Source organism: Phragmites australis, chromosome 17 (genome assembly GCF_958298935.1).
Source record: "Phragmites australis chromosome 17, lpPhrAust1.1, whole genome shotgun sequence".
Classification (NCBI taxonomy): domain Eukaryota; kingdom Viridiplantae; phylum Streptophyta; class Magnoliopsida; order Poales; family Poaceae; genus Phragmites; species Phragmites australis.
Window position 1 is genome coordinate 3,486,636 of NC_084937.1, and position 62,736 is coordinate 3,549,371.

At 44.1% G+C, this 62,736-nt stretch overlaps 2 protein-coding genes and 1 non-coding gene across 5 annotated transcripts; 2 read left to right on the forward strand and 1 right to left on the reverse strand.

Moving 5' to 3' along the window:
* Positions 1-27,179: 27,179 nt before the first annotated feature.
* LOC133897174 (flowering time control protein FCA-like) lies at positions 27,180-43,569 on the forward strand. 3 transcript variants are annotated; one of them, XM_062337796.1, is made up of 18 exons: positions 27,180-27,692; positions 28,727-28,797; positions 35,425-35,503; positions 38,336-38,418; positions 38,497-38,548; positions 39,021-39,088; positions 39,340-39,406; positions 39,484-39,563; positions 39,639-39,703; positions 39,807-39,869; positions 40,348-40,507; positions 40,655-40,741; positions 40,825-41,364; positions 41,661-41,762; positions 41,839-42,057; positions 42,504-42,563; positions 42,662-42,708; positions 43,128-43,569. In XM_062337796.1, the coding sequence occupies exons 1-17, from the start codon at positions 27,365-27,367 to the stop codon at positions 42,698-42,700; spliced, it is 2,163 nt and encodes a 720-aa protein (XP_062193780.1). In that variant the 5' UTR covers positions 27,180-27,364; the 3' UTR covers positions 42,701-42,708; positions 43,128-43,569. The 3 variants fall into 3 exon arrangements, with proteins under 3 accessions (XP_062193780.1, XP_062193781.1, XP_062193782.1); XM_062337797.1 differs by having other exon boundaries at positions 27,187-27,692; positions 41,664-41,762; XM_062337798.1 differs by having other exon boundaries at positions 27,187-27,692; positions 40,655-40,732.
* Positions 43,570-53,182: 9,613 nt separating this feature from the next.
* Positions 53,183-53,320, reverse strand: LOC133898013 (small nucleolar RNA Z247). Its single transcript, XR_009906033.1, has one exon. It is a non-coding gene; the product is annotated as a small nucleolar RNA Z247 (small nucleolar RNA).
* A 975-nt stretch (positions 53,321-54,295) lies between these two features.
* LOC133896822 (calmodulin-binding receptor-like cytoplasmic kinase 3) lies at positions 54,296-59,862 on the forward strand. Its single transcript, XM_062337469.1, has 7 exons — positions 54,296-55,240; positions 55,904-56,152; positions 57,159-57,421; positions 57,722-57,887; positions 57,976-58,065; positions 58,450-58,748; positions 59,414-59,862. Exons 1-7 carry the CDS (start codon positions 54,934-54,936, stop codon positions 59,621-59,623), a joined length of 1,584 nt encoding a protein of 527 aa, XP_062193453.1. The 5' UTR covers positions 54,296-54,933; the 3' UTR covers positions 59,624-59,862.
* Positions 59,863-62,736: the final 2,874 nt, after the last annotated feature.

Consider the following 62,736-nt stretch of genomic DNA (forward strand, 5'->3'; position numbering starts at 1 on the left):
ACTCTAAATGTGCACTTCTTTATGCAATGATAAGCGTAATGCGTGGCTGCCATGAATTTGGCAAGAGTCCCGATTTGATCAAAGTCGAGAGTTCCTGATTATATCAATGAGGGGTAGACAAAGCCTATTCAGAGGCCCTTGAGTGCCTTTGCCGGTCGTCGATGACCTTGCTTAAGTCATTGATCAAATGACCTTTGACCGATGAGGTTCAGCGATGGTTGTTCAACCAATCGTCATCCCTGGAAGATTTATTCCTGGTGTTATGCCTCTCTAAGTCTGGTGCATCTTGCGACAGGGGACTGCTTGGTTTGCCCTCGTTAGCACTGCTTCCGTCTAGGGCCAGATGAGCATTCTTGGCCTGGATGATGATCTTCTTTGTCAAGTCACCGAGTTCATCCAATCTTTACCGGCTCGGATAGCCAGGTTTATGGTCGAAGGGCGCACGAGGGCCTCTTGTAGAAGTAGGATTCTCTTAGTAGTTGCAAAGTTAAAGAGGTTGGCCCCCTATTGATGATCAGGAGATGGTAAGACTAGGGCTCTGTTAAGGACCGGGGGTGGTGTGCTCGTCTAGAGTTGACCATTGCCTATATCTGGAGCTGAAGGGCCCTGTCTGTTTTAGGATCATCGTCATGATTACCCAGATCATCACCCCCATCTCCGATAGTGAAAACTTCTCAGGGGTAACCTGTACTGGAGGAGGTGTCCAGATCCATCATGGATGTTTCATCAGATTGCTCCGGGTTGGTGTCTTGACAATCCATGCTGTCAGAAGCTGCGGGGATTGATTCAGACTTGTTGTGAATCAGACATTCATAGTTGTCTTGGCAGCTGAGTGGTTTGAACTCGATGTCGTAATCCTTAGTGCATTGATCCATAAATCTATTTACCAGGTCGCTTGAATCGTCGTTGGAAAGATCGTTGTCAAAATTCACCCATCGATCACGGCTCGCTAGGGAGATGTCACACCCGGTTTTATGAAGGTACAAAATTAGACGTAAATCACATGTATGCTAGAATAGAGTTTCATACATGCAGCGATTTCATCAGTGTATCACACACAATGTCATTATTACAACGTTCAACTTAAACAAGACAGAAATACCTCAAAGTCTTTAACTAAAATACACTAACAAAACATAGCGAAGCTCCTATCTTCCACAGGCAATTGACCGAGGGTCCACCAGCCTCGCAATCTTCATCTTCATCTATGTAGTAGTCTGGTTCTCCTTTATTGTCTAAGCAGCGTTTGATGTACATTTGGATGGAAATAGCAAGTATGAGTACATGTCATACTCCGCAAGTATGGAAAGTAAATGACATGCAAGCTTAAATAAAAGAATAGGCTTGTCGGTGACATAGGAACCGGGGGTCCCCGAGTCCCGAGGCCTAAACAGCAGAGTGCCACGTGGCGCCCTCCCTTGGGGGTTATCTCCCCGAGGTCCGAGAAGATCAAGTTCCGGGAGAGGGTGCTCAGGGCCATGAATAGTGGTCCCCGAGTAACCGAGTTCCCCGATGACCCGAGAAGACCAAGTACTGGGAAGAGGGTGCTCGGGGCCATGCACAGTGGTCCCCGAGCACCCAAGTTCCCCGATAATAAGAAAAGTCAAGTTCCGGGAGAGAGTGCTCGGGGCCGCGAACAGTGGTCCCCGAGCACCCAAGTTCCCCAATAACAAGAAAAGCCAAGTTCCGGGAGAGAGTACTCGGGGCTGCGAACAGTGGCCCCTAAGCACCCGAGTCCCCCGAGGACCCAAGGGAAGACAGTTCCGGGAGAGAGTGCTCGGGGCCGTGAACAGTGGCCCCTGAGCACTCGGTTCCCCAAGGATTCGAACAGTCCGTTCCGGGAGAGAGTGCTTGGAGCCGTTAATAGTGGCCCTCGAGCACTCGGTTCCCCGAGGACTAAGAGAGGGCATATCCGAGAGAGAGTGCTCGGGGCTGCGAATAGTAGCCCCCGAGCACTCACAGTTCCCCGAGGGCCTGAGAAGTCCTTCGCCGATGGTCTCCACAAAGGCTCATCGGTGAGGTATCAACTTGTGAAAGGCCTGATGCTGCATTTAAGAGGGCACATGGCCTGTCAGCAAACGTTTCTGGAGAAAAAGGGAAAATCCTCCTATAACTCAAAAAACTAAAACTAACATAAGCGCGGGGGAAAAAGATCTTCAAGTCTTCAGCGTTGTGGTAGACGATTCTTCCTTGTAGCGGAGAGTCTTCAACTTCATCATCAGAATCTTCATACGAGGTAGAAGCTTCTAGTGAGATCTTCAAATGCACCCTTCTTGATCGGAGAAACCGGGAGAGAGGAATTGAGAGGTCAGAAAAGCATGGGATGATAACTATGACCTTATGGCACGATCATTTTATCTAGGCTTGCGGTCCTATAGTTAGTATGGCTCTGATAGCACCTCTGTCATACCCGGTTTTAATAGACAAAACCAGATACGGCTTATGTGTGCCCAGGATGTTCAACACACATAAGGACATCACAGGTGAAGTAACAAAAAGCAATACTTTAACTTACAATCGGCAAACTCTTACACAAAGTCTTCACCTAAACAACTCTACTAACCAATCTATAACTATTAAACGACGGCAGCGGAACGAAAGCATCGGCGACCAAGCACTCCACAGGCACCGACTGGAAGACACGCTCCTAGAACACCAGGTCGTCATCTTGAAAGTCTTGAAAGTCTTCCACTGAGCAGCATATGTATTGTGGGAGATAGCAAGGGTGAGCACATGGAGTACTCAGGAAGTGTGGAAAAATAATGATATGCAGGCTTTCAACAAGAATAGGCTAACGCATGGTATTTTTGCGTAAATGCAAGTAAGGAAAACATATTTGAACTCAAAAGCATTAGACAGTTATTAAGTGAATGTAACCCATACAGTCCAATACCCAGCATACAAGCACCCCACCTTACACACCATAACCGTCTAGTACTCCCTGTTCCAGAACCATAACCACAACCCACTAATCATGTGAGGATCCAAATCTCTCATAACCGTGAGCACGGCTGTTATAACAGTTTTACACTCTGCAGAGGTTGTACAACTTTCCCACGAGTCGTGATTTCATCACCTGCAAGCAGATGACTAAAGTCTCCATGTTGCAATGCCGGCTAAGCACTATACACATGCCAGTGGTGTGTTGCCAAGAGATCACTACGAATCCTTTACAAAGAATCCTCCCAGTATGTGTCACCAACACTCCAGGTTTCACCGCTAGGTGCTTCCACCTAGAAGCCCCCTCTTGTGCCATGTGGTTTCTGAGAATTACCTTCTCTCATCCACGCCTCCCCTCTGGCCCACACAACACTGGAAGAACCCTAATTAATTGGCTAAGCCTTCCCATATCAGTCTCGTGTTTGTACGAAACTTCTCGGGTTGTCGCTCCACAAACCAGTCCTTACTTAGGTTACTTGAGCAAACACTAAACCAACATCATAACCACGACAACCATCAAAACCACTTTGCTCAAGGCCTAAGGTTCCATGTTGCTAGACCGTTAACAAATTAACCATCAATGTTGTATATGTTCATTAGTCAAGATTATGACACTTCTTAACATCCCAAAAGTATGGCTAAGCAATCTACCCACAAAGGACACCTAACCATAAACCATCTAGGTTCCAAGGGATGATAAGGAAAAATCTAGGTAAAACCGTAACATAGGTGACTACCCATCATGTTGATAGACACTGCATGTAATTTTGTAAAACAAAACATTTAAAAACATAGGTTCAATATGATCAAGAACACTTGCCTTCTCCTTGCTGCTGCTCAGTGTATTCTTGCTCCTGGTCTTGCTATTCTTCAAACTGATCCAGGGCGTTGACGACTAATCGCACAATAATCGGCAAAGCACACAAACAAATATACTAAGAACAGAGCACAAACCAGAGAAACAACAAGACAAAACCTATCTAGAAAGATAGAGCTCGGAGAAACGAATCTATCGGCGCAAGAATCACTTAAAACGGAGCTACGACGGAAAAGATATGCTAAAAACAAGATTAGGGTTTATTTTAATTAAGAAAATGACTTAATTGTAATTATGGAAAAGTATAGGGACCTTTTAGTAAAAATAGAGGGACCTATTTGTAATTATGAAAAGTTCAGGGACTAAACTGTAAAAAGACATGGGCTTTTAGGTAATTATAGAAAAGTTCAAGGGTCTTTCTGCAAAATTACCAATTAAAGGAATTATTAGATTTATTTTTATATTGAAAAACCCTATATACTGTGTGGCTGCTGATCGGATGGCTAACTGGCTGTTGACTGGGCTTGATTGGCTTGCGTGGCGCCCATGTGGCACTGATGTGGCAGGGTGACGTGGCTGAGGCGCTGACTGTGTTTAAAGAGGCGACACGTGGCAACTTGCTACTGGCTCCTGAAGAGGTATTCTAATATGTAATCGTGACCACACGATCTAGATCGGACGGCTCAGGTTCAGGGCTGCTGTCCGATGGCACTGGAGGGTGGCGGCGGGCATGGTTCGGCGGTGGCCTCGCTAGACTCTTGCCGGGATCGGGTTTTGACGAGCTAGGGACTCCGGTGAGCAGCGTAACACAGTGAGGCGGGCACAGGGAGCTCGTTTTAGGGCTTACCGGGGTTGGAACGGCACGGGAACTGGTCGACGTCGACGAAGGCGTCGGGGAAACTCGGGGTGTGGTCTCCGGTGACCCAGAGGCAAAGGAGAGGGCAGGGGCGTGTTCGGGAGGCGCTGTAGAAGCTTCAGGGCGGCTTGGTGGTAGCAAAGCGGCACGGAGACGGCGAATTGGCAAAGTTCTGTCCGAGGCGGCAATGGCGGGTGGGCGGCGACTAGGGTTTCGCGACTCGGCAATTTAGGGCACGGGGACGCGTCGGAATCGAGACAAGAGAGGGCGAGGGACTCGGCTGCTATTTATAGGCGGCGGGCTTGAGGTCTCCGTGGCACGCATGCCAAGAAAAGGGAAGGCGGCGTGGGAAAAATCCGGCTTGGTCTTCTGGTTGGGGACGAGTCCGACAAGCGGGGTCCACATGGCAGCGACGCGCGGGGAAACGACTTGGCGCGGGGCTCGTTCGGGCGGACGGCTGAGCGGGCTGGCGAGTGGGCCGGCTCGGGCGTGGCCCAGGCGAGAAGGGAAAGAGGGAAGCGGGCCGACGCGTGGAAATGGGCCAGAGAGAGAGGGGAGGGAGAGGAAGGGTTGGGCCGGGGAAAGCGGGCCGAGGCATGCTGGTTGGACTGGGCCGACCTGATTGGGCTAAGGAGAGAGAGAAATAGATGGGCTGGTCTTTTAGTTTAGGGTTTCTTTGTGAATTCTAGAAAAGCAAATAAAATCCTAAATAAAATACCAAATGAAGCTAAAAAAAAATTCTAGGAAAATCCAACAAGCTCTAAAAAACATTTTAAAAATAAAACAAGATATTTTGGGCTTATGAAAATATTTTGGAAATAATTTTAGAATTCATTTTAACACAAACAAATTCAAATAAATCCAAATGAGCTCAAATAAAATCCAATAAAAACCTATATGCCTATTAATCAACATGAATGCATACAAACAATTAATAACCTTAATTCAAATTTGAATTTAAATTTTAGAAAATAGGCTTTTTCCTATTCTAATTATTCAACCTATAATCTAATCTTGGAAAATTTTAGAAATTTGAGAAATCTGAAAATCAGGGTGTTACACGGGGGCGCGTTTTCAACCCTCCCTGTCACCTCGTGCAGCAGCCCATGATGGTTGCTTTTCATTTATGGCGTCTTGGAACTCGCGCCATATTTTCTGGGCACGCTACCGCCCCGGCGGGTATATAAGCAGGGCAGGCTCCCCGGAGAAGAAGGACGAACGACCGGAAGACCAAAAACACAGACATCGACAAGTCTCAGAGAACACAAGACATAGGAGACAGAGGCTTGGGTCACCCGAAGAACAAGGAGCTCGAAGCTCTAGAGTTAGACAAATATTCTTGTAACACAGCAGATCCTTATAGAGATATTCTGAGAGCATTTATAGCATACACACAGGAGTAGGGTGTTACGCTCAGTGCGGCCCGAACCTGTCTAAAAATCCCGTGAGCATTTACTCCTTCCTGCATCCGATCATTCCATTCCACCTGCATCTCATTTGCTCCCCCTTGTTTCACCTACGAAGCGGATTCAGCATCATCCCCCCGGTCGAATCTCAAAGGCGATCCCTCCGGATCCCCGCTTGAGGAGTTCAACCTCCGACAAGGCTGTAACAGGTTAAATTTGCTACCAACTATGCTATCGTAGAGTTATAAAAGCATCCTATTTAACTATGTGATTCATCACTAGACTTCCATCTCCTAGAACATATCTCCACATGTTTCACAACTACCTGAAAACCACTTCAAGTTTCCAAACCATTCAACTTGATACCATCCACAATTAACCAAGAACCATCCAACCAAACCAACTAATCCAAACCAAACCCATCCAACTAATCATGTGAGGATCCAAGTCTCTCATAACTGTGAGCATGGCTAATATATCAAATTTTACACTCTGCAAAGGTTGTCCAGCTTTCCCCACGAGTCATGTTTTTCTTGTTGCCGTGTCCGCGAAACACTTAAAACACACCCATGGTGTGTCGCCCGAAAAATCACAACAAGGCCGTTACAAAGTTTTATCCAGTATATACATGCCCACTAGGTTTCACCATTGTCAAAGTGGTTTTCACGCCACCTAGAAGCCCTCTTTTGCGCCTTGTAGCTCCAGCAAGATTTCATTCACCCCTTCCACTACACATCCCATACCACTAGCCAAATGGTTCTAGCCTTAGCCGTCCCCACACATCCACTCTTATGGTTTGGCACACAACACTGGAATCCACAAATTAATAGACCAAGCCTGTCCCATACCAGGTCTCGTGGTTGGTATGATATTTCTTGAGTTGTCACTCCACGAACCGACCCTTACTTAGGTCACTTGAGCAATTGCCAAACCAACAACATAACTGTAACCACCATTGCTAGCACTTCTTTGCTCAAGACCTAACATTCCATGTTGCTATACCAAAATTCTAAACTCATAGTTGCATAGATCATTAGTCATGTTTAACTGACTAACCATCCATACCCTTGTGCAAAGCTAAGCATAATCTACCCAACATAACCACTACTGACAACTAGGCGTCAAGGAATATATGAAATATGGTACTATAAGTAAATAGGATTTAGAATTAACTGCATGAATGTTTGAAATAAAGGACACTTGCCTCTTCTTACTTACGACTCAGACTCTTTAAAGACTTGGTCCTAGAGATTCTCGCATTGCTCCTCGTCTGCTCTCAAAACACACCAAAAAAATACACAACAAAACTAACTAAGAACAATTCACCAAACAATACCTAACATCATGAAAAAGGTACAAGAAGATAGTACACGCCGCTATAAACGCGAGAGCGCAAAAATCGTCTAAATTGGAGCTAGGGCGAGAAAGTTACAATGAAAACAAGTTTAGGGTTAAAACTATAAAAGAAAAGGACTTAATTTGAACACAAACAGAGAGGATATGGCCCTTTTGTAAAAATAGAGGGACCTATTTGTAAATAAGAAAAGTTTAGTGACTAAACTGTAAAAAGATAGGGGCTTTTTGGTAAATACAAAGAAGTTCAGGGGCTAAAGTGCAAAATTGCCATTTTTTTGTATCAAAAATAATTCGAAAAGCATTAGATAAAGGCTGATGACGCGGGCGAAACTACGGAGGTGGCCAGCTTATAGGGCAAAGAGGCGGCTAACTGGATTATGAAGGTGACACGTGTCACCACATGATTGGGTCAGCGAATGGGTATTCTAGATCTAATCTAGATCATGGCTTTTACATCGGATGGTGTATGATAGAGGAGAGGCCATCAGCGCTGGCGATAGAGAGATGACGGTGGTGGAAGGGGAATAGCGGCGGCGGAGGTCTCAGCATGGTGGCGCTTCACCGAATTTTTGCCAGAGCGGTGCTAAGGCGAGCTACGATTCACAGTGAGTAGTGAAAAATGGCACGAAGGCTAAGTCAATCCCATTTGAGGGGGAAGGGGTCCTTACAGAGGCTCATATGAGCACGTCCATGGGACACGGCGGCGGTGCAACTCGACAAGTGGCATAGATGCTCTTCCGACGGCCGATGGGTGACAAGGAGGGGTTAACGAACTTGCTTCCGAGCTTGTGAAGCCGGAGACCCAGTCGGTGAGGGCGGAACGGCTCCAGAGCGGTGATAACGTGAGCTCGGCGAGATCGGAAATGGAGATGGGCGACGGTGGGCTAGGGTTTGACGAAATAGATCAAAAGGAGGGGGGCTGGCTTATAAAGGCGGGGAAAACACAAGGGAATCGGAAAGGCTCGAGGATTGTTGGGATACAAGCTCGGGAGAGTGGTGGCGTTCCAGAACGAGCGACCGAGAGTCTAGCTTGGGCACGAGGAGGAAGACGACGCGTCAGAGGGAGAAGGCAGGCGGGGTTCGGCCGAGCACCAACAAAGGGAGGCGGGGAGGAGCGGCTGGGCTAGCGCGCGGCCTAGGTGGGAGGGGAGGCTGGGAGATGGAGAGAGGAGAGTGGGCTCGGCCCAGGAGAAGAAAGAACAGTGGGCCGGCAGGAAAAGGAAGAAAAGAAAAGGAAATCTTGCCCAGGAAAGAAAAGAGATTTTCTTTTTATGAGACATTTTCAAACTTTTTTTCCAAATTTCAAATGACATGCCTCGAGGTTTTTAAAAATTTGTTTTTCACACAATAAAACCCTAATGCCATTCCAGCATGAACGCAACAAACTTTTATATAGCCCAAATTAATTATTTAATTTAGAAAGTAAATAGTTTTCCACCTAGGATTTTGAGACAAAGATTAACACCTAAATCCAAGGAAGGAACAATTTATTACTATTTGTTGAATATTAGGTTGTTATAGGAGAGGGGTAAAGTTTTCATAGAACCCCTCATCTGAAAAACCAGCTATTTTCATGATCCCCATGGATGGCGTCAGTTGTCAACGATTTGTGAACCACCAACTTAATGAACTTGTTGAAGAAATAAGGGATTCTTTGAGCAAATGAATTGCACGAGAACACACTGGGTTTTATACAGGTTCAGGCCTCCCTAAGGATAATAATCCTACCTCCTGTTTGTCTTGTATTATCTGAGCCTGCTACAAGAGGGTATGTGGCTAGCATAGATGGATCTAAACCTAATCGGTGACTTCCTTATTCAGCTTTGGGTTTGTTGAAAGGCTGGAGCGACTTCTTTGACTTCTGTTTGCTTTGGTTCGACTTATCTAGGCTTCTCCTCTATAGGGCCCCCTAGCTTCATATATATGTGTGCGTCTGTGTGTGTAGATGTCATACGTCCTCTAGAGTCCTCTTTCCTATTCATGGAGATAAGCCTTCCCAGTTACGGGTCGCCTTGGGTACGTATAGGTAGTTTCCTTTCATCCAGGGATCCTCTTTTTGGAGATAAAGATATACCCTGAGAATTACGGGAAACCCTAGGATGTCTAGATATGGTAACTATCCATTATTCATTGTCACATTGGCTGCCCCAGTCGCCTCCTCCACCTTCTATGCCGATGACTCCTCCGATTCTTCCCCAAAAGCCTTCTAGAGAACATGGATCTTGATCTCCAGGTAGTGGGCCTTCAGGATAGCCAGCATGAAGGCAACCGCTTTCTTCATGCTCCACTGGGATTGGCTCGAGAGGTGCTTGGCCATCTTTCGTCAGAGTCCTCCAAATGCTTCGGCGAGCTTGGTCGCCTAGGTAGCCAGCCCGGTGGCAACATTATCACAGGCATCGTTCGTCTAGATACTGACTTTGGCAAGCGCCTCTTGGAAGACGTTGAGAGTCGCGGTGAGTTATTGGTGGGTGGCTATCATCTTGGCCTACTCCTGCACTACGGCTTCTTGGGCCTCAAAGAGTTTTGTAGGGTAGCATCCCCTACCTTTTCAACAAGTTCGTTAGATCGGCGGTTCATAAATCGTCGATAGTACTACATCTCATCTAACTAAAGGAATTATTAATTATATTCATTCTGATCTTTGGGACAACTCTAAGTTTCTTTCTCTTGGTGGATGTGAGTACATGATAACATTCATTGATGATTTTTCTCTCAAAGTTTGGGTTTATTTCTTAAAACATAATAATGATGCCCTTTCAAGTATTCCAGAAGTGGAAAGCTTTGATAGAAAGTCATACTAGCAGAAAAATCAAAAAAATTAGAACCAATAATGGATTGGAATTTGAAACATTGAGTTTTATAAATTTTGTGCTAATCATAGTATTGTAGAACATTTGAATGTTCTAGGAACTCTTTAACAAAATAGTGAGGCTGAGTGTATGAATCACACCCTTTTGAAAAGAGCTCGTTACATGCTTTTTAATGCAGGTCTATTGAATAAGTGTGCTTTGTGGGCTGAGATTGTTTCTACAGGTTGTTATTTGATCAATTACTCTCCAAATTCTGTCATTAATTTTTAGATACTAGAAGATGTTTGGTCAGGTAAACTAGTTGATTATTCTAATTTGAGAATTTTTTGTTGTCCTACTTATGCTCATGTTAGCATTGGGAAATTAGAGTCTAGAGCAAAAAAATACATATTCATTAGATATTGTTATGGTGTCAAAGGATATTGTTTATGGTATTCTAAATCTCACAAATTGATCATTATTCATGATGTTATTTTTAATGAAGATGATTTACTCTCATCGGTTTGATAATGTGAGTAGTTCATCCATAATTGAATTAGAAACTTCTAAAGTTGTTACAAGAAACACAGAATTTGAGGTAGTTTTACCTGCCGTTGATAATGATTCTTCAGTTGTTCCTACACCATAGCTAATTTTGATTCAACATCTTCTGATAATAATGGTCATTGTATTGCTCGAGATAGAACAAGAAGGAATATTCAATTGCCTGCTAGATATCGTAACACTGATAATATGGCATGTTATGCTCTTCTTGATGCACAAGATATTCATGATATTGTTGAACTTGCTTCTCATTCAGAAGCAATCTCATGTGAAAATTCTTCTAAGTGGTTGAAAGCTACGAATGAATAAATTGAGAGCCTTAATAAGAACATTACATAGGATTTGGTTGAGCTTCCAAAAGGTAAGAAATCTCTAAAGTCCAAATGGCTTTATAAGAAGAAGAAATGTATTTCTGGAATTGAACCTGCAAGATGGAAAACCCGTTTAGTGGTAAAAGGTTTTGACAAAAGGGAAGGTCTTAACTTTAATGAAGTTGTTTCTCCTATTGTACGCCACTCTTCCATTCTGGTGATGCTTGCATTTGTTGCTTTATTTGATTTGAAATTATAGTAACTTGATGTTAAAACTGCTTTCTTACATGGAGATTTAGAATAGGAGATTTTTTATGACACAATCAGAAGGTTTTGCTACTCCTAAAAAAGAACATTTAGTTTTTCATTGGAAGAAATCTCTTTATGGTCTAAAACAAGCTCCTAGGCAATGCTATAAAATGTTTGATTCCTTTTATGATTGCACAACAATATTCTCATAACAATTATGATAAATGTGTTTACTTTAAACAATTTCTCAAATGACCTTTTATTATTTGCTACTCTATGTTGATGATATGCTCATTGCTTCTCATGACAAGTGCTTGATTGATCAGTTGAAGGCTGAACTTAGTCATGAATTTGAGATTAAAGATCTTAGTCCAGCAAAGAAAATTCTTAGCATGGAAAATCAGCGTGATTGTAAGGCTGGTAAATTATGTCTATCTCAGAAAAGTTACATAGAGAAGATACTTGATAGATTTAGTCTCGGTAATTGCAAGAATGTTTCTACTCCTTTTTGCTTCATACTTTAAATTATCTTCAAGTCAATATCCTACTAGTGAAGAAGCGAAAGACTACATGTCACGTGTTCCTTTCACCAGTGCAGTTGGAAATCTTATGTATGCTATGATTTGCACTAGACCAGATTTAGCTCATGCAATTAGTGTGGTTTGCAGATTTATGCATAATCCTAGCAAAGAATATTGTAATATTGTTAAGTAGATTCTTCATTATTTCAAAGATACTTCTAATTTTGGCTTGATATTTGATAATAATAAGGTGAAGACAAATAATGTTATTGGGTTTGTTAATTCTGATTATGTTGGCGATCTTGATAAATGAATGTCTATTTTTGGATACATCTTCTTTTATGTGGTTCAGCCGTTAGTTGGAAAGCTTCACTTTAGTCTGCTACTGCTCTTTCTACCACTGAAGTAGAATATATTTTAGCTACTGAAGGTATCAAGAAAACTATTTGGTTGTGAGGTTCGGTTTCTGACTCAGTATTCCGCAATATATTAATATTGTTTATTGTGAGAGCCAAAGTGCTATTTGTTTTATCAAGAATAATGTGTTCCATGCCAATACCAAGCACCACTTTATTCATGATATTGTTGCCCAAGGGTAAGTTATTGTGGGAAAGATACATACTGAAGATAATCCCACAGATATGCTTACCAACTCACACTCTAATACAAGTTTAAGTATTGCCTAAACTTACTTAGTATTCGTGATGCTTAGTAGCCTTTCGGGGTTTCAGAGATAATTTCTTAATAGACATATTTTGTAGGGATTTTGAGTCAAGGGGATGTTTGTTGGATAATGCCTCAATATCCTAGTCCTAGTAACTCATTAGGTGCCTAAAAATATGGGTCACCCCTGTACATATAACCCTACACCATCATACTAGAGAATTTGTCTTCGGTGGTTTTTTCCCTTCTCATTGGAGGGTTTTTCCATGTTAAATCCGTGTTTCTCATGTCCAATTTTCCTAACACCAAATTATACATTGCTTACGAAAAATCAAAGCATCATTATTTGAGCAACCCTTGGTGAGTTGATAGCAACCCTTATCTCACAAAGAGGAGTAATAGCTATTGATACGCTTATACCAAACTAGAGATGGAAATGGGCCCCGTTACCCGCTACCCGATAGGTAATTACTCTATTAGGGGTTGGGTATGTGCCATTTTTCTTACTCGTGGGTCTGTTAACAAGCAAAATGATCACCCATCGGGTGGAGTGGGTTCAGGTCTATTCTCTTGGTACCCATACCCATTTATCCATGGGTCCCCGACCTCCCTGCAGATCGAGCCCATATGTGACGGACCAACTAGCCCATGCAGCAAGGCGCACCAACTAACCCATGCAGCAAGGCAACCGAGGATGATGGAGGATGGCATCGCCCAAGTGCCACTGTCGCCTTACCCTCCCGTGTCCACACCGCCCAACTATCTGAGTGCCACCACTGTCTTACCCTCCCAGCCTCCACCACAGGCCACACACGATTACAGGTGTGGGTAACCCATCAAGTACCCGTTACCCGCACGGGTACGGGTACGAGGAAATATTATACCTATGGATAGGTATGTGCATTGTAATATGTGTGTGTTTTTTTACACGGGTATGGGTACAAGGTAGCACTACCCGGTAGGTCCAGAATCATTGTCAATAACTCGAAGGAAGTGCCGATCTAACTCAGAGGTAGGTTGATATATAATTTGTTGCATGTGAGGAATGTCTTGAAAGCAGTATGCATGACACGATAATTAAGCATTTTCATGTACTAACTACTCCTCTAGTAAAAAAAAAGGAACAATTAAGACATCAACCAACATGGTCCCCGAATACAACTTTTACTACCAATCTCTACTATAATACATTTACTAGCCATGACGAAATTATATGATTGTAAAAGTATTTTTTAAATAAAATCTACCAATATAATTTCAAATCTTCAATCTCAATGCACACAACCCAAAGCATCATTTTCTTTTTTGTCACAAGGGAGTATATGCATAAGTCTGTATATGTACCTTGGCATTCATTAGGGATGTAGCGGTTGATCGTAACCATCCCTGCACTTGCAGAGATATCCCGGGCCAAGGGTTGCGTTGACACAGACATTTTTTCTAATAGTGCACCACAAACATATGCTTGCCGATGATATTATGTTGTGGCGTCGCCATTTGCTCGCGTAGCCTTGGACGCACAACATGTTCACCGTGTAGTCAACCACACCGTTTTCTCGCATGCAGCACAAGGGACGAAGATGATGGTCCTCCTACATTGGGATAAAGTTGCATGCATGATCACGAACATGCTTGTTGTTTCACCTGTGCCTGCCTTGATGGATCCATGGGTCATATTGTTTGTGAAGTTGCATGAATTTCTTTGTCCCCTTTTGTCTACCCCACAACTCAACGCCTGGCATCCGTAAGATGGAAACATCAGTGGTAAGCGGCTACTCGGGTACCTTAAGCTAAAACATGTACCCAGATACACATGGGACACGGGTGACACATGATCGACGTTAGGTAACAAAAACTTTTATGACCAAAGGGGAAGAAGGGGAAGTATGGGCATTCACTTTTTCTTTTCCTGACTAGCTAATTCCGAGTAGTTGGTTGATAGGTGTCTTCTTTTCTCTTTGACTGCCTATCCAAGATTTCCTCCCAGATAGCCAGTCGGGGGCTAGACGGGTACAATGTACTAAGATCTAACGACGATATATCGTGCGTGTGCCAAAGCGCCATCTTCATATAGGAATGGTGTTCTAAGTTATGATCTTGCGGGACATAAAAAGGTTCCTTATCACGTCCTCGAGTGCCCAGGGGCCATGGAGCCTCCCACTCATGTTAGACCTAAGGCTGATCAAGACCAAGCTCCCCGAGTAGTAATGAAGTCCTCATACTCTAGACGGAGGGAGAGGCGAGTAGTACTAAGCGTAATAGGTTGTTGGGATTCGCTCGATATCAAGTCCCTGAGAAGTCTCATCACTTCATACCAATTTAAGACAATGCTTGTTTATTAACAAAAGAGTAAGTTTTTGTTCCCAAGAACAAGTTACAATATAAAGCCTGAGGGATGTCGAGAAGGTCATCATGTCTACTTAGTCCTTGGCATCCTCCATCATCACCCCCACCAGCTGGTTGGACTCCTCCTTAGTCTCCCCCCTAGGAAGTCTTCTTGGAGGACGTCCATGTCCACCTCTGGGTAGCAAGAGCCTTGAGGAATGCCAGCACCTGGGCAACCACCACATGTGTGCCCTTCCAGTTCTGGTGGGTGGCGTGCTCAGTAACTATCAGTCGTAAGCCATCGAAGACCTTTGCCAGCTCTGCCACCCGGCCGGTAAGGCTGGCAGCACTGGTGCCCTCCATGGGGCTAACCCTCAGCCCCACCCAGCTCAAAGTGGTGTGGAACAGCTCCATGGCGGAGGAGAGGGTCTGCTGGACAGAGGTTGTTCGGAACTTTTCCTGGACCAGGGTGTCCCGGGCCTCAGACAGTTCTGCAACCAAGTTACTCGGCTTGTCAGAAAGGGATATTATGCAAAGGGACAAGTACTAGATACAGAGCACATACCCTGGTACTTTGCATCTAGGAAAACAAAGAATTCATGAGACTTACCAACAAGATTTTTGACCTTGCCTCGACATCCATCTCGACAATGGGCACTGGGATGTGTGGGCAGAACTACTGAGGGCTGTCTCAAAGAGGAAGTTTCTCCTCTAAGCCACCTATGTTGTGGGAACATCTGCAATAAGAATTAAATCATAAGGAACAAAGGATTTCCTACCCCCCTGAGTACCAAAGCTATAGGGACATACGAGTACCAGTCTCACCTTCTCAGGCCAAGTCTTCTCCAGCCGTGAATTGCCAAGCAGCTGATACCTATGAGCGTAGGGGGCTCAACCGCCGCCTAATGAAGTCCCCAGTGACATGCCACACCATTAAGCCTTGTGCCTTCAACTCCGTGATATTGGAGATGAGCATCTAGATCGTAGCAAAGCTATACGACGCCTCCATTTAGACTGTCATCAGGTATGGTGTGAACCCTGTGTAGCTGATGCCTCCAGGTGGGGGTGGCTGGCTGTAGAACCACTTCTTGTGCCACAATAACTAGGAGCTCTTAGTAGCAAAGTCGATGTACTCCATAGACCTCCCGTCATGGAGGTGAAAGCTGGTGCCACCAGCGACCTTGTTAGGTAGCTTCTTCAACACATAGAAGTAGAGGAGGGGTCGCGTGCCCAAGTACGCCTCACATAGGTGTGTGAAGATGCTGAGCATCACAATGGAATTGGTGTTAAGATGGATGAACTCAATTCTGTAGAATTGGAGCACCAAAAGAAGTAAGCTAGAAGAGGGGAAATGGATGACAACCGCAACCTAGTTCGTGTCTGGGTTGGGGATCTCTAGGCCTTCTATCGACTAGCGGGTGACAAAGGAGCGCGAGGGGATCACTTCGTCGTGCTCCAATTAGGCCAGCATCATCTCTGATACTTCTGATGTCACCCAGGCTAGGATCACGTTGTCAGCAGAGGAGGAGGTGGTTTGTTTTCCCATCTTCTTGCAGACCATGGTTGAGGTCCAAGGAATGAGGGAAAGGAGCTCCGAAGAACTGAACAAGAGATGCAAGCACAAGGAAGAAGAAGATGAGGCTAGGGCTTAAGAAAATAGATGATCAAGGAAGTGAAAGTATTACTCAAGATTCCCCAGATCCCTTTTATAGAGGGCGAAGAGGAGCTCAGCAATTTTCTGACTAGCCCCGCAAAGGTTCTGAGTACTACTCGGAATTATGATTGTTGGAACCTGAGTCCCCAAACAAGGAAGGCCTTCACCCAGAAGAGAAGCCAAAGGCTTCAGAGTGTGACACGTGTTTAGAGGTGGAATAATCTTGATTCCTCTATCACCTCAGTTACAGTATTGCCCTATTTATAGCTCATACTCAACCACTCCACGCTAGGATTTACAGTTTCACCCCCTCAACTGCCACATTCCCGGCATATTCGGGGGCATTATGGTACCATCAAGTACATCTGCATAAGTACAACTATACCTTGAGACTACGCAGGCTTCGACATCCACCAGGCGCCTTCGGCCAGTCCTGGCACTGCACCGGGGGTCACCCTTCGGTCTCCACCCGAAGGTTCGCCAGGATCTTCGCCTATCCTAACCCCTGGGACCGTGGGTCGACCTTCGGCCTCCGACCGAAGGCACACTAGAGCCTTCGCCTACGCTGGCAGGTGAAGTCACGGATCGATCTTCGACCTCCGACCGAAGGTCTGCCAGAGCCTTCACCTGCACTTCCTGAAACACAGCTGCAACATTCATCAGTGCTCAGCTACTGGCGGACTTCGACTTGCCATCGAAGGGGTACGGGAGATCATCCCCCAACAATGATGTTTTGTGCTTCAGTTTCCAAATGTCATCATGATCTTTTGCCAAAAAAGAGGAAATATTCTTTCACCAGCACGATGGTTCAAAATTTGAAAGACCTATCAAACAAGGAGCCAAATTTCCCCATCCTTCTTAGGATTCTGATAAATTGGGGTGATATCTATTGGTTGACCTAGAGTTCCTACTTGGAGGATATATCTTCTCGGAGGCTCACAGAGCTACCTGAAAAGGCTTAAAATCCCAACTAGATGACTCGAGGACAACCAGGTACCTAGTTAGATGTACATCCTACCTAGAAACCCAAGTTATCACTCAGAGAGGCAGCTATCGAGATATTTTCCTCAGATGGGCTAAGTTTCTTGATTCATCACAGCCTCATTTCACATACTGATAGAGGGCTTGTCAATGAGTAGTATAACTCTACTGTGTACAATGATCCCATAGGATGTGAATCCCTTAAGTCTCCTAGGTTCTCGGAGCATACGGTTGTATCTAGGAAAGGAGTCCCTGGACGTATGGTAACTACCCACAAGTATCATGGTATCCCTTAAATAAGAAAGTATATCTCTAAGTTTAAGGGTGACAAGGTTCTACTTATAAAGGAGTTCGGGTGCTATATGACAATCCCCCTATATATGTAGCTAGGGGACTCTATGAAGGAGGCATCACAATCTAGAGAGAGACATCAAGATTTACAATGATGACTTGCTAGCCAACGTGCTTTCGACTAGCTATAGATCTCATCTAGGCTAGAGACAACCTCCCTTGTAATTTGTCTCAAGATTAATACAAGAACATAAGATATACGATTCTTATCATCTGGGAGGTCTGAACCTACCTAAATCTCTATCTTTTTGTGCTTGATTTGACAGGAGGTACCATCCCCTATATTCATCACATATTCGTAAGATCGACAATTCACCGATCATCGACAAATATCTAAGGCTATGGAAATGATTGCCGAAGTCGCACTGCAGAAACAACAATTTAATCCCAGACATCATATTAAAATTCATGGCAAATGACCCAACCAAATTAGACGTCTGCCCTTGTATGGAAAGCTTAGATCATAACCTACATCTTCTTCCATATTGTGCATTTCTATGGAAATCTTAGACCATAACCTACAACTTCTTCCATATTGTGCAGGGCGGATTCGACCTCTAAGGTACCCAAAAAACAATTTAAACTCTTGTTGCATAGACTGATAAAACCTACAACCTAATCCTTGCAAGTTACAAGCCCACTGTGAAAATAGTTTTCTGTAGGGAGCTCATCCAACAAGGTTTAGCCCTAAACCACTGCCCTAAATCCCACCAAAAACTGCAAAAAAAAAAGAGAGAGAGAGAAAGGTTCCATTGATCCCTTACCTAGCACACAGTGAGATCTAGCGAGAACTCTTTCTCATCTCTTCCTTCTTCTTTCTTGTGGCTGCTCCTTCCTTCTTTCTTCTCCTTCCTTCTTGATAGAGGCAACAACAGTAGGAGTAGGGGTGGCTAGCCACCATGTAGGGCATAGGGGAAGGGGCGGCCAGTAGGTGGAGGGGTGGTAGCTAAGGGTGGGGTAGTAGCTATTGGTAGGGAAAAACGTAGGGTTAGGTCATTGGCTGGTTGGGCCCTAGGCCTAAAAGGGTGGTCGGTTGGGCCACGGTGACCCAACCCATCCCTTTTATACCTTTCTTTCATCCCTTTTTACACCAAGATATCAAAGATTCTAAGCGAGAGAAAGAGAGGAATGCATTAGACTTGTCCCATAAATTAGAACTTGATCATATGGTATTGAGCTTAAGCTTTCAATGAAAATATATAGAGTTCTTCATAAGCTTTTCATAGAGTCTAAGATTATCAAAATTGGGGTCTGAAGCAAAAGCTTACGGCCATTTCACAGATTGATTTTCCTAAGCACATGACAATCCAGTAGGACAGCAGATTGTCTAGTGGGATTATTAAATTGTCTAGTGGGATTATTAAAAAAAAATTCAAGGCCTAACCAGCTCAAGGTGCCAAAATAAGATGTGTAGAGTTATAAGCTTGCCATAGAGTACAAGATTATCAACATTCGAGTTTAGAGCAAAGTTATGGTCAAAATATGAATTGTAGTTTGCCTAAGCGTACGATGGTCCGGTGGGGGCAGTGGATGATCCAGTGCACCAGACAAATTTCACACATAAGGTCATTTTTCAAGGTTCTAAAGACTCACACTCACCAGATTGTTTGATGGTACCAACAGATTATCTGGTGCCCTTGTTTTATAGCCCAACAACTAGTTTTTCCTCTCAAACAGCTGGTTTTTTAGGTTGGCCCTCTATAAACCCCTTCACTGGTCATTTTGAGGTGCTCCCACCCCTTGGAAGGCTTAGACACATATTGTAGAAATTGAGAAGCACTTTTGTGATAATATTGAAGATCAAAGCAATTAACACAAGATTAAGAACTTCATTAGTTTTAGTTTAGGCTAGTGTGAATCTAGCTAGGTGATTAGCCTAGAGTTAGATCAAGTTAGTGATTCACACTTGTTACTCTTGGTACTTGCCGGTACCTAGGTGGCATAGATTAAACATATGCAAGAAATTGAATCTAGCTACCCTATTTGTCGTAGTAAAGTCAATTACGAAAATACTTAATTAAAATAGTGATACATGTTCATCAACTGTGCGTATCGAAGAGGGAGACACTAGATTTTATACAGGTTCAAGCATCCTTTAGGATAATTACCCTATATCATATGTTGTCTTGATTAGTCTTAGGATAAAACAATTATAATAGGGTGTGTCTAGATCTACTCCTATGAATCTTAGTGAGTTTACGTATTCTAAATCTTGAAGCTCTTGTTGAATGAATATGATCATGACTTGAATCTGTTGTGGATCTCAATGTATTGTCTCTGCTTATATCCGATCTCGTATTACTTTTGTTAGGCTCTCTCTAGCTTGTCCTTCCCCCTTGCTCAACGAACCCCCTCCCCTCCTTATATAGTTGTGTCGGGAAGGTGTACCATACTCGGAGTCACGAGTGTAACCTTTCTAGGTTGTGTCATCTGGAGGATTCTTTCTGATCCGAGGATAATTTATTTGTGGAACACGATGAACTTCTTGGAATATATATATACGCCTTATTTACCTCATGGTAATTTTTAAACATACCGTACAAGATAACAGATACATGTAGGATGGTACTCCATCCTGAAGATATATTGTATTTCAAGTAATTCCTTAATTATATTAATTACCAAATCCTTATTAGATAGCCCCCTAACTTTACTCAAAAAAGAATGACTAGTTTATACATAGTCGAGGATCCGATTCATCTAGTTGGGAATGGTATTTAACAAGAAATGTTTTTTTCTAGTCGAGGGTCATCTCTTACTGAATGGAACTTTTTCTGATTAAAAACCTCCTCCAACCAAATAGAGTTCTACTCATAGAAGACTACCTAATCGGGAATTACATCCAACCATAGAAGCTCAAAGGTTACCTTCTCTTTTTATGTGTCCTAAAAGAATATCACATTAAATGTGCATGACTTCTGAGGATAGTTAAAGAAATCATTTCCTCTATAAAAGTAACTTTGAAGTTTGAAATCTGTTAGTAGTATCATTAGTTGCAGTGGTGACACTGGCACCCATTACAGAACAATTGCCAAGCCACTCTTCCTGACATATATGATGAAACTGACGTTATCTACATTTTTGCGCTCACATTTTTAGACTTTTCATCTTCGAGTAAACCTTATCCCCTAAATCTACGATGAAGTCTTTTAGTAATGCATGGACAACCTTAGGGACCTCAAATGCTCATATCTAAAAGCTAGAGAAGGAAGAATTGATCACCCCAAGAGTCTGATCTCTTAGAAGTAAGCAAAGGGTGAAGAGTTTTTGACCATGAACACCAGACAGATTGTGATTTTTGAGGCCTTCTTTCATTGTGGCTTCCGTCCCCTCTCCAAATTTCTTCAAAGAAATCCTTAATTTCTACAGCCTCGATGTCATTAACCTCAACCCCAACTCCATCACAATGTTGAGAATCGTTACTCACTTATGTGAATCCTTTGTGAGGATAAAGCCACACGCTCTCCTCTTCCACTACTTCTACCAACTGATGTAGGTTTTAGCTACAGGAGCGGCGGGTTTTGCCGGCTTCGACCTCTGCGAAGGCCTCTCTCATGAGTGCATCAAAAAATAACGTAGTCGTTGTAGTTGGGATGGCAGAAACAATGGTTCTCCTATGAGTGCTTTGCCCTAGATGCGCTCGAGTATAAGGGCATCTGGGCAAAACCAAGTGCAAACTTGCATGAACCTCTTGGGGTGAGCTAGCAACTCCATGTACTCCATGTGCTCGTGGTATAATGGCTTGGGATGTGGCACTGGATTTCATCCATCACGTAATCAGTCCATTGAATTCTTGAAACCACCTAGAGTGGTTGTACTCGGGACACCAAGATTCGACAAGGGATAATGACAAAGGTAAGCTTGTCATCTTCTTAGTTTCTTTATGTGTACATATGTTGATTCTAAGTGCACTTAACTTCTCGCAGAGTTGTCCTCGAGTGCCGCCAATAAGAGAGTATGATATCTCCTCGACAAGGCCCAAGCAAATAACTGGGACAAAGTCCTAAAAGCTCTATGCGATTTGCCACCTGAAGTAAGGGTGGTGAAATTCAAATAATTCCTTTTTTACCTTCTTGTATTTTCCATGTTATCATCCAGGTCATAATTCTTTTGTTAGTCCTTGCAGGTCCTCCCTAGATCGACAAGAGCCTTGTTGAGTGGCTTCAACTAGGGGCCTAGTGGCCATGGAAAAAAGACTATCATGTCTCCCCTGGACCAAGGTAACTCGTTCCTGATCTATGCTAGGAATAAGACATAGATCATGGTGGATGACTCAGAGATAGAGTTCAGGGATGCAACTATCCGCATCCTCCCTACTACATCCAAGGGAACTTTTCCCCAAGGTAATCTTTAATCCTGAGTCCCCCGCATTCAAAATTCATCATTGACGTATGAAAAAACTTCAATGACTTGAGTGGTCTTCTATTACGAAATAAAAAAGTACTTAGCTTGCCTCAAGAAAAAACATCAATAGAAACAAAGGACACCCCACCCAAGACATCGTCCCTCCAATAAAGGAGTCATCGGAAATAAGGCACAAGGCATGAAGTGTCATTTTGGCGATCTCCCCTTCTGAGTCTAGCACTCAACTTGCCAGCTCAGGAGTTCCTTTTCTCGAGGTGAGGGTGAAGCTCTCCCTCGAGTTTAAGTTTAAAACCCCAAGGTAAGATGCATACTTTTGCTACGACTTTAGTATTCTTCCTTATTAGAATTTTCATCGATATTTTCATCTTAGTCGTTTAGCTCTAAGCTCAAGGAGTGATCCCCAGCTTGCTTTGTAGGCTTAAGAGCCTTATTGTTCCCGTAATGACGGTTACCATAACCCTGATCAACGTCAGAATTGGGTCCGAGGAAAACCTCCCAAAAATGGTGACAATGGTTGTGGCAATTGTCTCTGGAAGCAATGCGGCCGTGACACAATCTCCGGGCATGGTTCGCCTTCTTTGGACTACAACTAAGGTTTCCATTGGTAAATCAACGGCCTATGGTGAACTCAGAGTTGACCCGCTTGTGGATCTGTCACTATTGAGTTGGTCGAAGATCATCGAGCAATCTAGCTTGACTTCCTTGCCACCTATTCAAGATGACGGAGCTTCAATAGTCTTCCAAGTAGGTTGCCCTCGTTCAGGAAGTAGTTTTCAAATGCTTTTCTTTTAGCCTAACTATTTACTTTACTTCGTAGGCCACCATTGGATGTGCATTAATTTGTGTGTTAAGCTTGAGGCCAAGACCTCACCTTTTCCAGCAAAATACAACTCCAACTTGAGCTAGCGAAGGAGAATGCCATGACTGCACATCTCGAGGGCTTCAATTGTGGAGATTCCGAGGCACAACGTCTTATTGATCAGTGTCGTACTCCCATCGCTAACTCCATTGTAAATAATACTCCCTCTGTTCAGCATTAGAAGGCATGTTTTCTTTGGGCACAATGACCAATAATGTAGCAAAATTGACTAAGCCGCCCTTTGTTATTCTTTAAGCACTCCTTGTTAATGTAGCAAAATTGACTAAACTGCCCTTTGTTATTCTTTAAGCACTCCTTGTTACTATTGTGCGCATGCATGTACAAAAAGCATACCATTGGCCAAAGAGGCGTAGGCGCTAGTTGCGTGCATTCATGCACACTTAGTAATTACTGCCAGGTTGATTCGGTAGCAACAAATTGCTTTGGAGTACAAAGAATTCATGTTATCTGCTTGAAGTTAATAAGGGCATCTCTCCTACTTAAAAAGCACTAATCCATGTATCGTCAGCTTTTTTCTGCCCTTCGCGTCTGCTCGCCCACCCTTCGTCCGCCTCGCACACATCGTCTATCAGTCATTCGCCCGTCCCCTTCCTCCGCACACCCGCATTGCAAGCCTGCACGATCGCCCGCTCGCATTCACGTGATCTTCCATCCCGATCCCGTCGTTCCCCTCCCCAAATCACGTGATCATTCCCCTCCCTATCCCTCATGATTCCTCCGTGACGTTGTTGCCCTCCCCTGAGCTCGCTCGCCATCGCCGTGATCACCACGATGTCCCCATCCCTGAGGTTGCGTCGCCGGAGAACCGTCCACCGTTGGAGAGCCGCCCGCTGCCAGGGAACCGTCCGCCGCCAGTGGACCTGCACGACGCACTCAAAGCCGCTCGCGCCGTCATCATTGGGGGATTCGTGCACCTACGTCGGGGAGCTGCCGTTGGAGGTCCTAGATCTGGGGCGTCCGGGCTTGGATCTCGCCGCATGTGCTGTCTCTACCTCATATTCACTCCCCCCTGGTCGCCTCAGCTCAGATCCACATTCAGTGACCACGCAAACCACCTCCTCTCCACCGCCGGAACCAGACCTGAAAATGAGATGCCCTGACAATAGCGGTGGATCAAGGCTGGCGGCAGCATAGATCAATGATGGTGGGGCGGATCAATGTTGTAACGGCGGCGGTGGCGCAAATTGAGGCCGGGATGATGGCGTCAGCTTGGATTGAGAATCGCGGTGCCGATGAGAGGGCCGCCTTGAGAGAAGGTCAGTGGCGTGAGCGGCGTGGAAGATGATGGCGGGTCACCATCACAGCCACTACGCTCGCCCTCATCACCTACCTCAGCAAGTGCGAACTGCAACAAGGACGATGTAGATCCTGCATCCCGGGGCCCAACATCCTCGGCCGATTGTGTCTGCGGTTGTCAGCATCCCCATCCGCGGGGTCTCTTCCATTGTGGTTGTCTCTGTTGGATCTGTGATGTGCCCCTCCATCCTTCCCCTTCGCAAGTAGCCTCGCTGGGTACTTCTCTATCCTTTCTTCCTCATCTGTTTTGTTGTAGGGTTGCTGCTACTCTGTTTTCTGTATGCTTGTGTGCTGCTAGCCTGCTACTACTTGTGTGTTGCTGCCGCTGGGTGAATACAATTAGCTATCATGTGCTTTTGAATTATTTGATGTCTCATGGATTGTGCTTTTTTCGATCGGCCATACAATTTGTATGAGTTACTCTCTTATTTTGTCTGTTGTGATCACCGAGCCTAGGCTGTTAAATTGCATGTTTACTGTAAGTAAAAATGATGCAGCTATATTGCTAAAATTCAATGACCACAGTTCGCCTGCTAATCCAATTTTTCAAGCAAAACTTAGTATATTTTGACTTTACTGCCTAAATTTTTCAGTGTGATTTCCATAAGCTACTCTTCTATTAGTCCATCCTTGAATTCCATTTGTCTTCTCTTGCCCGCCAATCGGTTAAATTACTTTTTTAGTTTATGGATATATTGTGTTTGTGGAATTTGGTTCTGATATGGTTGTGATGTTACTAAGTTGTGGTTGCAAATTTCGAACCTCACTTCAATAATTCACCTTTTTTCAATGCCAGAACAAGTCCTGATCAGAAGCAGGAGAATGCTGTTGGGAAAGAAAAATCTCCGGATTAAGAATCTGAAATTGTCGAGAATGTTACGTCTAGGAGCAAGGAGACAGGAAGTGGCCTATGGATAAACCCCTTTGGTACATACCAAGTGGTGTTGTGCTACCTCTTATTTTCATTCCCGAGTTATGAGCATTATGCCCTTTGGTTCCAAGAATGATGCTAAGAAGATCTAGCCAGCATTGCCATTGTAAACGACGAGAACAGTGAAGGGTTAACCATGGATGAAGCCTCGTTTGTGTCCACAACGAATTCAGTAACCTCAATGGTTGCAGTGAAGGAAGAAACTCGACAAGCTGTGCAGATGGTCTTAAATCTTAAAGATCTTGTTCCTGCGAATGTTTCATTTGTGATGATGATGAAAACAACGTAAGGTACTTATTTGTTGTTCAGGTATTGCTTACGCCGAAATGAGAATGCACGGGTTATCTTTTTTCATACAGATTAATCATATATCTTGTCTTGTTTGATGATCATACTAATTAATCATGTATCTTTTCGTACAGATTAATCATGTAATCTACAGGGCTCAGAGTCAATCGCTTCTTGGCAGGCCAACTTCTTATTTGAACCTGTCAAATTTGAGGTATGTTACTAGTTGGTGCTAAAACTTTTGGCTTCAGAATTTCTCATCTATATATGATTAATGAAAATTTGAGGTCATTCAGAATTTAAGGTATGAATTGAATGTTGCACAATTGCTAGCACCACGAGCTATTAGGTATATGAGGGAGTAATTGACACATTGATGTAATCTTTGCTCATTTCTGATGTGACCTAGGAACTCGATGTGCTCATTCACTAGGAAATATATGAAGCTTCCAAGGGGATGTATCACCAGATGTTACCATACGTGAAATCTCACCTGAAAAAGTGTGGTAAATCTGTAGCGTTGCGGTTCACTAGGCACACTCTTGGCGGGAGCCTGGCTATGGTTGTGAACCTGAAAAAGTAGCAAAAAAAAAAGCACACCCTGCAAAACTGAACGGAGGGAGGATTGGGGGCGTAACTGATGATAATTAGATAAACTTACCTTTGGCATTACTCTTATTATCCTTTCAGTCTTTAATTAAATCTTTTCAAAAGCTTTCCTAATTAGGTTTCCTCATGAAAATTCATTAACCTAAAATAATCAAGTTAGAGCGAAAAAATAATCTACTCGAATGCTAACTCTTGAGTTACTATTTGGAGAAAGAAAATTCTCCACTTGTCTAACTAGGCAATAGGTAAGGTTCTCACAAATAAAAGTACGAAAACCCATAATTTATTTTCGAATATTTGGACTGAGCTGAATTTTTTCACTAAATGTTACGAATACGCTTTGTTCTATGTGTACTCGAGAAACCTAACCCGTCATCAATCATCTGAAGACCCTTACCAAATCTCTCTATCCAACTAAAAAAAACAATTATAGAAGAAAATCAACATATTATAAATATTACTTTTTTATGATAAACGAGGACACACTATCCATACACTTTATACTTCTATCACACATATGTATACGCGTCTATACATAAGCTAGAAAGGGATTGAAGGCTAGAGACTTCAATGCACACAAAGAAATATGACCGAACACATAAGCATTTGTACTAGCCTAAAGTTATCTCTAACAGATACTCTAAATTCATTCCCTATAATACTATTACAGCATTCTCTTACACTATTACAATATCTTCTATTTTTTTATCTTCAACAACTACTTTATTTTCTACCTTCTATTACTTTCCTTCTCCCTTAGGACCCACAAACATATTCAGAGAACAGTGATACGGATCCTCAAAACCTTCGACAAATTTGCCGACCACCAGCCCTAAAATACCGATACATACAAAACTGTAGGACCAAATACCGACTCTATTGGAGACCAGATGACCGACAACAGTAATGTGGATGAAGATGCCGATGCTCTCGGAGAAGGCCTAAGCTGAGGTAATCCGGGCGCTACTGGAAAACAAAACGCGCGAGCACCTGTGTCGACCCGATCTGATCCGGTCGCCCGTTGACCCGATCCGATCCGGTCCACGGATAAATCCAGGCAGCCATTGGCTGTCCATCGACACGACACGAAGCGAAACCCAATTCTTGTACGAAAATTCCCAAATCCACGGGCTCTCGCCACTCGCGTCGCTGCGCCTCGCCCAGTCGCCCCTCGTTCTCCAGCCGCTTCCTCGCAAAACCCTAGCTCCCCACATGCACCGCGGCAGCGACCGCTCCGGCGGCCCCTCGGGCGGAGACCGCTCTGGCGGGCGGCTCCAGCGCGGCCCCTCCCGCTGGTCCGGCAGCGGCGGGGGAAGTAGCCCGCCCCACCGCTACTCCTCCAGCGGAGGGGGAGACGGCGGTGGCGGTGGCGGGGGTGGGAGGTTCCACCCGTACCGTGGCTTTTCCGACTATTCTGGCGGCGGAGGCGGAGGCGGAGGCGGGGGTGGAGGGTATAGAGGCGGTGGCGGTGGAGATGACTTCGGCGAACCGAGGAACCGCTACAGCGGCGGACGCGGTGGAGGCCGTGGAGATTTCTCAGGTTTGTTCCAGAATATTGGGGCCTTTTAGGCTCTTTGGTATTGCTAGGGGGAACATATAGGATTTCCGATCCTAGCCGGAAAAGGAGGGAAACGGATACTTAATTTAGGTTACTTAGGCACGATTGGGTTTTGGTGCTGAGGAACCGGCCATTATTTCTACCTTAGTTGACGTCTGAAACTTTTGACCCAAATTCAATCAACTTTCTTCAAAAAATCTCGGTAAAAACAGACAAGTCAATGCTGGGATATGACAAATCGGTCCAATTGGACGCATAGCAGCACCCAGTTGCATAATATGGCGCTAGCGGCATGTGCTCTAACACAGCAGAAACCATGCGACCTTTTTCATGGAGGCTTTTCAGTTCTTTCTTATGTGTAGGGCTCGCCTTGTCCAGTATTTGATGTAGGCAGGGAAGGATAGCCACACTACCATTTTGTTGTAAGGTTAAATTCTTCTAGCAGTGTGAACTAAGATACCTCTCAGGTCTATTCTTGAGGTAAGCTATTGGAAATTTATAGTTTCTCAACGGTTTCAAATTGGACAGATCTGTTTAAGCCCAAGGGTTGGTATTCAGCTAACAAGTTCAAACATGAGTACCAACTAATTTTACCTTTGGTACCCTAATGCTCCTCGGTCACTAAACTTAAGTTTCATTGATTGGTCCCAAAAATTTCTCAGAATTGTTCTTTTCCTTTTAGCTTTGCAGTATGCTTCTCAATTCAAAGCTATTCAACTAATTATCTTTGTAGAAATCATGGAAGAATTAATGAATTAATAATTCCATGTCAGAAATAGCATCTGGCTATGTTTTATATGTGAACGAGCTTAAGTAGAGTTTTTTTTTTAAGCTTAGACTTATACCCTTTAGTAATATATATTTTTTTCTCATCATCTTTTTAGTTGAATCTTGTGGGTTTCATCTCTAGTCTACCCCAAGTTGGTTGGGACAAAGGCTTTGTTGTTGTTGTTGTTGTTAGACTTATACCCTTTCATTCACAAAATATTGATATTCCTCTTGAAAATTTCCTGCAGATCATGATAGCAAAAGTAATTATGTTAAACTTTTTATTGGGTCTGTTCCGAGGACAGCAACTGAAGATGATGTGAGTATTACTTAGACGCTAGTATCTTCTCTTTCTTGAATAGTAAATACTTTATGTTCTGCTAGTATCTTTTTTTTTTTACTTTATTCTTCCTGAGCTGAAGACGTGATTTTGCTGGATAGAAATCAAAAGGCTGCCTTTGTACTCATTGTTTGGGGGTTGTTTTTATCTAAGTTTATCACTGTGCACTAAATGAACTAGATGCTTCTAACTTAAAAGCTCTGTAATGTACCTTACAAGATAAAACATAGTTTTATTTCTCAAAAATAAAAATTATTAGCTCATAAATGTGCACATTTTAGAATGAATCATACGGGCTGATTGGTTGCCTGCATGGGAGGATCCAGGCCTGGCGGATGTTAGTCGCTGAATTCTTACTCTTGGTAGTAGAAGAATTCTTACTCTCATCGAGAGAGGATGACACTAGGAGTTGGGGCAATTTTTTCTATTTCTCACACAAATGCCATACCAACCTGAGGGGTTGGGGATACATATTTATAGGCCCATGGCCAGCCAAGCATATGCCAAGATGCTAGTCTAAGATGCTGTCCTAGTGTCCTAGATGCTGTCCTAATGTCCTAGATGCTGTCCTAAAGCATATGGGCAGCAAGACCACCATGTGGCAGCCCCACAAAGACTGCACAAGGACTTATCCCATCATTCTCCCCCTAAGTCTTGTGCGTCGTCTTGTGGGAAGATTGAACCATCCCGGTCCTGGAGCAGAGCTCAAGGAACTTGAGCCTCCCAAGAGGCTTGGTGAGCAGGTCCGCAAGCTGATCCTTGGTGTTGATGTAGCTCGCCTTGATGCTCCCTTCCTCCAAACAGCCTCGGATGAAGTGGTACCTCACCCGGATGTGCTTGCTCCGTTCATGGAAAACGGGGTTCTTTGCCAGGGCTAGAGCGGACTTGCTGTCCACCCTGAGCTCCACCGCTCTAGTGTCTCTGCCGAGGAGATCACCAAGCAGTCGAGCGAGCCAGAGCGCCTGAGTCGAAGCGGTGGAGGCCGCTATGTACTCGGCCTCGCAGCTGGACAGGGCCACCACCTGCTGCTTGACCGACTGCCAGCTAACGAGACACTTGCCGAGGAAGAAGAGGATCCCGCTCGTGCTCTTGCTGGTGTCGATGTCGCCGGCGTGGTCGCTGTCGCTGTACCCGACGAAGTGTGCCGCCCCAGGGCACCTAGGGTAGTAGAGGCCGTGGTCGAGAGTCCCCGCAACGTAGCGGATGATCCTCTTCACAGCCTGCTGGTGCTCCGTCGTCGGTCGCTGCATGAACCGACTAACGTAGCCGACGGAGAATGCCAAGTCCGGCCGTGTGTGGGCGAGGTAGCGAAGGCTCCCCACAAGACGCCGGTACTGCGTAGCGTCCACCTCCTCCGTCGTGCTGTCGCGGCTCAGCTTCAGCCTCTCCTCCATCGGAGTGAGAGCTGGGTTGCAGTCGGTGAGCCCAGCTAGCTCAACGACGCGCTTGGCGTAGGCGGTCTGTCGAAGCGTGATCCCGGAGTCATCCTGGTGCACCTCGATCCCCAGGTAGAAGGAGAGAGGTCCCAGGTCACTCATCTGGAAGGTGGCCTTCATCTCTTCCTTGAATGCCGCCACCTCCGCATCCTTGATGCCGGTGATCACCAAGTCGTCGACGTAGACACCCACCAGCAGAGCAGTTCCTCCACTGCCCCGTCGGTAGATGGCCGCCTCGTGCGGGCTTTGCTCGAAGCCCATCCCTTTTAGCGTGGAATCCAACTTGGCATTCCACGACCTCGGTGCCTGCCGCAAGCCATAGAGGGCCTTGCGCAGGCGGAGCACCTTGCCCTCCTTGCCGGGGATCGTAAATCCCGGCGGCTGGTGCACGTAGACCTCCTCCTTCAAGTCGCCGTTAAGGAACGCCGACTTGACGTCCATGTGATGAACACGCCAGCCCTCCTGGGCAGCTAGCGCAAGGAGGAGTCGCACGGACTCCATCCGTGCTACGGGAGCGAAGGCGTCGTCGAAGTCGACCCCCTCCTGCTGCACGAAACCTCGTGCCACCAAGCGAGCCTTGTGCTTGACGATGGCGCCGGCTTCATCCCTCTTCAGCTTGAACACCCACTTAAGGGTGATCGCTCGGTGACCACGAGGGAGGTCAGCAAGCTCCCAGGTGCGGTTCTCCTCAACCGCATCCATCTCCAACTGCATCGCGGCGCGCCATGCCGCGTGTTTCTCGGCCTCTGCAAACGACCGAGGCTCGCCGTCGTCACACGCAAGGTGCAACTGCGCCTCCAGATCGTGAGGCACCAGTCCCGGCACCGGCTGGTCACCGAGAAGGTTCTCCATCGTACGGTACCGCAACGGCTCGCCGTCGTGGTACGCGTCGATGCGCTCCTCGTCGTGAGAGAGCGGAGTAGCGAGCTCAACCGGGCTGTGCTCGACACGAGCTGGTGTTGGAGTAGACGTGCCCGGAGAGGTGCCTGTCGGTGCTGGAGTGCGTGGCGTTGCCGGCTGTGGTGGAGCCGGCGAAGAACTCATCGCAGCCGAGGTCCTGGCTGGAGAACGTGGTGCTGTCGAAGTAGCAGGCGCCGGGGTCGGTGGAGGCTCGGGGACTGGGGTAGACACGCTCGTCGAAGAAGAGATGCCTACTCCCCCAGCTCCCTCGAAGTGGACGTACTCGACAGTGAAGTCGTCGTACGTCGGAGCTGATCTGTCGTCCATCGCCTTGTCCCACGCCCATCCTCGCCCTTCATTGAACACAACGTCGCGCGCCGTGTGCACACGCTGTGTCTTCGGGTCGAGGATGCGGTAGGCCTTCGAGCCCTCCGCGTAGCCTATGAACACTCCCGGAGTGCTCCTGTCGTCGAGCTTGCTGATATGGCCAAGCTCCTTGGCGAACGCGAGGTAGCCGAAGACCCGCAAGTGGGAGACCGCCGGCTTGCGCCCATGCCAAGCCTCGTACGGCGTCCTGCCGTCGAGCGCCTTGGTAGGCGAGCGGTTGAGGATGTAGACGGCCGTCACCACCGTCTCTCCCCAGAAGACAGCCGGCATCCCCCTCTGCTTGAGGAGGGCCCGAGCCATCCCCACAACCGTCTGGTTGCGCCGCTCGACGACGCCGTTCTGCTGCGGGCTGTACGGCGCGGAGTAGTGGCGCTGAATGCCCTTATCAGCGCAGTACGACGCGAATTCAGCCGCCGTGAATTCGCCGCCGTTGTCGGTGCGCAGCACGCGCAGCTTGCGGCCGCACTCCGCCTCCGCAGCAGCCTGCGCACGCCTGATGGCGTCCGCAGCCTCTCCCTTGCTGCCGAGGACCATCACCCACATGTAGCGGGAGAGGTCGTCGACGAGCAGCAGGAAGTAGCGTCGTCCTCCCGGTGTGGCCGGTGTCACCGGGCCACACAAGTCCCTGTGCACAAGCTCGAGCCTCTCCTTGGCTCGGAAGCTCGTCCGCTGGGGAAAGGGGAGTCGTCTCTGCTTCGTCAACACGCAGACGTCGCAGAGCTGCTCCACATGGTCGAGGCACGGCAGGCCTCGCACCATCTCTGCGGCACTGAGCCGCTTCAGGGCCTCGAAGTGAAGGTGTCCGAAGCGCTCGTGCCACTGCCACGCCTCGTCGTCCCGACGAGCGGCGAGACAGAGGGGTTGTGCCACCTGCACGTTAAGGACGTAGAGTCGATTTGTGCCTCTGGTTACCTTGGCAAGAAGGCGACGACGGCGATCCCAAATCCTCATGACTCCATCCTCAACAACCACGCGCGAACCGTTCTCATCCAGCTGTCCCAAGCTGATGATAGAGTTCCTCAACGCGGGAATGTAGTAGACTCCGGTGAGCAGCCTGTGCTCACCAGACACGGCGGTGAAGATGACGGAACCGACGCCCTTGATCTCCACGCCGGAGGCATCCCCAAATTTGACGGAGCCTCGGACGCTAGAGTCAAGCTCGGTGAAGAACTCCCGGCGACCGGTCATGTGATGGGTGGCTTCGGTGTCGAGGCACCACCCGTCAGTCTTGTCGTTGCCGGAGCCGTCGCCGAGGAGGGCGTGTGCTTTTGGCTCGTCAAGGTGGAGGAGAGCAGCTGCGGCCGGTGCCGCTGGAGGTAGCTCTATGCTCGCATGAGCCATGAACAGAGCCAGCTCCTCCTCCTCCGCCTGTGCGACGTGGGCCTGGCCGCGTCGTGGCTGACGACAGTCCTTGGCCCAATGGCCAAGCCGGCCGCAGTTGCGGCAGGTGTCGTCTCGTGCCGGCTTGTGCTTGCCGGCGGCGCCGCCCTGGGCGCCTCCGCGGGCATCACCCTCGGCACGTCCTCACGCCCCGGCCTGGGCGTCTCTGCGCGCCTTGCGCGGCTTGCCACGCTTGCGGCCGCCTGTCGTGGAAGAAGGCTCCCCCTTCCTCCGGTCACCCTGGCAGGCATCCCACTGCTCCCGAGTGAGAAGGAGCTTCCCGCCAGTGGTGATGGGCCCCGAGAGAGATTGTGGCTCATCGCTGTCGACAACCTTGAGGCGACCTATCGCCTCCTCGATCGACATCGTGGAGAGATCCAGCAGAGACTCGATCGAGCGAGCCATCTGCTTGTACTTCTCGGGGACGCAACGGAAGAGCTTTTCGACAGCTCTCTCCTCGCCGTAGGTGTCATCGCCGAACTGCACCATCTTCTGCAACAGAGTGTTGAGACGGAGAGCAAAGTCATCAACGTCCTCACCTGGCTTGAAGGCCAGGTTCTTCCACTCCTTGCGAAGTGCCTGCAGTGTGGACTTGCGGGCGCGGTCGCTGCCGATGCGTGCCGCAGCGATGGCGTCCCAAGCCTCCTTGGCAGTCCGCTTATTGGTAAGCGAGAACTGCATCTCGGACGGGACTGCTGCGATGAGGGCATCCAGCGCCCGTCGATCCTGGTCGTAGTCGACGTCGCCGTACCGGACTGCCTCCCACATGTGCCGCACCTGGAGCTTTACCCTCATCACCGCAGCCCACTCGACGTAGTTGGTCTTAGTGAGGGTAGGCCACCCACCGCCGGGGCCGACGTCCCTGACAACAGCCTGGAACCCGTGGTGACCACGGTACCGATCCGGGGAGAGAGAGCCACGCCGCCTGTAAAGGCCGCGCTCTCCATCGACCCGTCCGCCACCGTTGCCGTGCGCGCCTCCTCCAGGAGCGCCGCCGGCGCGTCCGCGCCTGTCTGGGCTGCCGCCCCGCTCGTGGGCGTGCGCCGCTGCCCACTGTGCCGCCCGCTCTCGCGCTGCCTCTGCCTCCGGCAGCTCGAGGTCCGCGTTGGCGCTGTCGTCAGCAGAAATGGAGCTGCCGGTGCTGCCGCGCAGAGCCTCGACCTCCGCTGCCGCTGCACGCGCTGCAACCGCCGCCGCCGCTGCTTCTGCCTCCGCTCTGGCTGCTGCTAGCTCCGCCGCTGCCAGCCTCGACGCCCTTGCCGCCGCCGCAGCGGTCTCTGCCGCCGCTCGCTCGCGTTCCTCTGCCGCGGCAAGTTCGGCCTCCTGCCGACGCCGCGTGCTCGAGGCGACCGAGCGCTGAGACTGCCCTGCGGACATGACGCGCTACCGGGGAAGGGCTGCTGCGTGGGGAGAGGGCTGCTTCAGACGAGCTACTGCTGCTCTGCGCAGAGGGAGAGGGGTGAGCAGGAGCAATCGGGGCTGCTGCTGCTCTTAGCTGGGGCTGTTGTGAGGCTGAGGGGGGAGATGAGCAGGAGATGCTCAGGCTACAGGATAAACAGGCTCTGATACCACTTGTTAGTCGCTGAATTCTTACTCTTGGTAGTAGAAGAATTCTTACTCTCATCGAGAGAGGATGACACTAGGAGTTGGGGCAATTTTTTCTATTTCTCACACAAATGCCATACCAACCTGAGGGGTTGGGGATACATATTTATAGGCCCATGGCCAGCCAAGCATATGCCAAGATGCTAGTCTAAGATGCTGTCCTAGTGTCCTAGATGCTGTCCTAATGTCCTAGATGCTGTCCTAAAGCATATGGGCAGCAAGACCACCATGTGGCAGCCCCACAAAGACTGCACAAGGACTTATCCCATCAGCGGATGCATATAATCTTTAGGGAGAAGCATGTTTGGTTACCTGCATACACTATTCTAGCTTGGCCCGACGGATGCAAATGTACGTCCGCAGTCTGGCCTGAGAGGGATGCTAGAATCGAGTTCCCTTTGTAGCATGGCCCGCTGGATGTAGGCTCCTGCATCCACTCATGCAGGCGGGCGCACTTGTCAGTATCACAAAATCACCTTCATGCTAGCATCCAATCACAATTTCAATTCTTGCATCCGCTCATACGACCTTAAATTCAGTCAGCCAAACAGAAATTTAGCTCAGTCTGTCCAGTCAGATACAACCAACCAATCACTCTTCTTTTTAACAAATGACTTTGCTCAGCCTGCATATACGGTCCATGAGGGAACCAATCACACCCTTAAGAGCTTGGTAAAGCTGCCTCTAGCTAGTTATTGCCTACTCCTGTTAGTTTTCTGATTTCAGCTCCACCATGAGCATTGCATTAGTCAAATAAACTTATTTGGCTGACAATTGAAGATTGCACTAAGCTAGTCAAGCATTTAGTTACCTTTCCTGTCTTTTACGTTTTATTTTTTGTTATTTAGTTTTCTTATTATGATGTTCAGTTTGTGAGAGATATTTCTCTTGTCTTCAGGTCCGGCCTTTATTTGAGGACCATGGAGATGTTCTTGAAGTTGCTTTAATCAAGGATAGGAAGACTGGTGAACAACAAGGTGTGCTATAAGTTTGTTTTTGTTATATTATCACAATGCCAGTATTTCTCTTGTTTTCAGGTTTCTGAGAGGTAATAGGGGCAACAAGGTTGCATCTTCTCTCAGTTAGATGTGATGCTTCTTGATTTTCATTTCCTGCGCTTCCATTCTGTTTGTCTCCTGTGGATTCAGTAGAAGACAAGAATGGAAGCGCCTATTTGTCACTTCCGCTGATTACTGCAACCTAACTAGCTTCCACTCTACTGCTAGACAAGGCAGCAGATTTGGTACCTAAATCTTTCTTTAGGTCATATTGATCTTCTGGATGTCCTCTGTAGTTCCAGCAGCAATGAGGGTGCTGTTTCACCTTTGCATCTATTTGTCTTTAATGTGATGCAAGAACAGATAACCTTTTAATGAATTAAGACAAACTTTCCGTCCTTCGCCTTTCATGGTTTAAGACTTTGTTATTCATGTAATCATGAATTGCACGGTGTGGAATCCCTTAATGCGAGTGATTGAATCCCTTGATACATAAGTGATTGGATGATGCAGTATAGCTGTGTAGTTCTGTCCTGATTGATCACAGGTTGTGTGGTTTTCATGGACCCATGGTGTTTGGAAATGATTGTCACGTATTATGTGCATCACCAATCTAGAGTCATCTGGTTACATGGGCACCAATCTATGTCATGGGTGGCCCTGACAGCCTGGTTCTTTGAAAATAATGGATCTTGTGAGTTCTGGTTTGATGGTGGCATGCTGTGGCTGTAATGCATTTTGTGAATGTTTGTGTGTAATTTTTGGATGCGATTAGTGTGGGTGGCATGTTCCCTGACTGGATGATGTTGTTGGACATGAAAACTGTTACGGCGACAGCGATACTCTCTGTTTGTATGGAATATATCAAAAAAGTGCAATCTTCATATTACTGTTTCCAGCTGTATGATGAACTTGGTCTGGTACTGTTGGGGATGACAATTTTAGTTCTATAATTTTGGAGTTTGAGTAAAAATGGCACATGATGAGATACCAGTACCGCGCATGCTACATCTAATGTAAGTACGGAAACCTACCGAATCACGATTCATCTATTATGTGGTGATCTTCGCTCCAAACTCGAAACTATTTGATTTACACAAGCGTTATCTATGTAACTGCTGTGTATGGAGGGCTTTGAGTTTAGCAGGATAACTAATTCTGAATCGGATCATTTGCCATGCAGCCGAGGAGAATGCACATGAAAGTCCTTGCACCTTTTTGTTCTTGTTGGAATGATTGTTGTAGCTTATGTTCCTATCATAGGGAAAGTTGAAATTGAATACTGATCCTAGGTCCATTTACTTATGTGATAAATGTACATCTTAATTGTTCAACGCCCTTTCTATGATGGACATTGTGGATATCTTTTCATTATCACGCATGACTTGATTGCCATCTTAAGAGATAATCATTTAACTGTTTGAGATCGTAAGTATGCGTCTCTCATGATGATGAATAGACTGCAGTGTGGTGGATATGTTAGATGGATCAATTGTGTTGCTCATTATTGTTAGTGTACTGTCATGTTCAGCAAGTATTAATGGACCCTGTGTTCTGACAGATTATCATTGTTATTTAATGGCTGAACTTTTTACTATGTACCAAGAGGGCTATATTTCATGCCTGCTGTCAGTGTTGAGTGAATTGACGTCGCACTTTAAGGCTGTTGCTTTTCATCCCTACTATAACATAGTGTGTTGCTGAGCTGAATTAGATTTTCTTAGAAAGCCTTTTGGGGCATTGTTGAAGTCTTCTATAACGACATTTCTCAATAGTATTGTTGGGTGTATTCTCCAGATTATTTCAGTATGTGTATCCTTTTATGGTTTTACCATACACAATTCTTTCTTTTTCTACTCAATGCATTGTTCGTAGGGTGCAGCTGTAAAGCCTCCCCATGGAACACCAGATAGAGCTTAGTGATTTTGCTTGTTGCAAGGTCATGTCAATTTGGTGGCTTGTTTGATATATGCATGAATGTACTTACCAACTGGTTGTGGTATCTAGATTAATCACTATTATTGCTGCAACTTGTTGCAGTTTGTTTCACAATTGGTATGTTAGATTTTTAGCCATTGTTGTCAAAATATGCTGTGTGGTGGTGAGGGAACTTTTATTGAACTTTAGAAACTTCCCAGTCATGTCAATGTCAAGTCTCTTATCACTTTGACAGTTGATTTTTATGCTGGCGCTATGACATACTAGTCTCTAACTCCATACCATTTATACAACACCATGTGCTTTGACCTGTATACTATACTAAGTGTAGACAGAGATCTAATTATACCATAGCTGATGAATTAGGGACATATCATTGTGCTTTCTTATGTATGAAGCACACTTAGTTTTTTTTCGTTCTAAGTAACACGCTTTGTGTTTTGTTATCATATTGGTAACACCAGTGTTACCTTCTCAAATTTTAGTGCAACCAGTCAGCTGTAGCATGGTAAAATTTCTGTACCTAATGTTCCAACTATCTGTATGTGAACTTCTACATCAAAGAGCCGTCCATCAGGGTTGTAGAGTGGAGGACAAATTAATACGGAGACTCTTCCTGCCCTTTTCAAGGCTTTTATGCTCAGTTGTGTCAGTAAATCCCGCTCCTGATCTGTGAAGCAGTGGAGGTCGTTTTTCTTGTATGTAAGAGTAGAAAATGTTGAGTTGAAGTTTACTTGCCTCCTTAAAGTAAACATACCCCCTTTCTGTCCTGCAGTTTGCTAACTCTACTATTATTGCATATACTTGGATTGAAGTGAGATATACAGAAAATAGCAACTGCTTGTGATCAAATTTATATTTTTGCATTTACAGGCTGTTGTTTTGTTAAATATGCTACTTCTGAAGAAGCTGAGAGGGCTATCAGAGCTCTGCACAACCAGTACACTTTACCTGGAGTATGTATCTCATTGTTGGCTATTTGTTTAGCTCCATTCTTCGTTTGCAGATTATTGACTGTGCATCTGTTATGTCAGGCAATGGGCCCTATTCAAGTTAGATATGCTGATGGTGAAAGAGAACGGCATGGTAATTCTCCAGTTTTTGTATCATTCAGTTGTTTGACTATCAATGAATGACCTGTCTATATGATGATACTGGTTTTGAGGCAGCAATAATGGCTACTCCCATGATTTTCTTCCTACGATACGTTTCTCTGTTTAGCATATGGTATTTTCTGAAATTGTTTGATTGTTGTATTTTAAAACTCTTTCAAAAAATGCAGCTTGGAGGCCAGTTTCGGCTGCTTAAGATATAAACAAGTTAACAACATACATCTTACATGCCACTTGTTACAGAAGTATAACTTTATTTGTTGTAGGATGTTCAGACAATTTATTATGTTTTCCAATCTTGATTTTAGGCTTTACAGTTAAAAATAATCATATTGAGAAAGTGAGATATGCTTGGCTTGTTAATTGATAGCTGTTTTTCTTCTCTAGTCATTTTTTTGTTGTACTTATTTGGTGATTTCATTGTTTTCTTTGAATAATTTTGGTAGGGTCCATTGAGCACAAATTGTTTGTTGCATCCCTCAATAAGCAAGCAACTCCAAAGGAAATTGAAGAGGTAAGTTTTTTTTTTCTTTATCGATGATATTGATTTGCTTATCTGAAAAATTATTGTAGATGTAGAAACTACTGCTCGTCTATCCATAACCATCCTGCAATACCATATACTTGTATATATTGTGTATCATTAAGGACATACTTAATACATCAGTTTGTTTTTCAATGAAATGATGAAAATTCATTTTTTTTCAGTTAAAAATATATTGCTGATGGTTTTCGAATCATATCTATGTTTAATACGTTTTTCAGATTTTTGCCCCATATGGTCATGTGGAAGATGTTTACATTATGAGAGATGCCATGAGGCAGAGCCGAGGTTTGTGTTCTGCTTCATCGTTTTACTCTATCATTCCAAGTTTATGTTGCGAGTTTTGTGATATATTTAATATAAAGGTTGTGGCTTCGTCAAATTCTCATCAAGGGAGCCAGCGATGGCAGCCATGAATGCCCTTAATGGGACTTACATAATGAGGGTAAATTTCTGTGCCAAGCTAACTGATTCTGTGTGGCTTGCTTTCTTTATATTTATGGTGTATCTGTTGTGTTAGGGGTGTGAGCAACCATTAGTTATTAGATTTGCTGATCCTAAGAAGCCTAGACCTGGAGAATCAAGGTGTGATTTCTGTTACTGTTCTTTGTTGCACGGCATATTTTTTTAATCTTGAGATAAGTATAATCATTGTAGTTTCTGCTGTCTTAATTGCCTTTTTGCTTAGGGGTGGCCCTACATTTGGAGGTCCTGGTTTCAGTCCTCGATTGGATGCAGCACTTGTTATCAGGTCTCACTACCTCTTGTTCAGTTACTTCTTTTTGCTAGAGAACAATTATTTTAGACTTTTAAGTGAAAGGAACCTTGTATGGTCTCTCCTTGCACATCATGAGTTGCTGTTTGGAGCTAGCTTTTTGCATGTTTCGAGTTATAACATCATTTTAGACTAATAATAAAGGCTAATGGCTTTGACTGAAGTGCAATCATGAAAACCAAAGCTTGCCTGTAGAAGCATTAGCCAAAGGAGTACGCACAGTAATTCTGAAAAAGAATTATCTGCAATAGATGTTAAAAGTAGGGATAGATAAAATTTATGTTATATAGACAATGGAAAGTCTTGAATTTGAAACAACTGTTAATTATGTCTTTTTTCTGCCCTACTGACTTGTCAAATAGTCTATTGAACTAATCATATTTTGATCTTCTAGTTGAGAAGTTTTAGAACTTCATCTGAGTTTCCTTATTGTTGTTCATTTTTTCTTATTCAGGCCAACAGCCAATCTCGATGAGCCAAGGGGTCGACATATGCCTCATGACTCTTGGCATCCATCAAGTCCAAGGTCAATGGCACCTAATCAATATAATAATTTTGGGTCTGACAACCCTTTGGCTCTGAGTGGTGGCACTGTAACATCATCAGCAGATACTGTATGGTTCAAGTTAATCCTTTGTTATAGTTTTACTTATGCTGAGTTTCATTTACTTACCTTTGTTTCCATAACCTGACAGGCTGCTTTTCGGCCTTTTACTTTTGCTGAGTTTCATTGACTTACCTTTGTTTCCATAACCTGACAGGCTGCTTTTCGGCCTCCGATATTCCCTGGAAATGGCTCCTTGTCAAGTCAGACTGATGTGCCAACTTCATCACATATGGTACCACAGGCATATTGTGACTTCCTTTTTTCATGATTTGCCTTTCATGGAAATTGTTTCATATCTTGGTGATGAGACTCTTTGCTTTTTAGGGTATGAACCCTCCCATGGTACAAGGGCATCATCTGGGAGGTCAGCAGATCCTTCCCTTGCAAAAGCCACCTGGTCCACCACAGAATTTCCCTGTACAATTGCAGAATGCTCAGCAAGGACAGCTGCTGCCGGGGCATATTCCACAGATTGGGCAGCTTCATGTCCCACAATCCACAGGACCTGTTTCTTTTGGACAAAATATGCCATCTATGCAATTACCTGGACAGCCTCCTGTGTCACAGCCATTGATGCAACAGAATGCTTCTTTAGGTGCTTTACAGGTGCCTTCATCTGTACAGTCCAATCCCATGCAAGCTGTTCCTGGCCAACAGCAACTTCCCACCGGTGTTGCTCCTCAGATGCTCCAGCAGCAGATGCCATCACAAGCACCGCAGCTGCTGCTTCAACAGCAGGCAGCTTTGCAGTCCACTTATCAGTCTTCACAGCAGGCGATTTTTCAGCTTCAGCAACAGCTACAACTAATGCAGCATCAATCTAACCTAAATCAGCAACCCACTGCACAGGTTCCTAAGCAGCAGGTAATTTCCTCACGGTTACTTAATTAGAAGACACCTTTGACATTTGAAATCACTCTGCGTATACACTTCCGTTTTTGTTGCTTTTCCCTGCCATCGTTTATGTTTTCTGTTTTTTTCCTTGGATCTATGTTTTCTGTTTTTTTTCCTTGGATCTAATCCGTATTGTACGGTTGACATATATTTGAAGATTTTGTGTTACGTTTTTTTCTGCATGTCAGTCTGCACAGCCAGTGCAATCCAGTACCCCTGGTGCTCCAGGTTCCATTGTTCCTATAAACATTAATGTAATTCCTCAGCAGGTTACGTCACCTGCAGTTTCTTTAACCTGCAACTGGACAGAGCATACCTCACCTGAAGGTTTTAAATACTACTACAATAGCATTACTCATGAGAGTAAGGTTAGGAACTGTGCTTACCATATTCAATTTATTAAATTTGGTGGTTTGATTCTTATGAGCTGTTGTGCCCCTTCAGTGGGAGAAGCCTGAAGAATATGTGCTGTATGAGCAGCAGCAACAACAACAGAAACTGCTTTTGCTTCAACAGCACCAACAAAAGATTGTTGTACAGCAACTTCAGTCACCACCTCCGGGTCAGTCACTATATCAGGGTCGGTCACTTTCATCCATGCAACCAACCCAGCAACTTCCCAAGGCACAGCAAGGACAAACACAAATGCAGATGAAACAGCAGGTGCACATTCAGTTCTGTCTTAGATTCTAGTTAGCATGGTCTACAGTTCTATATCAGCATTTTTGTGTATGCAAATATGGTGTTAAAAGATCAATATTATCCAAACGGAAAAGATTTCTTTGTAGATTTTTTTTTGCTGCATGTACTCTTTCTATAGATTTCAGTAGGTTGCATTTGGACTACATGCAAACTCTATTTTTTTATATTTTTTGTCAGCACATAAGATGAAACTCTCTTAAGGATATCATTGATGTATATGGTCTCGAAGCACATTAGGGTAATGATGAAATGTAGAGTTTGAAGATGCCAGATTCTCTTTTATGCAATATTCATCTTTGGGCTTTCTTGGTTTTCTAATTTCTTATGGCATGTGTTTACATTACCACAGTTGAATTATAGTAAATTGTACGAGATCTGAATTTGTGGAGCTCATAACTTTTATGCAGGACTTGAATTATACTCAATTACAGGCAGCTGGTTCCATTGATCCCAGTAGGATTCCGCAGGTAGTCTAGTCTATTCCATTATCTAAATGTTTTCTCAAAAACATGAGCATCGATTCATATTTGTAGTCAGCATCACTTATTCTGTTGACGTAATGCAGGGCATTCAGGCGGCACAAGAACATGCTTGGAGAAGTTGAGGCGTCAGGTATGCCGAATGACTATGTTTCCTTCCCTGGCATCTGTCAACCTACCCTTGAATTGAGCATGAATGTATCGATGTGCAAAGCTAATTAATTGCAACTTGTGAGCTGTGATTTGAAAGTAACCTCAAGCAGCCCCAAAGTCCATCTGATGTTAGTCATATTGAAATATAGTTTCACTTAAATAATTGGCACCGTGCCTCCAAAACAATTGCATACATTAGATCTTGACATGTTAGTAAATAATTTTAGTCCTTGTAACGGTTCAGTAAGTGGGGAGAAATGCAAAGTGGGAGGACTCTTAGCTCTTTCTTCACTTTCTCAATGCCCTTTTATGATATCTTAGTATGATGTGGCATGGGGTTGTGTTATGGGACCCTGACGCCCTTATACTTTGCTTGATTTTTTTGGTTCATTTTTTCAGGTCATGATGATAAAGCGGTAGAGAGACTCGGACTGACCCCAGCTCTTGTGCCTCCCATCTGTAACGGTTGTTTGCTTTAACGCCTGCGCAGCCAGGCACCCGTCCCAATCAGTTTAACTCTGGATTTAGCTTAGATTGATATCTAGATCGTAGATCCTGCCTGTGTAAATCATCGCAACTTAGGCCATGTATGATGGAGCCCCTGTTGCTGATTCGGATGTATTTTTCCAGCGGGTTGGTATACCCAAGCAGGAGCTGGCAGAAGTCTTTTTCCACGGTCTTTTCTTTATGTTTTCCTTTTCCATTGTGGTTCGATTTGTGATGTCACAGCAATGCTGTGGACATTACGTTTGACGCCGATTGCCCCCTGGTTGTGTGTTTGTGTGCTATTTGTTTTATCGCAGAGTGCAGCACCGGCTGATATGCTCGCAATCCTTTGTGAGATCACGCGTAACATTTGATGGCGGTTACTGGCTGTTGGGAAACTCTCAGATCTGAGCAGCACGTCGTACACTTACGGTTATTCTTAGGTGTATACATACATAAAGGCCGGTTGGGATTAAGAGTCATACGACTGGGAACCAACAGCAAGCATGCTCATGTAATATTCGATTTGTCTTCCCACAGGCACCGACTTTGCGTGGGGCTGGTGCCTGGTGTCCACATCAATAAATAGCATAAATGCTTAAAGAGTGACGAAAATTGCATCATCAATACAACCGCTTTTTACCACTTCATGTTACAATATGTACGTATAATAAATTATTGTATTTCCTTGTGTCTATAACTCGATCTACAGGGAGGGATATTTTGAAAGTATTGTATTAAGGTCGAGAAAGCAGGCTACAACCTAATTGCTGAGCGATCATGCTATGACTACAGACAACATATAGTGAGAGTATTTTTATACGAGAATCAGAGTTCAAGTTTTGATTGGTAGCATCACACCTATAGCATCTTATCATCGAACTATTTGCATGTTCTGAATCCTTGTGTCTATAACAATCTTGATACAGTGAAGAGCATCTTAGTTCATATATGGTTTTTTTTCTTTCACAAGTGTTTTTCATGTAAAATCAATCCTTCTTTTGTTCTTAATATACTTTGTTTGTACCCATGGATTTTTAACAACAAAATAATATGAGGACTTCACAAGAAAAAAAATGCACGGGCAACATTTTACGCAACTTTACACCCTGTGAAAACTTCCGTGGAATGCTCTGCACTTTCTCAAGCATTTCGTATGCAAAACAAGTGCTCAAGGTGCCAGATGGCATATATGCTTAACACTCAATTGTAGACTTGACCAGTTGACCTGTCATAGTTTGAACAGCATCAGCTATCCTGCCGCGTTAAAGTTGAGATTTGGAAGTGAAGATTTCAGGTCACGTTGCCTGTCGTCTCACACTAGATTAATGCTATTTTGATTCTCCTCGCCCAAATTGCTCATGTAATATTGTACGGGAAGCTACATCGGCGTACAAATATGGGAACCTTTCTTGTGATGTTTCTTTTAGTAGTAAAAGAGGTTTATTCTGGTGATGTGGACGAGAGACTACCGGGCAGTGGCCAATAAAATATAATGCCTCAATAATAAAGGCGAGTATAGTCGTCATACAATGTATGCGACTGGAAGTTCTTTGTGTGTTAAGCTGTATTCACAGGGTTAGGACTCTCTAAATCAAACTTTATCCACAATTTTAGTCTTGATCAAAACAAAAACTAAATTTCCTATGCTGGAGTCAAGAACCAAACAGCCTCACTCCTACCGGTCATCCACCCGGGCGGAAGATAACCAAAAGTATCCATTCCATCCATCATATCCGTCGACTCGAGGAGATTCTTTCTTATCTATAGGTAAGGCAATAGAGCTTGGATTAATGGGGCTCCATTTGAAACTTGGACGGTAGGAAAGCAAAGCTGAATAATTTATGTAGGTTATCTGAATGCGAATGAAAGTAGTAGCACCATAGTAGAAAGACTAGGAAAAACTCCATTTCCCATCCACAAGAGCCCTAAAACTTCAATGTATAAAGGATTTATAACACATTGTAGCCGGCAAAAATCAAACCTGGAAGCTCCTTTTCCCATCCACTTGAGCAAAACAACTAGGCTAGACACATCGCTGGATTTTTTTAATAATATTATTTAAATTAAAAAAATGCAACTTAGGTTTTCAAAATTCTATTGTGTTTTGCAATTTCTTTTAAAATAATATACCCAAAGTGCAAATTTCTACTTAATCAACATTATTTAAAAAATCCACATCTTTGTGCTACGAAGTGCAACACATATTTGACTAGATTAGATGGTATATAACACCGCCACAATCAGATTTCTAAATAACTTTATAATAAATAATACGGGCCCATGAGCAATGAACCAGGGGCGTAATGATCAATTGGATCACTGGTCCAATTTTTCATTGAAAGTAAACAAGAGATAGATTGGATCCCTGCACCAAAACATGTCGGGATCGATCTCTCTATAGGCAATCGCCTATTTGTTGAGATACAAGATTACACCAAAATCTTAACAACCCTACATGCTTATCTCTACATAACAGACTTCAAAGTTTATCTTGTTAACACCCTCCCTCAATCTTAACCTGTAGATTGTCTCGCATCGTCAAGAACTATCGTGTGGGAAGAGGTTTTGTGAATATGTCTGCAACTTGGTCCTTCGAAGAAATGAACCGAATTTCTAAAAGCTTATGAGCCACTCTTTCTCGAACAAAGTGATAATCCACCTCAATGTGTTTAGTCTTGCATGGAAAATAGAGTTTGCAGACAAGTAAGTAGACCCAAGGTTGTCACACCATAAATTCGGTGGCCGATGCTGAAATTCTCCCAATTCTTGGAGACGTGATTGCAGCCAGACTAATTTTGTGGTAGCATTGGCAAGAGATTTATATTCTGACTCAGTGCTAGACCGTGAGATTGTAGCTTGCTTCTTTGCACACCATGAAACCCGATTAGAGCCAAAAAATATAGCATGACCACCTGTAGATCTCCTGCCATTAGGGCAACCTGCCTAATCTGTGTCTGAGAAGGCACTGATAAGAGCTGAAGTGGACTTTTGAATTTGTAGACCAACTGAAATGGAAGACTTGAGATACCTCAAAATTCGTTCCACGGCTGTCCAATGAACATTAGTGGGTGATTGAACAAACTGACAAACCTTGTTCACACAGAAGGACAAGTCTGGCCTGGTAATGGTGAGGTATTGCAAAACACCAACAATACTTTGATACAGTGACGCCTCATCAGTACTCAAAGTCTTGCCATCTTGCCTGGACAGTTTTTCAGCTGCTAACATGGGAGTAGCTACTGCTTTGCACTTCCTCATCCTAGCTCTTCCTAGTAACTCATTAATGTACTTCTGCTGCAAAAGAATCAGACCAACACCATTGTTCTTAACCTCAATTCCAAGGAAATAATGAAGATTGCTAAGATCTTTAACTGCAAAATCCTTCTGCAATTCTCTTGTTAATTTCTCAATCAACTGAATTGCTGGACTTGTAACAATTATGTCATCTACATACACAACTAAATAGATGATTTCACTTTGACGTCAAAAGATGAATGGAGAGGTATCAACTTTAGATGCGACAAATCCCAACTCCTGTAGTTTTTGACCGAATCTTGAATACCAAGCACGAGGTGCTCATTTTAATCCATACAATGCCTTCTCAAGTTTACAGAGATAAGATGGCCTATCTGAGTTGACAAAACCAGGAGGTTGCCTCATGAACACTTCATGTTCCAAGTAGCCATGCAGAAAAGCATTCTGTATATCGAGCTGCTTCAAGGACCATCCTCGTGACACAGCCAAAGAAAGAACAAGTCGTATCGTAGTGGATTAACAACTGGAGAAAAGTTATCTTCGTAATCATATCCATACCTTTGCTTAAAGCCCTTGGCTACCAAACGAGCCTTATATCTTTCAATAGTTCCATCAGCTCGTGTCTTAAGTTTGAAAACCCATCGACACTCAATGACATTTGCTCCTTCCATGCTTTATTTCGCATGAGTGCATTGTATTCCTCATGCATCGCTTGCTTCCACTCTGGATGCTCAAGGGCTTCATTCCAACTCCTGGGCTCAATGCTTGCACTATTAGTTCTGTTAACTGACCAAGCAACAGTACCATCAGTGCATTGTTTTGGCTGCCGAACTCCATCTTTCAATCTAGTTCTCATGGGATGTTTTAAAGTGGCCATAATAGCACCATCTTGAGTACCATCTGCACCAGGTTCAGAAGAAGATGTCACTAATTCAGATTCAGCTCCATCAACACCATCAACTGCACCTGTTGCCGGAATTGATTTAGCATTAGATCTAGCGGTCCCAGCAGCTCCACCTATTGTTGGATTATTATCAGCAGGGACATTCATAGCATCTTCCCCTTACTGTGAAGGTCCTACAAAAGGATTAGCCACAAGAGGACTATCATATTGGCTTAGCACAGGGAGCAAGAGAACAGATGAATCAAGTGATCGGCAAGGTGAATATTTCTAAGAGTTATTGGCAGCAAAAGGGAAGATATGCTCATCAAATATTACATCATGAGAGATGTAGGTCCGTCCAGATGGGATGTGAAAACACTTATCCCTTATGCAAGGGACTGTAGCTCAGGAAAACACACTTGTGTGAACGAAAATCAAGTTTGTGCTTGTTACACGGCCGAAGATTAGGCCAACAAGCATTGCAAAAAGTGCGAAAGAAAGTGTAATTAGGCTTTGTGCTTGTCAGGCGTTTCAATGCTGTAGAGAAATTAATGACATGGCTAGGCAATTGATTAATCAGGAAAGCAGCAGTCAGAAAGGCATCTGTCGGTGACATGGGAACCGGGGGTCCCTGAGTCCCGAGGCAAGGACAGCAGAGTGCCACGTGGCGCCTTCCCTCGGGGACTTCTCCCCGAGATCCGAGAAGACCAAGTTCTGGGAGAGGGTGCTTGGGGCCATAAACAGTGGTCCCCGAGTACCCGAGTTCCCCAAGGACCCGAGAAGCTAAGTTCCGGGAGAGGGCGATCGGGGCCATGAACAGTGATCCCCGAGCACCCGAGTTCCCCGATGACCCGAGCAAACACAGTCCAGGAGAGGGCGCTCGGGACCATAAACAGTGGTCTCCAAGTGCCCGAGTTCCCCGAGGACCAAGAAAAGGCATATTCGGGAGAGAGTGCTCGGGGACTACTGTTCATAGCCCCGAGCACTCACAGTTCCTCGAGGACTTGAGAAGCCCCTTGCCGGTGGACCCCACAAGGGCTCAGTGGTGAAGTGTCAATTGGTGAGAGGCCCGATGCTGCATTTAAGAGGGAGCATGGCCTGTCACTTCCAACCACTCCCCCACGCCTGCTGTCAGTCCCTGCCACTGCCTGGCAGGGAGGCGTGGGGACATCTAATGCGGCGGGTCCCATCGCGCGTCATCCAGCGTGCCTCAGGATAACATCGCAGGGCTTGAGGCATATCGCGCTGCCGCTCTGCTGTGTCAGGCTCGCTCTGACCGGGCGGGCACGCGGGGCTACTCGGTGGCTGCCCAGTGGGCCCTCCTTGCTGCGCTCGCTGAAAAGCGGGATGATGACGACAGGACCGGACGGGGGTGAGTTTTCAACCCCCCCCCCCCCCCCCCCGTAACATCAAATTGCAGCCCATGATGGTTGCTTTCCATTTATGGTGCATTGGAACTCATGCCATCTTTTCTAGGCACGCTAAGCCGCCCCGACGGGGTATAAGAGGGGGTGGGCTCCTCGGAGAAAAAATGATGAACTACGGGTTGAGAGAACAAGGGCTTCAGGACCAAAACAAGCTGACGAAGAACAAGAAGCACAAAGCTCTAGACTTAGACAAAAACCCTTGTAACACAAGAGATCCTCAGAGAGGCATTCCCATAGCATTTATAGCATACACATAGGAGTAGGGTATTACGCTCCGTGCGATCCAATCCTGTCTAAAATCCCTTGAGCATTTATTTCCACTAGCATCCGATCATCCATCCCACCTGCATCCATTTACTCTCATTTATTTCACGTACGAGGTAGATTCAGAATCATCCCCCCGGCCGAACCTCAAAGGGGGTCCCTCCGGATCTCCGCTTATGGAGTTCATCCTCCGACAGCATCACTCCAAAATCTCAAGGGAACAGAGCATGAGCTAAGAGAGCAAGTCCTGTTTCAACAATATATTAATGTTTTCATTCTGCCGTGCCATTTTGTTGATGTGTGTGGGGACAAGAAACATGGTGGGATATGCCAACATCCTGGAAAAAGGCATGAAGTTTCTGATATTCACCTCCCCAATCTGTGTGCATTGAGATAAATTTTTAGTTTAATAGACACTCTACATGTTTTTGGAACTGCAAGAACACATGAAAAACCTCTGATCTCTCATGAATGAGATAGAGCCAAGTGAAGCAACTGTATGAATCAATAAAACTCACATAATATTTATATCCACCAACAAAGGCCTGAGCAGGCCCTCGTACATTGGAGAAGAAAAGCTCAAGAGGAGCAGAACTGATACTGTTCGACAATGAGAAAGGAAGTTGGTGACTTTTGCCTTGCATACATGTAATGCCCCAAAAATCATATAAATAAGTGTTGACCGAACATTTTAAAGAGGATGCAAAAGGTTGACCTTTTCACCCGTCACTCGGATGGACGATCGGAGACCACGGATGCGTAGGGTTCGTCGAAACGATTCCATTTGACTACTCACATGTTATGTTTGGACTTCGGAACATGAAGCTGCGAATTGGATGCTTGAGATTCAAAGAGAAAAAAAAAAGAGACCATCCTTTTCTTCTTAACCCTAGAGCCCTACTCTCTCCCTCCCCATAGCAGCAGCCACCCTGCCTTCTTCTATACTTCACATAGAAGGAAGAAAGAGAGGGGGAAAGAAGAAAGAAGGGGAAGGAGATCAGGAGGAGGAAGAAGGGGGCCGGTGCCCCTCTCACCCAGGTAGGAATTCCTCTCCTATTTTCCTTGTGCTGAGCTCCTCCCCATCCCCTCTCATCTGCATCTCGTGGAGCTGTTGGTCTGTGCAGCAGTAAGGAAGAAGGAGAAAGGAAGGAGGAGAAAGGGAGAAGGGAAGAAGAAGGGAAGGAGGAGGAGAAGAAAGAGGAAAACCTTGAGCTCTTGTCAAGTTGCTCTTGGTTGCCCTAGGTGAGGATTCTCCACCCTAATCCCCTCCTTTTGGGTTTATTTTGTGGTTTAGATCTCGAGTTTAGAGGGGGCTTAGGTTGAGGTTTGGTCGAAATCTGTTTCACCCTCGTTCTGAAAACCGTCAGTTTTGTGCAGTCCCTGTTCAACGTTGTTTTTGGGCATGTTAGCTTCTGAAATAAATTTGCCTACCATAGAAAAAGTTGTAGGAGACTTCAATATATTTCTTTTGGCACCAAGATTACCCTCATAACATCTTTAGTTTGAGATATATCATTGTTTCAACTTGACTGATTTTCTCTGTCAAGAATCTGGACAGTAATAGATTAAACTAGTTTTTTGCCATCATTTTGGAATAATTTTAGGATTCGATATGAAGAAAAGTTGTAGAGTTTTTCATAATCTTTCCAACTGCGTAGAGAACGTTATCATAAGATGAGTAGAACTCCAGTTATGGCCTCTTAAAAGTTGCTGCTGTTATTTCATCGTCAGAAAGTTCAGTCATGTTCAGAGCATGTTTTGGCCACCTTAGGGGCTTCAAATACAAAAAGCTATAACTCGAAAGTGGTAGACAATGAAGTTTTATAGCTTCTGTGAAATGTTTAGAATTTTCAGATTTGTGTATTAATTACGGGAAAATGTGAAGTTTTCTGTCAGACTTTTCGGTACAATTTTCAATGTTGTTTTCAACAGCAGATTAGAGGCTCATATTGACCTGATAAAAATATGATTTCTTCATGAAAGATTTATCCATTGCTGTGTAGTTTCCAAAAGTATATTTTTTTGCTATGATATCAATTGCAGAAAAAAAAGATATGAAAATGTGAAGCCCTACTGCTTTTATCGGTAGAAGGATGTATATGCTGTTTTTGTGGTTCTCTTTTGAGCGATGGCTTGGGGTGTTAGGATCGTGTTTCCTATTGTATATGCATGATTGCATGAATATTTTGATGATGTGTGGTTCATAATCAGGTGGTGGTGCTCTTGATCGTGTTTGAAGGTTGTCGGTTGTATCGAAAAAAGGCAAGTAAACGTAGTGGTTGCTTTGCTACTAGCTTTAACTTGCTATTCATTCTACCTCCATCTAAATTATATGTTCAGAACCATGATCCATTAATATGAACTGATTAATTGATGTTTTTGATTAGGTGAGGCATGATTACTTGTTTATATGTGGTTATGTTGCCTTATGCTCTCATATCCATGAAGATTGTTATTATTGTGGTATATGTGGTTGATGAAGGCTATGAGGTGATGTGGTATTTACAGTTTCATATGCATTCATTTGCATTGCACCTTATATGAAGTAATATGTCGCCGTTTGCTGGCCGCGACTTGTACCGGTACGCGCCGTACGTTACCCGAGGAGGGGTACAGTGCAGCTTTACACCTTGTTGGGTGTAAAGGCAGTGGACATGCATTTGCATTGCATTTGTATTTTGCAGTATTTAATTGAATTGTTTCCTATTATTGAAGTGGATGTTGAGAAGCGAATGCCTCTGCAGAAGATATGAGGATGCGGTTTAATCTTTTTAGATGAGGTTTATGATAATCTTGGATGTCTAACTTGGTTTATTTTTATGCTATTGTTACTCTCTTTTAAATTGATGTCTAATGAACTTGTAGTTTAAATAGCTCATTAAAGCAGTTTGCTTGCTGAGATTTTATATCTCACACCTTTTAATAACCTTTTCAGGTGCTTGATGCTTGCTTGCTTGGACGGGATGGGAGTAGCAGCACTTCTACACGTTATAATCACACATATTAATGCAGTAGTGGTGTTGTAATAATAATGCAAGTATTGGAGTTGTTTATCTCTTAGTGTTGCTTAGCGTCGGTAAACTTGTTTTAGTTTGCTTTGTTGGAGGTCAAAAATTTAATGCCTTAATGCATTGGTTTTGCTAGGATACTTATGTGTTAGTGTGCGGTTTTATTTATGCACCCTATATCTATGTTGTTACTTCCGCTTTATCATATTTTAAAGGAGGTGCTGCCAAAAATTTATAATTTTTGCAAGTCAAGTGGAGTAGTTTGTAGTAACATTTCAGGCTTTCGCGGTGTCTGGGGTGTTACAATACAGGCATCACACACTGATTTATTCGACTCAAACAAACATGGTAGATTATTTTGACTAAGGACTTGCTTGACTACTTGTGATGAAGGATGACCAAGACGACAATACCACTATTCTTGTGGAATCCTGACACCATGGAACACCTGTTTTGGATTGGTCAACTAGACATGGTAGAGACTACCCGAACATTGACCCTCAAGAAGAACTTCCCTTGTATCCTGATCCTTCACAAGAAAATTGTCATGATGAAATTCAAAGAAGGTGTTGTTGTCACGAGAGAATTTTTGTACAGAAAGAAGATTCTTGTTCACTTGAGAGACATGAAGAATATTTTTCATGAGAAGCGATCGAGATGTAGTAGGAAAATGTGCTTGGCCAATATGAGTAATACGCATACCTAACCCATTTGCGGCATGAACCTTGTCCTTCACATACATGCGGTCGAGGTCATTGGTGAGATGATCCGTCACCCCGATGTTAGCGTACCATGTGGGATCAACAAGAAAAGCTTGAGTGGAGGCTACCGCAACAACCTTATCGTCATCAGCTTGGTATGAATGGTCGAACCGATGATATCACTTTAGGGCCACATGCCCAAACTTGCCACAGACTTGACATTGCGAGCAGCCAGATCCAGCATTGGAGGAACCACCAGACAGTGACTGTGCAAATGAATTCTGCCGCCCATGGCCGCGCCCTCTGTTGCCGAAGTTGCCACCCCAAGAGAATTGCTTGCCACCACGATCACCTCCTGTTCCTCTTCTGGCAAAATTTGCCGAGTGATCTTCAGGCTGCAGGCTAGGGCTCTAACTCTCCAAGCGCATCTCATGACTCATCAGATGCCAAAGAGATCGTTAAGGGTCATTGGTCCAGCCCGTGTGGTCACAGATGTCACAAGAGGGCCATAATTTGCATCTAGGCCTGCGAGAATATAAGAGATAATTTCTTCATCAATCAGAGGCTAACCACGGCGCCGAGGGTATCAGCAAGATTCTTGACTTTGTTGAAGTAGTCAGCCACGGACATCTCGTGCTTCTTCATGTTTGCAAGTTGAACACGTAGTTGCATGACGCGTGCTGTGGACGTGGATGCATACAACAGCTCCAGGGCAGTCCAAACCTCATGAGAGGTACTAAGGAAGAGGACTTGCCCTAGAACACCCTCCGAAGGTGTCAACAGAAGAGTACTAAGCACCATCTGATCACGTTGAAGCCACACAAGGTACTTCGGATTGGGTTCCTGAGTGGCACCGTTTTTTCCAGTCTTCGTGACAGTCTTTGGCGGACATGGGAGAGTGCCGTCGACAATCTCTAGAACCTGCATCCCTCACAAGTATGGCATGATCTGTGCCCTCCACATCAGATAATTTTCTCGCGTCAGCTTGATGTTCAACACATGGTTGAGCAAAGGAGTTGGGAGGATGCCAAGGAACTAGGATGATCCACCGGCGGTGAGTGCACCGGAGGAAAGGGCTGTTGTGGATAAAGTTGAAGTAGACGTCGTGGTTCAGGTTATGGCTCTTGATACCATGAAAGTAAACAAGAGATAGATTGAATCCCCGCACCAAAACACTTCGGGATGGATCTTTATGTATAATGAGGCAATCGCCTGTTGGTTGAGATACAACAAGATTACATCAAAATATTAACAACCCTACATGCTTATCTCTACATAACATACTTCAAAGTTTATCTTGGTAACATTCATAATATATGTAGCACGAGGGGTGTAATGAAGAAAGAAGATCCAAGAAGTCTAAGAAGAATTTGACAGCCACATTACCAAACCTTAAGACGCGTTTAGAAACTATGGTTACCATGCCATCCCGCATTGTTTTTTTCTATAATACAATATATGTGTATTTCTACTGCGTGTTAAAAAAAAGAAAATACAAAGAATAAACACTACAAGTTGCCGTGCCACCTCACTTTGGTTGCATATCGGGATTCACATGCCAGTGGCCACTGCGCAGCCACAAGGAAGCTTACCGGCGCCGCCGGTTCACACCCTCCAGCCTTCTCCGCCTTGACCCTCCACCTCTTGCTCATAGATATTTTTCTTGTATTTTTCATCTCTCCTTCCTCACCAGCTGCTCCGCACCTTCGTTCCGATCTGTGCGCCACCTAATCGCCCGATTGACCTCGAAATCTCGATCCTTTACTAGATAGATAAATAGATATATTCCTTGCTCAGTTCAGATTTTCTTGTCTTCTTCTTGCCTTGTTCTGCATGTCCAATCGCTCCTCGATTTTGTGCTCTCCGGTCCTGCTTGATCTGTTGGTTTTTTTCTCTCTCTCTCGCTTTCTTGTCCTTTTCTCTGTGTAAGAGCTCAGTCTTGCTTCTTCATCTCGGTCTTCATAAAATTCGATTCCATTTCCACTTCTCGCGGTCAGAAATTAGTTCTTTCTGTTGCGTTGGTGAAGAAAAAGGGGGCGGTTTAGTTAATGATAGCAAACATGAACTCCGATTCTTAGCTTAGTTTGCTGGCCAAAGATGAGATCTTTTTGAGTTGTATGGTCTCGGCCAAAGATGAGATCTTTTTGAGTTGTATGGTCAAATCCATTCTCAGCACCGATGTCTCCATGGGCTCTTCTCCCTTCTCTCCTCCTCCTCCTGTGCTGCTCATCTGTGGCTATCGCTTCCACCTCTGAGCCAACCCTTTCACGGGCTGCTTGTGGAGACGAGCAAGTTGCCGTCTTGGGCGCCTCTGGTGGCCTCCTCAACCTGTCGGTCAATGGGAATTTGGTGCAGGACCGTGTTGTTGGCTGCGAGAAGCTCCGGTCCTACTTCCGGAGCGGTTGCCTCCGCTGCGACGAGCTGTCAGATGCGTGGAGGGGTGCGGTGAAGCAGTACTGTGGCGAAGGGAGCGAATCAAGCTATGGTAAGTTGATTCTTTTATGTTCGTCATTGCTAAGTCAAATGATAATTTGGCGAGCCTTGCAACTGCTCCCGTACTGTATTGCAGTAATGGTGCAAATTGGAGTTCATGCCAGCTTCAGTAATTTCTTTTAGTAGTAAGAAAGATATGGCTTTGATGTGCATCTCTGGAAATTTGGTGACACGGTGTTTGTTCTGTTATGCACAAGAAACGATGGAGGATGGGATTTAATAAAACCTGAAAATTGTTTTCTCATATATATCTTTTAGTATGAATCTAAAAATACATTGCCTAATGGTAAGTAGATTGGTGAGAAATACGGTATCAGATATACCTCAAAGTTGCATACAAATCAGGAATGTATACCTTCAATAACATTGTGAAATGCTCGATTGAAGTATGCAAATTTTGGGGTCAGGTTATGGCCGCAGTCCATGTGTTGAACTGACCAAAGCGATAGCTATCTGATGCCACCTGTAATACCTGCATTGTGACCTTCCTGAATATTATGGTTGTTTTCCTTGTTTCTGACATAGCTGTTAATTGTTTCTTACAAGATCTCCAATTTTATTACATGTCATGCAAGTGTGCAACTTGCAGATGACAAAGATTGTTTGCTCGGTCATTCTCCTCATAGTGTTTTGCTATCTCTTGTAACAACTTCAGCTCAAAATGTAACAAGGAAGCTTTTGAGGCAGCCCACAGCGAATAGTGCAAAAATTGATTATGACCCATGTCAAAGCATGAGCTTGCACGAAAATAATCAGCATACCAATGATTCTTCAGAAAAAGAGGGTCATCTCCTGGTGGTGCCAGGTGTGATTCTCCTGTGCTGCGGTCTCATGTTTCCATGCTTTCATGCCGAGAGGAAAGAAGCCAGCAGGCACCACACTGCAACTATTGAGCGTAATGCAGGTGAGTCCATGTCTTATCTTCATTTCTTTTTTTAATACTGTCTCAAAACCAATTCTTACTGTCTGTTCTCATAAAAAAAATTCTTATTGTCTACAAGGTATGCTAGGGTCTAAACACACGAGACAATGGTTGTTCTGACTTAGGCCTGACTAATTTTGTAGTAAGGGGAATTGATCTGAATGTTTTAAAAAGTTGTATAGTTCACTCATTGTTCGTACATGAGAATTTACTTGTACTAGACTAGGGAAAAAAAACTGAGATTACCTTTCCTTGAAAATTTTGAACTGATGTAGATTTACAGTTTGTGTTTCACTCATTTATCTTATTGCTTTTACCCTATATCTTGGAAGAAAATTAGTCCTGATGGTGCCATTATTGTTCGAGAGATGGCTCTCTCTTTTGATATGGGCTGCAACTTCTTGTGAATATTGCTATTTATTTATTTTCCGTGGAGTTGTTCCAAAGTCTAAAGTCAATGGTCAATTTTATTAAGATTTGAGTACATATGATAGTTTAGGAAAAATCAGGGCTATATAACTTAAATCACTGCTGCTTATGCAGTTGTTGATATCAGGATAACTCGATTTATTTTTTTTGGTGGTATGTTGAGCTTGGGACTAAAGGTTTTGTTGTTATTGTATATTGATCTAGTCTGAATGAAGGTTGAACTAACTCAGAATTATCATTTGTTTTTGCCAATTTTCTAACCTAAGTGATACTCACTAATTACCAACCCAACTACTTCTACTAAGCTCATTTACATATTAGTCCATCGATGCTATCTTCCAACACGGTAAGCTGATTTGGATGAGAGTGACATCTAGTTAGTTTTCAAATGCTACCACGTAAACTTGGATGCCATTGTCTCAATTCTAATGTGTACCTAGTGGCTTTTGCTGTTCTATTAGTGGCAATATCACTCATCAATAATGTGACACTAATAATATCATATATCACTGTAATATTGTTTGAATATTGTCCTTAACGACCAGTTGTGTCTTCCCAGTTGAATCAATTTCATCCTTTGAAGTAAGCACGTCAGCCGAGAAGGTTCCACCGACCCCACACCGTATACCTCCAAGCCCGTCTAGATTCGCACCGTCTCCACAAATAGCTCGAGTTGGATCCGTCGACTTAACTCTCCAGCAGATTCTGAGGGCGACTCAGAACTTCTCACCTTCATTTAAGTTAGGCGAAGGAGGATTTGGGATGGTCTACAGGGCTGTATTACCAGATGGCCATGTTGTTGCAGTCAAGAGAGCTAAAAAGGTAGTTCAATGCTGTCTTATGTCTTATTTTTTGCTTGTTACTAATTAAATTATCTTGACTATTCTCATTCATAACTTGCTTCACTATCCTGAGTTCAATTTCATTCCTCACCAACTTATGTTGGCTGCTCATGTTTATTTCACTATATTCGATCAAATTTAGAACTTTTTGATGATTGATTTGTAGCACAGCTCAATAGCTACTAGAGTTCTTCTAGTAATTTACCTGGCAACTAACTATGGATCAAGTTCTTTTGGTTTCTGCTATGCTACGTATAATGAGTTTTACTACTTTTTACAGGATCAGTTTGCAGGTCCGAGAGACGAGTTCAGCAACGAAGTGGAGTTGCTTGCTAAGATAGACCACCGAAATTTGGTGAGGTTACTGGGTTTTACTGATAAAGGAAATGAGCGTATTATCATCACTGAGTACGTTCCAAATGGCACTCTGAGAGAACATCTGGATGGTAAATTGTACTTCCCATTTCGTTCTCTTCAATTTTCAATTTTCATTTTAAGAGCTTCAATGTTTATATGGGTTCCTTCATTCCGCAGGTCAACATGGAAGAGTCCTTGATTTTAATCAGCGCCTAGAAATTGCAATCGATGTTGCTCATGCGCTTACTTATCTGCATCTGTATGCAGGTAGGTTATCTACTGTCTTTCTCACAACATACCTAATTGTGTAAATATCGTTGCAATGTGCTTTTTTGTATTTTATTCAGTAGTTTCCACTGTTTTGCCTCAGAAATGTGCCAGCAGGTTCAGCAAAGTAATATTTCTGTTTCTGATGCCATTATCATTATCCAGTAATTATATGGAATTGAATGAAATTTTTGTGAGAAATTAAAACATTTAATTCAGGAGAAATGTTTTGTCCACTGAATTATATGATTGCATCATGTGGACTAAAGATACCATAATTTGTTTTCTTTGGCATTGGTTATACCCAGTTCCAATGTTTTTTTTCAATTAAGATTGTTTTGGTTGATGTTGTGGAAGGACTGAGAACTTTTATATTGTGAACAGAGAAGACAATAATTCATCGTGACGTGAAGTCATCAAACATCCTGCTGACTGACAGCTACCGGGCCAAGGTGTCTGACTTTGGATTTGCAAGAAGTGGCCCCAGTGACACAGAGAAGACACACATATCAACGAAAGTCAAAGGAACAGCTGGCTACCTTGACCCTGAGTACCTGAGAACGTACCAGCTGACTCCTAAGAGTGATGTCTTCTCCTTCGGCATATTGCTTGTAGAAATTATTTCTGCTCGCCGACCTGTAGAGCTAAAGCGGACCCCTGAAGAGAGGATCACTATCAGATGGGTATGTATGGATGACTTCTTTCATTTCCAGTGGTGTACTTGAACTAAAATTAGAGGCTAGCGTCAAGCTACAATTTTGCAATTGTCCTAGTTGAAGGGATGCGCTTAACATAAAAGGCCACGCTTCTTCATGCAACTCTGGTACAGAGTGAGTGTTAGGGACTGGGCATTGGCCTGGGGCCACTGGTTCAGCGGAGCACAAGGGCAGCAGCAGCACGCCATCTAGAGAAGATAAGGGCTAGTCGGTTGGTTTGTTAGCATCCTTGGTTAGTCAGTAAGTCAGCTTGTTAGATGGTTTGTTAGATAAAATCATTTAGCTGAATCTGTTAGCTAGTTGTTAGGAGCCGGCCTATAAAAGAAAGGCATATGGCAAGCTGTAGGATTAAGCAAGAAGAAACCCTAAAGAGCAGTCAGAGCCTTCGAGAGGAGGGTGACTAGCCGGTTTCTTCCTGCTATTCCATCTACCCTAATCCATCCATATCAGTGAGTCTAATTAACATCACAGTGGTTTCAGTTGGGTATTGTGTCAATACAGTTAATTTTATATGTAATTGCATGAAAACAGAACCACTAGCTAGATTACCTTTAATAAGTTCATTTATCTGCTTTTCACTCTCTTTCGCCAATCTTGAGAAAACTGAGTACAAAAACTTTATATTTGTGCAGACTTTCAAGAAATTTAATGAAGGAAACATCAGAGAGATATTGGACCCGTTGCTGGAGGATCATGTTGATGATGAGGTGCTTGAAAAGATCCTCAGCTTGGCGTTCCAGTGTGCTGCTCCGACGCGGGAGGACCGTCCGACTATGAAGGAAGTCGGGGAGCAGCTGTGGGAAATAAGGAAAGAGTACGGAAAGAGCGTCAGGAAGGTGTGAAGATTATGGAGGATATCAGCTCTTTCAAGGCTTTCCTTCAACTACTTCCCAAGCATGCAAATTCTTCGCACCATTGTATGCATATCTTATGAATATGTTTCTGACCTGACAAATGTGGTCTGAGCAATATACAGAGTGGGATAGCATCTCCAGCAATTTGTATTTTCCTTGTCTATCTGTTTGCAGTGTGCTCCATGGAGTTACAATTCTTTTAGTGAATGTATATCTGGGAGTTCTCACATTTCTTGTTACAATTTAAGTGAATTGGAACAGGATATAATCAAATGAAATAGGCTCTAATTGGGCAAAAGAGAGAAAAAAAGGAACAATATGCCACTGATGCACATCTATTAAAACTACAGGCACTGTTCAAGGAAAGCAATGTCGCTGGGCAATCAAGTATTCTCTTTTAGCTTTATATTAAAGGATTTTACTGTAGTAATATACATTACAACATGGTAACTTCCTTTGATTCTCATGGTAGGCATTTGATTGTATACCACAAATCAAGGAATTATGTTGAGATAATGACTCCCTGTTGTTAAATTTATCTGCTGATTTAAGTATATTCAGCGTCAAGGTCAACTTATCTTAGTTTTGTACGCCCAGATGTGCAAACATGTTTAACTCTCATCTTGCTACGATGAGTTACATCTTGATTTGTAAGTTCTTTGGTAATATGTGCGATATGTGAGTGCAAGTGATGAATATTGACATTAGCAACTATGTACAAAATTTCTTGCTGGAGGCATATTAACTAACCAAGTGTGAGAGTGTCTTGGTATGCCTCTTGAAGTTAGCAGCACTAAATTAATTGACCTGGCAATGGCAGTTCAAACCCTGGTGCATCTTGCTGGTATAAATTCCAGGTTGGCTATGTACCGACAAGAATTGAAGAAGTATTCACATTTCTAAATAATCTTGCTGGATCTATTTACGAAAATGTTGTGAATATGTAATTCAGTTGATGCAATACAAGGCTGTACAATAATTTACGGAGAGCATTTTGGATCAAATGAAACCAGTATATAGAAATTGCAACGTTTTTATGATATTCTACTGTGTCTATAACCGAAATTATATGTTAATTTTGTAACCCGCGCAACGTGCAGGGTTTCCTGCTAGTTTAAAGTACAACAAATGATGCGGTAGCTGTACATCTGGATTCCTTGACTCCTTCAAGTAAGTGACTGTTTGGTAGAACTTCCTGATTAGCTTTCAAAGTAAATTCAGTGAAAACTCTACCAAATAATAGTTTGCAGTTTTTAGCTCTCAGAGTGATTTCGTGGGAGTGATTATCTGAAATAAACTAAATGCTGAGAGTTAAAAAAATCAGCTTACTTTAATTTACTTCTTTCGTAGAATCACTTTCTCCAAAAAGCTTATTAGATAATCATTTCCAATCACATAATTACTTCCTCTGAAAAATCACTTCTCGTAGAGAATTTAAATCAGGAAAGCTCTACCAAACAGGTCCTAAGACAAATACTTCTCATTTCACTACTTATTTTGTCCAATTAGTATATTGCATAGCTGTAATTTTGTTTAGTTAGTGTTCAAGCATTCCTCTTAATTTGTGCGTACAGTTTCAAAGCAAGGCAGCAGGCATTTGGGTTACAGTTTGGCCCCTCTGACGCTCATGAAATTTCTTGTCGGTGTTTTGATCGTGGATTTATGTCAAATTTTCCCAAATACGAAACGATAGTCATGACAATAAGCTTGCATTGCGTTTTTGTTGAGCTAACATATGAACAATTGAACATTTTAACAGTACTAACAGAGCAATTCGTTGTAATCAAATGACAACTCACATTTCTTGTATGATGGAAATTGAAATAGCATGTTTTGCGTGCCCATCGCAGAGCATGACTGCAGTACATATGCATCGGCAGGAGATGAAGAAACTGTCTATTTGAAACTATATATATACTTCTCGCGTGTTTTCTCAATTCAATAACTTAGCTACTACACTTCTATGATTCTTTTTCCTTTCTAGGAATAACTTTGTGAAATTTAGAACTGAGCAAAATAACCTTTTCAACATTAGTTATTTGCGTGATATTGGAGCTCACCAAATCGGCAGTAGGACGAGCAACATCTGCAGCAGCAAAAGCCAACCAGAAGACATGTCCGATGTTATGTCATTCTTGAGAGGTGTCATTCTTGAGAGGTAGAATGCTAATGCTTTACTCTGCTGCACTCTATGGCTTCAGATGTCTTGTCAAGTTACTTCCTTTGGAATTTCAGGACGGGCACTGGTTTGATTCTAAGGCGGAAGAGAACATGGTTACATGGATGAACGGTGAGTAGTCAGACTGTTCTTTAACTTGTGATGCTAATTGGTCAGATAGAAATATCATGTCCCAGAATGGTTTGTTTTGTTCTGGATGTTTTTGTGTATGCCAACAGCTGCTGAACTTTATAACCAAGATTTGTGCAGCTTTTATCAGTGCCGATTTGACCTGAAGAAACAAAGTGGAATGAAGCAGCCGTTGTAAAGAAACTTGGGTAGTGTTTGGTTGGAGAGCGAGGTGGGATGGGATGATTCCATTCATGTATTTAGGGATGTGATGGGATGGTTCGGAATTAGATGTTTGTTTGGTGGGTGGGATGGAATGACTCCATTTTAGATTTTGGACCCACCGTTAGTGACCCGTCCCAAGTGGGATGGCTGCGTTTAGTCTTTTTTCTGAAACGGATCCATCCTAAATCTTTAAAGAATATTCTCTGATTCAGAACCATCCCATCCCACTAAACTCCAACCAAACAGCTCAAAAACAGGATGGATCCGCTCCGTCCCACCCCATCCCATGAACCAAACACTACCTTGATGAACATTTGTCGACGGTGATATTTTGTGGAGAGTTATTTGTTGGTGATTTTTCATTGCTAATTCGTTTTCACCCTTGAAAATATCCAAATTAGACTATAAAACTCTTAGAGCACCCGTATAACATTTTACTAGAAGTAGTAACGGACGGAGAATAGGCTACTAGAATCTCATCACTCTGATAAATCATGATCATTTTCAAGCACACTAGGTCCTGCTCCTTCAAGGACATGTTGCTCATGTTTCCTTTGTCTTTCCATATTGGCAGCCTACGTGAAGCATT

Excerpts from the sequence above, each read along its gene's own strand:
- LOC133897174 (XM_062337796.1), top strand. The coding sequence starts at position 27,365 with ATGCACCGCGGCAGCGACCGCTCCGGCGGCCCCTCGGGCGGAGACCGC. Across the intron at positions 38,419-38,496 it reads ACCAGTACACTTTACCTGGA|GCAATGGGCCCTATTCAAGT; the intron begins GTATGTATCTCA and ends CTGTTATGTCAG. Across the intron at positions 38,549-39,020 it reads TGGTGAAAGAGAACGGCATG|GGTCCATTGAGCACAAATTG; the intron begins GTAATTCTCCAG and ends TAATTTTGGTAG.
- LOC133896822 (XM_062337469.1), top strand. The coding sequence starts at position 54,934 with ATGTCTCCATGGGCTCTTCTCCCTTCTCTCCTCCTCCTCCTGTGCTGC. Across the intron at positions 57,422-57,721 it reads CAGTCAAGAGAGCTAAAAAG|GATCAGTTTGCAGGTCCGAG; the intron begins GTAGTTCAATGC and ends TACTTTTTACAG. Across the intron at positions 58,066-58,449 it reads TTATCTGCATCTGTATGCAG|AGAAGACAATAATTCATCGT; the intron begins GTAGGTTATCTA and ends TATTGTGAACAG.